General features: G+C 41.2%; 5 protein-coding genes and 1 non-coding gene across 10 annotated transcripts; 2 read left to right on the top strand and 4 right to left on the bottom strand.

Moving 5' to 3' along the window:
• Positions 1 to 1130: 1130 nt before the first annotated feature.
• On the bottom strand, positions 1131 to 2456 carry LOC120113120. Its single transcript, XM_039133928.1, has one exon. The coding sequence runs from the start codon at positions 2454 to 2456 to the stop codon at positions 1131 to 1133; it is 1326 nt and encodes a 441-aa protein (XP_038989856.1).
• Positions 2457 to 6300: 3844 nt separating this feature from the next.
• LOC103719855 (protein ROS1A) lies at positions 6301 to 26438 on the bottom strand. Of its 3 annotated transcripts, XM_008809291.4 has the most exons (22): positions 25907 to 26438; positions 23138 to 23219; positions 20085 to 20197; positions 19937 to 20012; positions 19472 to 19732; positions 16438 to 19275; positions 15139 to 15229; positions 13384 to 15013; positions 12054 to 12133; positions 11228 to 11312; positions 11049 to 11140; positions 10844 to 10912; positions 10643 to 10679; positions 10452 to 10534; positions 9293 to 9730; positions 9092 to 9128; positions 8948 to 9005; positions 8727 to 8866; positions 8457 to 8522; positions 8226 to 8340; positions 8089 to 8127; positions 6301 to 6904 (listed from the first exon to the last, which is right to left on the bottom strand). In XM_008809291.4, exons 3-22 carry the CDS (start codon positions 20136 to 20138, stop codon positions 6774 to 6776), a joined length of 6420 nt encoding a protein of 2139 aa, XP_008807513.2. In that variant the 5' UTR covers positions 20139 to 20197; positions 23138 to 23219; positions 25907 to 26438; the 3' UTR covers positions 6301 to 6773. The 3 variants fall into 3 exon arrangements, with proteins under 3 accessions (XP_008807513.2, XP_008807511.2, XP_008807512.2); XM_008809289.4 differs by having other exon boundaries at positions 19937 to 20197; XM_008809290.4 differs by lacking the exon at positions 23138 to 23219 and having other exon boundaries at positions 19937 to 20197.
• Positions 26439 to 42366: 15928 nt separating this feature from the next.
• Positions 42367 to 51116, bottom strand: LOC103719856 (protein TIC 100). Its single transcript, XM_008809292.4, has 11 exons — positions 50416 to 51116; positions 50010 to 50081; positions 49470 to 49559; positions 49199 to 49372; positions 48612 to 48702; positions 48322 to 48384; positions 48182 to 48248; positions 46414 to 46517; positions 46208 to 46334; positions 43609 to 44333; positions 42367 to 43258 (listed from the first exon to the last, which is right to left on the bottom strand). The coding sequence occupies exons 1-11, from the start codon at positions 51057 to 51059 to the stop codon at positions 42896 to 42898; spliced, it is 2520 nt and encodes an 839-aa protein (XP_008807514.2). The 5' UTR covers positions 51060 to 51116; the 3' UTR covers positions 42367 to 42895.
• A 9526-nt stretch (positions 51117 to 60642) lies between these two features.
• Positions 60643 to 62228, top strand: LOC103719857 (uncharacterized protein At4g22758-like). Its single transcript, XM_008809293.4, has 2 exons — positions 60643 to 61542; positions 61709 to 62228. Exons 1-2 carry the CDS (start codon positions 61047 to 61049, stop codon positions 61906 to 61908), a joined length of 696 nt encoding a protein of 231 aa, XP_008807515.1. The 5' UTR covers positions 60643 to 61046; the 3' UTR covers positions 61909 to 62228.
• A 1573-nt stretch (positions 62229 to 63801) lies between these two features.
• LOC103719858 (splicing factor U2af small subunit B-like) lies at positions 63802 to 70029 on the bottom strand. 3 transcript variants are annotated; one of them, XM_008809297.4, is made up of 5 exons: positions 69366 to 70029; positions 65855 to 65936; positions 65580 to 65706; positions 65068 to 65484; positions 63802 to 64189 (listed from the first exon to the last, which is right to left on the bottom strand). In XM_008809297.4, the coding sequence occupies exons 1-4, from the start codon at positions 69690 to 69692 to the stop codon at positions 65088 to 65090; spliced, it is 933 nt and encodes a 310-aa protein (XP_008807519.1). In that variant the 5' UTR covers positions 69693 to 70029; the 3' UTR covers positions 63802 to 64189; positions 65068 to 65087. The 3 variants fall into 3 exon arrangements, with proteins under 3 accessions (XP_008807519.1, XP_008807517.1, XP_008807516.1); XM_008809295.4 differs by having other exon boundaries at positions 63802 to 64921; positions 65060 to 65484; XM_008809294.4 differs by having other exon boundaries at positions 65060 to 65484; positions 69366 to 70027.
• Positions 70030 to 70117: 88 nt separating this feature from the next.
• On the top strand, positions 70118 to 70200 carry TRNAL-UAA. Its single transcript has one exon. It is a non-coding gene; the product is annotated as a tRNA-Leu (tRNA).
• Positions 70201 to 71248: the final 1048 nt, after the last annotated feature.

Here is a 71248-nt window from a genome sequence, read left to right on the forward strand (position 1 = left end):
CAACAAATGAACACCACCTCGGCCACTACTCCTCCCCCATATAAAGTCCCTAAACAACCGCTCCAGGGAACGAAGGAATCTCACCGGAACAATGGCATTGGAAAGCAGATAGATAGGAACCGAAGCAAGGACCGAACGCACCAAGGTGATCCTCCCAGCCATAGATAGTGTGTGCATCCGCCAACCCGCTAATCTGCGTCTAATACAAAGCTCACTAGGCAAGCAATCCCCACTCCGCAACCGCCGCCCAGATAATGGGATGCCCAAGTATATCATCGTGCCCACCTGCTCACCCACCCCCAGAGTCTCCAATATCAAATGCTTCATCGCCACTCTAGTCTTTGGGCTGAAAATGATGGCTGACTTGGACAAGTTGACCCTCTGACCTGATACTGCACAGTAGACCTGAAGAATCTGACCTATAACCCGGGCCGCCTGTCGCGTCGCCCTGGCAAGGAGCAAACAATCATCGGCGAATAGCAAATGAGATATCACAGGGGCCCCAATCGCCGGTCTGTAAGCCTCCAACTCCTGAGTATCCACTGCCTGGCGTAGGGATCTAGACAAGGCGTCAACACATATAATAAACAGTAGCGGGGATAGGGGGCATCCCTGTCGCAGCCCACCAGATGACACAAAGAACCGTGATGGCGTCCCATTCACCAGAATGGCAAAGGAGGGGGACCGAATGCAACCCATCACCCATCTAATCCACGTCTCATGAAAGCCAAACCCCTGCAAGGACTGCTGCACGAAATCCCAACTCATCCTGTCATAGGCCCGCTCCATATCAAGCTTGATCCCCATCAAGCTCCCCCTAACCGGGGCCCTGCCAAGGTCATACATAAACTCCTGGGCAATAAGCACATTGTCAGAAATGCTCCGCCCCTCCAGGAAGGCCCCCTGCTCTGGACCAATGAGTCTAGGGAGGACAACTCTCAATCTAGCAGCAATGATCTTCGCCGTAGCTTTGTACAAGGTCGTACAAAGGCTAATCGGGCGATAATGACTCGGCTCCGAAGCATCCTGCCGCTTCGGAACCAAGGTAATAAAGGTCCTCTGCCAGTCTGCCGCCATCACTGCCGTCTCGAAGAACTGCTGTATGGCCTCCGTCACATCTCGTCCTACAATCATCCAGTATCTCTGAAAAAACACCGGAGGAAACCCATCCGGCCCGGGGCCTTATCCCCCTCTAGAGACCACATCGTCTCTCTGATCTCCCTCTCCGAGACCGGACTAATCAGTGCATCAGTCTCATCCTCAGATACCCCTATCGAAGGCAGTGGGATACCCACAGTGCTCTCCCCTGTAGTCTGCTCGGTCCACCTGGCCCTGAAAAAACTACCCAAGATCCTCTGAATCATATCCGGATCCTCTGACAACTGCCCATCCTCGCCCCTGATGGCTCTGATCCTATTCTGCTGCCTCCTGATAACTGTCGCCTGGTGAAAGAACCTGGTATTTCTATCCCCCTCCACAATCCACTGGGCTCTCGATTTCTGTCTCCAGAAAATCTCCTGCTGTCTAAGGAGGCAGTCATGCAGTGACAAAAGTGATCTCAACTCTACCATCTCCCCCTCCGTAAGACCCCCACCCGAAGCCTCCTGCATCTGTAACCTGGTAATAGCCTCCTCTGCCTCCTCGATCCTCCTGAAAATATCTCCAACCTCCTCACGATTCCACCTCCTCAACCGTCTCCTCGTCAGCTCCAATCTCCGGGACACCCGGTACATAGCGTCACCCCTGACTGGTGTTCTCCAAGCCTCCCTCACCATCCCCCACGACCGCGGATAGCAGAGCCACATCTTCTCAAATCTGAATGGGGGTCGAACTGGAATGTGTACATCTGTGCTAACCAATAGAGGACAATGATCAGACGCTATCCTAGGTAGATGGCTCACCCGATGTTCCGGATAGTGCTGAACCCATCCAACGGTCCCATATGCTCTGTCAAGACGCTCCCACACTCTAGCCCGACCCTGCTGATTATTGCACCAAGTGTACCTGGGGCCCACAAATCCCAGGTCAATCAATCCAGTCGATGTCAGAAAGTCCTGAAACTCCAAAATCTTCCTCTCATAAGTAAACGGTCTACCCCCCATCTTTTCAGAGGGATTTGTAATACAGTTAAAATCTCCTGCTACCAACATAGGATAACCCACACTAATCAGCTGAGACAACTCCTCCCACAATATCCGCCGCATCCTGAAGTCAGTACTGGCATACACCGCAGCAAATACCCAAGGCCTCCAACTGCCCTCTGAGATAACCAAAATCACCTCCTGGGAACAGACATGGAAGACGTCCACTTTACATGGCCCCTGCGCCCATGTAACTATAATACCACCAGATAGCCCTTGAGACTCCACGGAGTAGAATCCCCATGACCTCGGTACCGCTCTCCTAGCCTTCTGTAGGCTCTGTCCCGCCAACCGGGTTTCCAAGACAACACACATATCCGGATTGTGCTGCTGCACAATCCTACGAAAGGCCGGGGCGAAAGAAGGCTTCCCCGCACCTCGACAATTCCATACCAAGATCTTCATAAATCACCAACGGGCTTGTCACAACCCCCTACCCCAGGGTTGCAGTCATGGAAAACCAGCTCCTCAGAGGTCCCTCCACTAACCAAACCCACCGGATTCACCTGCTTCACAACAGCCATCAGTTGGGACACAATATGGTGGTGTTCTCCTTCCCCAACCATGTGTGCTACTTGGTGTGCCGTGCCACCACCTGCTGCAGACCCGGCCACAGATCCCGTTCCCGCCGTCGTTCCCCTACACAGCCCCTCTCCAGGTCCCCCATTCTGTCTTCTTCCTTTGGCTTCCTTACTAGAGCTTGCTGCCCCCACCTCCGGTCTCCCAGGGTCACCCTCCACACCGCTATGTCCGGGTGACAAACCATGGCCCAGAGCACCAGACTGAAGGGAAGCATACACAGAGTCAAGCACAGGACCCTTACCTCGCCTGTCGTCGTCCGAAGCCGTCCCACGCCCTTCCCGTCCGTCCGCGCGACCCGCCTCGTCGAACGCCCTAAACGGAGAGCGTCGACCAGCTGCCGAGAGATCCGCCGCTACCGAGTTAGCCCTCTTCATCTTCCTACCGGAGGCCGCCGTCATCCCACGCCGCGAGGTGTCACCGGCCCCCCTACCCTCACGCTCTGCCCGTGGGGGCCGGTTGCTCGACGCCGAGAGCGGAGGAGGAGAACTCCAGCTCCTCCGATGACCACCCGCTCCCGGCCTTCCTTCCGGACATGGCTGAAGAGAGTACATCCCATTCGTAAACCGGCCTTTAGGTCCCAGCCCTCGGCATGGGCTCCTAGACCTTTTTCTCGGACTCGGTCCCAGCCCGCCACAACCCGGGTCACCAATCAGCCCGTCCATCGGACCAGACATCCGGCCCGGATCGGTCAGCCCACACTCCTCTGGGCCAATACCCCGGCCCAATGCCTCGTCGAGTCGACCCAGACCCAACCCGTCGCCTGACTTAGCACCTGCACCGGGTTGACTCGCCACACCAGCGGCCACCCCCACACCAGCCAACCCGACATCCTTCTCCGGCGTCTTCCTCCGGGCCACCTTAGAGGGTTTCTGCCACCCTTCAAGGTCGACCGGCGAGGAGACCCCAGAAGAGTTGGCGCAGGCCCGGGAAGGAGTGATCGCCGGGTCCGACCGAGATCCCTCAGTAGTCGTCTCCTTCCTTTGTGCTGCCTTCTTGGCCACCGGCTTGTGCCAGGGACGACTCATCACCATCCATGGCCCATACACCGCCGGCTCCTCCACTGCACCAGCTCCCCCACGCTCCGTCTCAACATCCCCCTGATCATCCCCCCCGGAACCAGGCGACTTCCTCCACCCTGTCTCTGCCGTCTCCCCTGAACCCGCCACCGGAGTGAAACGACCACACCCCGGCGCCGAATGCCCAATCCGGCCGCATTTGGAGCACGGGGCAGGCATATTCTCGTAAACAAAGCTTTGCCAGAAAGTTTCCTCGACTCCACCTGTTCTTCCCCTCACCGTCGTCCCCGGTTTAAGAGAGCCAGAGCAGTCGAGCTCGATCTTAACTCTCGCGAAGCCAAACCTCCGCCCCTGCTCCGTGAACACGTCCAAAGCCAACGGATTTCCAGCCCTCGCCGCGATCTTATATATGGTCTCCTTCCTCCAGTAATCGACAGGCAGACGAGGGAGCCGGAGCCAGACGACGACCCTGCCAACCCCCTTGGCGCCAGGCACAAAGTTGGGTTGCCATCTATCCATCGCCACAAGCTGCCCGGCCACTGTCCAGGGGCCATTCAACACAGCAGCTTCGCGGTCCTCCTCCTTGGCGAACCGAAGAACAGTGAAGCCGTCCATAAGCGGGAAAGCCTCCACATTGTAGGCCAATCGACCCACCCTCTTGATCTCCTTCGCAATCCACTCACCTGGGACTGTCCTCCCCAAGCTTCTAACGATGACCGCCGAGCTCCGCCACTCCGCCCGTGCATCCTCCAGCTCCTCTTCCGTGATGTCAACCACCTCGTCGGAGAACCTGTTTTGCATGAGCTCCACCTCCCGGGAAGATGGCTGGTGACAGGTCCACGCCGGTTGCCGAGCGGGTCCCTTTGCAACGTCCCCCCAAGACCGCTCCTTCGTCGCTTCCCCCCCCCCCTGCACCGCAGGACCCCCATCCATCCCCGGTCGAACCGGAACCCCCTTCCGAGAATCCATGAGCTGCTCGCCCCCACACCAGATGTTTGGGAGAATACCCCACCCACCGCACAGATTTTGGCGCACCTAGGTACGCTTCCCGAGCCACCCACTCTCTCTACCCCTTTCCTACACCTGTTTGCACTCGTCTGCAATTCCCTTTCGAAGACTTCTCGCTGCATCATCAACATGCGTACCACGAATTGGAATTTTTCCAGTATCCTGGATAAGCGCCTGAACCACAACATCCAATTTTAAGTTGAGTTCCTCAACATCTAATTGTAGGTGATCTTTCTGACCCTAACACCGCCTATATCTTCCCTTCATGCATGCAATTAAATTCTTCTGAATATTGCAATTTAATTTAACTATTATGTTAAAGATTATAATTTTTTTTTGGTACATCCGCGAGCCACACAAAATGGATGTGAGTGTCGCCCATAAAGCTAGAAAGTAAAAGATACCGCAGAGGGAGATGGGACAGAAGTCTGCTCCATCCAGATAAACTCATCTGAATAATGAGCTGTATAGAATTCTGATTGTATATGTTAGATCATCTCGTGATGTTGTATATGTTAGGCTGCGCGGAACGAGCGTGAATTGAAATGAGCCTCTAAGATAATGTATCAAGGCAAATGTTCATCTTGATTTTGAGAAGGAGTGTTTATTTTTGTTATTGGGTTTGATGAAAGAAAAGGATCAGGGATTCACCCAGCTCTCAAAGTGGCGGTGGATCTACGCAAAGGCAATTCTTTCGCGTGAAAGATGCAGCCCCGAATTGGAAGCAAGGGAGCAGACGGACGGTGGGAAGCGTGTCGGGAAGCGGAATTGGCGTCGGCTCATTAAAATCCTAAGAATTAATGTTGAAGATATGTAGAGCGGGATGAATAACAGTAGCAAGAACTTCATGTCCAATATGAACCTACTTAAAAGAGGGTCATTTCTAGAATCAAGTCATAATTTGCCATCCTTGTTTGCAGCACTAGAATTAGCTATGATCAGACATTTGAAGCGATCGCGAAAGATTTAGGCTAATGAGACCGGGCTGACATTTAGGGTTTGACTATTGAGAAGAAATGGGCGAAAACCGAGCGTTTACATAAAGTAACTCATTCGCATGTGTCATATGCTTTTTTCATGTGCAAGTGAAGTTCTATGGCATCCCATTATCGCAATTCTTCAAGCTAGAGATAGAAAATATATTTAGGACCGTCAGCTGGTGTACCACTTATGGAGCTCTGGCTGCCATAGATGGTGTGATAAAATATATCAAACCCATTCGAACTCTCTGTCTATGTTTCTCAAAATGGAATTCTCATGACAAGCATCAGCAGACGACGACCAACCATTTCCTGCGAAAGTAATTCAAAATGGCGTAACTTTTCAGCTTTGCAACGAGATCAACATGGTAAATGCTGCTTCCAGGGCTAAAGGCCAAACTGCTATGGTTGCCCTACTAAGTGACGTGATCCCTATGTGATTATTCATAGTTCACGGAGATGTCTTGCAGCTGGAGGATGTAACCTCCGCATGATTTCTCCAACTTTTCTGAGTTATGCCCTAGTTCCGGTACCCTTACCTGTTATGCGGTTACATTGTTATGCTCGACAATCTGAAAGACAAATAAATAATCAAGAGGAGTTAGAAGTCCTGTTCATAAAACAATCAAATAATGTCTCGACCGACAAATTGTCGTATGGTGACCTAATATTAAGCAATGCTTCTCATCAATCTCATGAATGGCAATTGAAAATCGATCTATGTGGTACAATCTAAAAGTTTGGATCTTCTTCTCCGTTCTTGTCTTCTGTATTGAATGGGAAGGATGGTGAAACAACTAATCTGTCCACCTGTTATGGTGCTTTTTTTTCTTTGGCTTCTGAGAAGAATGGCCCGCTTTCGAGCGTGAAATGGAAACGTTCATGTTACAAACTGACAGCAGCTTTTCCAACCAGCCGGCATTTTAGACCTTTGGTAGGTTCCTTAAGTTAGAGAAGTACCATAGATACATTTTATCTGCCAGGTGTCCATGCTTCAGGTGATTGATCCTGCTGCTTAGATCATCTTGGCCGTTTTTCTCCATGGGCTACTCATCTCTTGCTGCAGCAGCTGCTGCCTTTTTGTTCTTAGGTGCCTTGCTTGCTGGAAAGTGCAGCCGTGCATAAAGAGGCTTCGGTGCCCTTGTTATCCGGTCGAATCCCCTCACACAAACAAATCCTACAAAACAGTTGTTCCAAGAAAAAAATTAATTTGGTTAGGTGATGTTGTCTTAGTCAAAAAGGAAAGCTTGCAGTTTTTTGCCTCGACTAATTACAGCTTGAAATGCAGTTGTTATCACTACTAAAAGAGGTAGAATTGTTTTGGTTTACTTGAATAAAATATTGCAGAACTTTTGAAAAAAATCAGGTCTCTGTGCACCTATTTGGACCTCCACCTCTTGACCCTGAAATGCTCAAGCCAGTTTTTTTTTCTTTTCTAACACAGAGTTCCAAATCCACTATATTTTGTACCTAAGCTGTCACTGTTGTCGCCGGTGGGTCTTAAATTGTTTTTTCTGCCACGTCATGCTTGTAGTTGTAGATGCCTTAGTTCTTATTACCAGACTAGATCAGCAATGTGTATTTCTGATGTTCTATTTTATTGTAATTACTATGTTTTTCCCGCCCTTTGATTATTGCCTTTGCAGGGGGAGAGAGATATGACTGAGTTTCAATTCTCACCTCTCTCCTTTTTATGTCCTGGTAATCAGCATGGAGTTTGAAACTGGATCCAGAACTCTTAATACATTTCCCAACAAAAATATCTGAATCTAAATAAACAAATCCTGCAATTTACTAAAACTTTAAAACTAAATATAGATAGCCTACAATTTATTCTTATCTTTTTTAATTTAATTGTTTTAGTTTCATTATTTTTTATATTCTCTAATCAAATTAATGTTCTCATAACTTTATCTTTTTTTTCTTCTTTCGTAGAGTTAACATGCATTGCATGTGCCCGTGAGTAGAATTTAATATCTTAGAGATCTTGGCGGATCCTTGTAGGATACGAATCTTGAATATGCTGTTGGATCAAAATTTATGTTTATTTAAGGATTCATACTACACGCATATATACCTCAGCTCACATTTCAGTGATGTTGATGGATGTACTTCGAGATGTTTATATACATGTAGAAAGTGCAAAATTCGAGGTCTATGGTGATGTCTATGACCGCAAGCTTATAGATGTATACAAGGATTCCTTAGAATTGTTGAATTGGAGCTTGATTATTCTGACAAATTTAGATAACCATAACCAAATAGCTTGGTGCTAACATCTAAAGGAACTAATTACTGGATATTATTTTTAATTTCATATAAAAGCATTGAAAAGAAAAACCAGCAATTTTTATTGCATACCTCTCCAAAAGCATTGCTGTATTACTTCAGTAGTTAGACCTACCAAGCATAGAAACAAGGCATCAGCATCTTTTCTTCATCATTCTATATCTGAAAATAACATAGACTTAAAAATGTGTTTGCCATCATCTTATTACCTTTAAATATAGTTGGCATTGAGGTTCCAAAGTATACTGTTCGTCTAGGTAGGTTCCATATCCATTGCCTAGGAACATCAATTGGGTTACGGCTGGTATCATGATCTGCAAATACCTGCATTAGAGTATTGGTTCTGAGAATTATATGGCCTAATAAAGACAAAGATCTACTCATATTTACAAGAGAAAACTCACTTAATCCTTTAAATCTTTCATCAGAAGAGTATTTACCTCGTTAACTTGAAAATAGGTGCCATTGAGTGGAAAACTTCCTCTCATTGCTGTTCGACATGGTATCTGTTTATGTTGTTTTGATTAATAATGTGAAACTGAAATTAGTTTCAGTGCAGAAGTTAAATATGATCATTAAGAAAGTAATTGGTGTTTTTGCTCTTCCATTACTTTTTTCTTTTTTTTTTTTCTTGTGTGTGTGCCTGTAAAGAATCATATCTGCTTATAGTAAACATCCGCAAATTGCCACAGAAAAGCTGTAAGCATTACCAAAATTGTGCCTCTGACCGTTTGAGCTTGTGCTTCTCGTATACTATTGCAAGCAAAGCATATTTTCCTGTCACATAGTTTACCCGTTTCTTGGGAGTCGCAAAATGCCTTTGGTGGCTCAGTTGATTGTGCAGTTTCACCTGTCACATTTCACATAAACAGTCAGGCTGAGTTTAAGCGTAAACCTGCAATTACAGCAATCACTCAGCAAATATTCTTGCCTGGTGTCCATATGGCCAGAAGATATGAACAAGGATCATCAGGCTCTCTTCTGTCCAACTGTAATACATCAAGGAACGAATGATTAATACTTAAGTATTCTTTAGAAGATGCAAACAGTTACCTGTTTAAAAATAACAACTCACTCCTTCCAAGAGAGGGTGTGAATCCGGAAGTTCATAGCTGCAACAAGGAAAACAAGGAAAATGGTAAATTATCATACATAAACAGCACCTTGCAGTATTTGAAACTAGATTAGTTTAACCGTGGTAGCCACACTGGAAAGAAACTACAAAGATTTGTTCAGTAGCTGGTGGGCTGTATAGAGGAGGAGCATAAATACATACACTTGATGTTCTGTTCGTAGGCGGCTCACATTCTTAAGTTTGGGCATGGGAATGGAAGCAACTTCAGGGGTTATAGCAACTAAGGCCTTTGACATGTCACCATCTTGAATATCCGTATTGTGTACTTGCATATAATTCTGTAAATTCTGTGTGAATTCTTCAAAATTGAGCTTAATAGTAGGAATTTCATCAGGATCTTCAAAAAAGGCATCTTCAATTGCACTTTCTTCGGTCTCTAGGCATTCAGCTTCCGGCGTGGCCGGTTCTTCAATGATGGGCTCACAATTATTAAAAATAGTTCTTTCTTGTAAGGATGTGCCCACCTCAAGTTGAGGTAGGGGAAAGTTGCAAGAGGGTGAACGGCAGTTCTCAGAAGTAATTGGAATTGTTGAACTCATTAAACTTTTCTCTTCTGGTCCTGGAAGTGCGAGCCTTGCACTGCATCATGTAGGGTGCATTAGTAACTTGCCCTTTTTGCATTATATGAAATAGGAAAAAAACAGCATAAAACCAAATTATAAATGTTTTAATCCAAACAGTGTACATTTGCACAGGAAGTATTCTTCCAAGGAGCTTAAGGTGAAATGCACAGCTTGGACTATAATGCAACTGGCCCGAGCCAATATTATTTTCAACTACATAAAAAGGTAGTGCTTCTCATGTTTGCTCCCAATTTTGTAGAGGCACATTTTGCTCAAGGAAAAAGTTTAAGATTGCATTAAATCCTGTTTCAAGTTGGATTGACACACTGCATGAGCTAAACTGTCAAAATTCTGGAGACATTGGTAAGGGTGCTGATTCATTATTGAGTACTGTCAGTTATGTAATGCATGTATATTTATGAAATTGATATCATGCACTATTTCAGTATGAATTCTACATTACTTCAGTGTTTAGCGCATGCACCTGTATGACACCAATTTCATTAATCTTCGTGGGAGGCCAAACCCCATTAAAAAAATCCCGTACATGCAAATACTAGCACTTGTATAATTGTATGGTAATTATATAGCTTCAGTATCAAACCTGGCACAGGAACTTGAAAAGTGTTTGCACTCGTGCAAATATTACCACTTGTATGGTAATTATATAATTTCAGTAACAAGCCTGGCTACCACTTGTATAGTTGTATGGTAATTATATAATTTCAGTAACAAACCTGGCAAAGGCACTTGCAAAGTGCTTGCACTCTCCTCTCATTGGGCACGCATTACAATTTGGCTTGCTTTTGGTACAGAAAACCTGCACAGAAGGTTCATAATTCTCATCTCATGTTAGCATGTAAATTATTCCATCATATTTAAATAGAAAAGTAATTGTATGATCTTTTATTTAGTACATGAGAATTACCTTTCCAAAGGTAATCATTTGATAATGTAGCTCATACCTGTGCAGTTAAGTATATGGTTAGAATATGAAGGTTTAAAAGTAAAAGTTTTACACAATAATAGTTAGAAAAGTTCTAAAGGATTGTCATCCTGAATAATATCTTGCCAAAAGCAATAATTTTGAATGCATATAAATTCTTTGGAGTAGGTTTATGAAATTTACAATGTCCGCTGGTCAAGCTTACAGAGACGAGGCCAGAGGTACTTCTGAATGGTCTCCAACATAGGATACCTTTGAGAAAAAAATGAAAATAGGGTTAGAATTATTCATATTGGACATCTGCCATTTGCATTCATTATGTGTTTCATGATAAATAAATAAACTAAACTAATAAGTATTAGTGACTAATTAATATAAACATACTTACAGCTCTAAAAGATGTAACTGAAGGGACTCAGGCAGGGGTTGAAGAGGTACCCATCCCAGTCTTACGCATATGCGGCCAACATTTGTGTCAACCTTGCCAGTGATGCAAGGAAAAGAAGTACCACTATAAGATTTAAAATCTGTACACTTTACAAAGGAATTGTTTAAGAGAAAACTTACTGGAAAAGCTAGATGGTGAAGCGTCAAAAGGCGAACGCACTCAACACTTTTGAGTCCCAATCCCCTTATGCTTAGGAGGTAGTCCCTGAAACCAGCAAAACATTTAGATTCCTGTAATTTTCAAGTCAAAAGGTCCCATTTGGTGGGGGTTAGCCAGAAATACCGTATACAATGCTGAAGATGATACCTATAATCGATAAGCCTACTTTGTTATATTTAGAAGGGTTTTTCCAAATTATGCTTCACCATTCTTTTCTACTATAGCCTAGAACCTCCACAGGTGAGATGTTGCTCAAGTCACAAAACTGAAGTTCATCTAGATATACCTGGCATCCTCTCTCTTGACAAATTCGGGCCCCTCTTTTAATAGGGCAAGGAGATTCTAGTAATTGTTTTCCATACCGACTTGTACTGCCCGATACAAGGCATCCTGTGCCAACCTGATCCATACCTCCAGTAACACAGTAACAATAAGCTCTAGTAATTGTTTTCCATACCAAAAAGGTACCAGCATCGGGTTGGTGCTCAGACTGTGATCCTTTGCTCTAATAGTTATAACATTAACCATAATCAATAAGCTCTTTTTGCATTTATTAGGAATTGTTGCTATTGAATCTATAATGAGCTATTTCATCAATCAGACCAAGCCTGCACAAACTCCAGTACATAATATCAAAGTTAAGGAATAAATAGGAGTTGAAATTGACTAGAAAGTATTAAAAAAGCCAATTTGCTAATCTCCATTGCACTTACATCTAAATTCCTAGGTTGATGTATAATAGTGAGAATAGAAAACAAATTTTGTAAAAATATTTTTGCATCTTACTTTGCTTTGTCTGGTTCAACATCTCTTAACCATTCAAGATCGATGCTTCCATGATCTCTAACTAGTCGGTTGAGAAATTCCTGTGAAGAAAACAATCAACAATGAATATAGTACATTCTTGTGTCTTCTAAATGCATGGATAAAGTAGTTGCTTTGAAATACAATTTTTAAGTTTTTTTTTTTAATTTTAATGATTTTCTTTTAGTTTATCATGGATCAAATGATGTCTCTTAATTGATTTGCTTCATTACTTTTACTTTCAAACTTACAGTATTTCTATTATAAGCTTAGTGACAAGTTAGGTCTCATCAAATTTTGAAGAAGTTGAACTAAACTATAAATATGTGTATAATAATTTTTTTCATGGGTCTAATGTATATTAAACTTATGAGCATGGTACGTCGTACTGGCCTGAATCGGATGGTACGGGACATACCGTACTATATCGGTTCAGTACCAGTATCCGATATGGATGGCGTACCAACATTTGATACGCCAAAAAAATTTTATATCGTATCATACCGACACTATGCTAGTGTGGCACCTATACGAAATCCGGTATCAAGATGGCGAACCTTGCTTATGAGGGTGCTAACTATTTAAGTTGGTAAAGTCCCTTGTCTTGATACAAGAGACTTGGGTTCCATCCTGCCCTCAGTTCAATATTCAGTTGGAGTCCTGCTCATCATGCTTCTCAAATAGATTTATTTGGTATCTTTTGTTAGGTTTCACAATTTGATTTCTCGCAACAATATAAGGTTAGAAATTTTAAGCAAGTCATGCAAATTGGTCTCTTGTTATGTCGATTTAGATAATTTGGTTTGCATATATCATATCTTTTGGTGGGACCCTATGATTTGGAGAATTTGCTTTACTTGTGCAACATAATATATATAATTTGTACACCATGCATGTAAAAATAGGATATTGTGTATTTATGAAAATGGACTAACACTTGCTAACATGCAATCCTTCCGTGCTAGTAAAAACTTAAATATGTGTTTTAGCAGTTGGAGAAAGTATCATTATCTGTAATCGATTCAACCTCGAGCATCATTTCAGTATTGACATTCCAGCTTATAGCACGGATCACAATAATATTAGTTGAAAAAACATTTGAGGATGTGGTTCCAGAACTATAGAATTTTATACTGATCTTGAATCTTGGGGACAAAAGAAGTTACAAGGTGTCACTATGGACCTTAGCTATGTCTATGTCATTTTCTTGATATGTATCAATTTTGATGAATTGTCACTTAACTGATAACCCAGCTGTTACATTCCAGAGACTTATCCAAAATTATCTAAAATTGGGTTTCCAGAAGCATACCTTGATCCGCTCTGCCAGCATGTTGTTCATTCCTCGCTCTCTAATAGTTTCAGATATCTCTTTTACGTCTGCACGCCTTATTGCTTCCCAGTCAAGTGAATCCATTGTCTCATGGCTTCTCTCTTTGTTGGCACCTTTGCAATACACCTCTTTTCGCAAGCTATCCCAGTGATAAGTGTTCTTTTTTTCACTTTCAACCTTTGTCTTCTTAGCTTTTAGTCCATTGTTTGCTGTTTCAGATGAAACCTTTTGGAAATTATGACTTTCATCTTTAAAATTTGATTCAACTCCCTCCACAGTTTCCAATGCTTTCCTTTGATTGTTCTGTAAGTCTGGATAAATTTGCTGGATCTGAGAATTCTGTTTCTGACTTGGAACTTTAACTGCATGTTGAGTGTTTTCAACTTGGAAGTTTGCTTCTTTTTCTTTTCGCTGCAATTTCTCTGTACACTCATGTTGCATAAATGAGCATTGGTGGGAAACTGATTTACCTAATGAGGCCCCAGTTCTCTCCCTTGGGTTATTGTTATTAGAGCACTTTCTGACATAATCTTCTGTTTCTGAGCCGGTTAATGGTTGCACATGTTGTTTGCTTATTTGTGCATATGAATCAAATGATGGTGGTGCTTCCGAAGTTATTGACAACTTCTGCTGACCTATATCTTCAATTGCATTGTTTGCTAAGGGACCACATAATATGTCCATGAAGTTGATCTTATTTGTGTTCATACTCCCAGAAGTGGTTGAGGAATGAGGACATCCGCTCTCATCCCTTACGACATTGGCATTGTTCATTCCCACCAGTCCGGAATTTCTGGAATTATTAAAATTATAAGGGACGAAGGGAGCACATGACACCCTCAAAATGTCACACTCTGTGTTATGGAAATAGGAATCAGATGTATGCATTGATGGTAATACACCTTTAAGTTTCTCATATTGATTTAATACTGTGTATCTCTTGTCAACATCCAATTGTGCAAACCTGTCCATTGCACCACAATAATCTGCTGAGGGAATCCTTTCATTACCATGAGTACCAAGTTCTGCTATACGTAGAAGCTCAGTAAATGAAGTTGAACTGTCCATACCATTGCATGCACTCCCAATTATTAATTCTTCTGCTTCAAAGTTGGAAAATGGGCTCGATCCATTCTGATCGGCTGTTTGAACTTGGTATTCTGAAGAGTATTGAGATGAAACAACAGAGTTTTGGGATGAAACTACATCCTCCACTGACCTTTTATCTTTGACTTCTGCTAAACTTGTACTTCCGGTTATGGTGGCTGGAGTGTCTGACCTGCTATCAGGCGATTCATGACCAATTTCTAGCTCTCTTTGATGCGCACCCAAACATTTGTCTTTTGAATAGTCTGCTATGGCACCTCCAGTATTGCTCCCATATGATTCGTGACTATTAGCCCTTTCTTTTTCTCCAATAATCACCACAGAATCTTGGTCATTTAACTCTTTATGTAGCATGCTTTCCTGCCATTTTGTGGCATTTTCAGAGGCTGACATGCACCTGTCTTGCTGCTCTCCAGATGTATTTGTTTTTTCGGCACCAGGCCTCCTATCATTATCCCTTGACTTTAAAGGAAATCTTGCAGCAAGGGCCATGAAGGCAGAACTAAGAAAATTAATAAATAAAGCTGTGAATAAGTAGTTGAGGTGAAAGAGCCAATAACCAAACTAGTGCCGTCCAATATTTTTTTGTAATTGATTTCACCAACCATTCCAGAGCATTGATCTTACCTTGAAAGATGGTCAGAAACATTCTGAGTAAGAAAGACACCAACAACTGAATCTACAACAGATCCTTTCCATTGGGAGAAGCGTCTGTCCCCTGCAAGAGAGAATACATTTTTGCAGGAAGTTAACCAGATATGCTTAGTTGGTTGGTACTATATCTATATCAGTGGGTAACATTTCGTAAGCACAGAGAACATCTTGATTGTTGCAAATTTATAGAATGGAATGTTTTTTTACTGATCTATCAAATATAAGTACTGGATACCATGATTTAAGAAGTCTGTAGTTTTGTTATCTAACATATTATCATTTCAAGTTCTTATCTCATGGAAATAATATTATATCATTTCCTGTTAATTTTTTTGGCCAGAGATAAAACTTGCCTCCATAGAATGAAATAACATAACAGGGACAAAGAATTGCTAATACGTTTTATTCAGTCACAACTGAGATAGAAGGAAAAATGCATTTAATCCCTCCACAAATCTGCAATTCCATTGTAACTCATAACTGACACTTTGAGTGTACCAAAATGAATCTCTCCAATCTAATACATAAAGAATCAGCAATTCAGCATGGTTAGATACTATTTCACACAGTTTAGCATCAATTGATTTCTATTTACAGTAGTCCTCAATCCATATGAACTAACAGCCAAGCATTCTCACCAGAATAATCAGCAAACAATTTGGTATAGTGTAATAGAAAAAAGAGAGCAGGTGAAAGACTACTGAGATCCAAACTTCTTACATTCTTTGTAGCCACAGTATCATATTCACTACAAGGTCAATGCAGGGAACAATGATTAAGCTACTTCAAAAATATTGATTCTTCTTCTTTGCAAAAGTTTGGGTTGGGTTAAAAATCGATTCTTCCATTCTCGGAATTTGTGTTTATACAAATTACAGGATAATCAGGAAATTTTAGCAATAAAGTATTACGGATATAGAATATATGGATCTCTATATATTTGCAGAATCCACAGAACAGAAACATAAATATAGATTAAGGTTGCATTTGATTGTGGAGCAAATCAACCCAGATTGGATGGGTTAACTTACTCCTTACCCACTTTACTCCAGAATAAACTACTCCACCATGTAGTGTCGAGTAAATTATTCCAGGCTAAGTGGAAGAAGGAGCTATACTTTTCAAAATACCCACTTTGTTCTCAAAACTAATCGCCTGCTTCTCTAATGTTTGGCAGATCATAAGTGGAATAGGTGAAGGGGCCTTATTCCACTTTAACCCCAAACTAAGCACATCCTTTAAGTCAAACAGCTTAAGGATATGTAGCAGTACCTTGAACAAGATGCATGCGGGCAATGAATGAGTCGACACGTCCACAAAAAACTCGCCTTTCTTCTTCCCACCACTTCTCTTTATCCATATCCATTCCCTCGTGACTGGCCTCCTTTCCCATCAAAAGCTTCCACACCCTATTTGTCTCTGGATCCAAATCAACTTTTGCCCGAGGACGACGTTTCCTAGCAATATCGAGCAGGCTCACATATGGAACCATTACACCACCTCTTCCATCATAGGGAACCAGAGCATTTTGTGTTTGAGTTGGAGCACCATCATGCCACCTGTTTATGTTTAGATATTTCAGCTTCTGAATGATATCATCTAAAGGATCACCATATGGTACTACTGCTCCTATGGTTCCACTGCCATTAAGCGATTCATTGAAATTGCTGCTACTTTGACAGTCAAGACTGGAACCAATTTGGAGAAGTGACTTTCTCTCTCTTGAATATCCTGAAGCCAGTGCGGTTGCCTGAGGAGCTTTTTGTCCAGGTGAAGATCCAGAATTGAATGCAGCAGCCTCATGTTCTTGCAAACATGTACGATTGGTTTTTAAGGATTCGGGATTGACCAGATGATCTTGTTTCTTCTTTGCACGATTTTTTGGTTTTGTTCTCGCATTGGTGTTTATGACAATGTCTTCCATGCAAGGCTGCGGTTTGCAAATCTCACTTTCCTGACTATCATTGCCTCCAAGTGGCTTTCCTGGAGTAGGTGGCTGGTTGTAATCCACATGATTCTGTCCAGATTGCTTTACAGGTGTTGTTGTATGGGTGCAGTCTGCATTACTGTATCCAGATTGTTTTACAGGTGTTGACCTATAGTTGCAGTCCATTGTAGCACTTACAGAGGTTGAATTATGAGCCTGAACTGGAAATGTTGGTCTAATGTTGCTTTCTGCTTGGTCAAATGACAGCATGCACTCTGAAGGTCGCTGTTTTTCAGGGACCATAAACCTTTGTGCATCAGCAAAAGTGAAGACTTCAGAATTATTTGGCACCACCTGATTTGTTCTCAAATTATTCAGAGGTTTGTATGTCATGGAGGCAGCACTGGATGTGAGTCCATTCTGTCCATTCTGTTCATTCTCTATTCTTCTTTTTTTACAATTCTTAGAAAAGTACGGGTCATTGCTGCCTGTATTATGACATTCACTAACCCCGTCTATCCCATTGCTGGCATGTGTGACATTTATACTTGCTGAAAAGTGAGCATCATCAACAAGCTTATGATCTCTTTTTGTACTTTTCAGCATCACATCAGAGATTTTATGTAAGTCAGGTCTGCTCTGACCAGTTTCTAGAGACCTCTCAGGGTTGGCAGAAATCTTCAGGTACTCGTTCTTCTGAGCCAATTCATTCAGATTTTTCCTTATCAATTCTCTTTTAGAAGGCCGAGAAGATATGATCCTGTTTTCTGGCATTCTTCTGTAACCATCCAACAATTGACTTGTCCCCATCATTTCTGTTCGACAAGGTTGAAGAGGTGGGGCTGGGTTTTCTGCCAGGTTTACAAACTCATTCAGCATTTGATTCATTGAATTGTTGAGATCTAATGTGATTACTGTTGGAGAGCTCCCCACCACTACTTCTGGTCCTTGACAATGATGTAGAGTTGAATTTGTGCTTGATCTCGTACTAGGGCCTGCAATGCATTTCTTTTGAGCTTGAGATTCTGCATTGCATGTTAATGTTGATGCTGATACTAGGCAGCCATTTCTTGCTTGCAAATTTTCTGAATCAAAGTTCAAACACCGTCTGACAGATTTAGTCCCACTTGCATTGTTCGGATTAACAATTTCCCTTAAAGCATCTGTGGGATTATCTGGAGAGTTTTGGACTTTCTTCTTTCGCACATATTTCCTCTTACCCGATGGGTTTTCTTCTTTATTCTTGGCTCGCTTGGGGGTCACAGGCTTGGGAGTTTTTGGCTTTGGTGTTCTGGCTGGCTTGTCTTCTCTAATGACCTTGGGCCGGTGCTTCTTCCTTTTAGGCTTCTGCTGCGGTGTCTTGTTCAAGTCTATCCTCTGATTTTCACTCTGTTTCTCAGCATCAAGTTCTTGTCCAGGGACTTCCCCAGATGATATAATTGCACTGACTTCACTTTGCTTTTGTTGGGATGAAGCTACCTCAGGTGATATAATCGCATTGACTTCACTTTGCTTTTGTTGGGATGAAGCTACCTGAGATGGCACTCTGGGTTCTAAAGAAGATGAACCTACAGAATTTGAAAAACAAAGCTCCACCTGGTTCTGTGCTATATGCTGACATTTCTGAACCTCCTTCTCCTGCATATCTCCCTTCTCGGCCATTTGTTTTAGGGAGGAAATTGTTTGCGATGTCATTACATGCTCACAAGGAGATTGTACTGTAGGTTCGAAAGAAAAAGCAATCTCCGATGGCACTGCGGACAGAAAAGCTGAAGATTTTGCTGTAGGCTTTAAGAAGCATAGATCCATCTGCTTTTGTAATGTAGATTGCCAGGTCCCAATTTCCTCTTGCACAATGGCCCTGTCGACCATTTGTTGTTGGAAAGACACTATCTGTGATGGCACTAAATGCTCTGAAGAATATGACACTGTAGGCTTCAAGATGTTTGGTTCTGCCTGGTTATATACAAGAGGTTGCCATTTCCGTTTTTCCTGTTTATCCTCCTTGCTGAGGCTTTCATCTACCAAATCAATGACTTCCCTAGGCAGGCGATCTTGAACAAACCTTTTCTTCTCCACAATCATAGGGGTGGATGGCAAAGGCATTGCCTTACTCGCATCCATGCCTACTGTTTTCTCTGGCAAAGAATTAAGATTCGGAAGAACAGAAATTGGATATCCATCTGTCAAGATACCAGCAAGAGAAAACAAATATAAGAAGTAAATGGGAAATGGATGATGGATTTTCTCATCTTTCCTTCCAAAAGGCAAGGAAAAAATCATATGAACCTAAGATGCTAGCTAACCAGAAACTGACTTAGATTACAAATCTACCCCTAGAAAGGGGAAAAGTCAAGAAGGATAAAAACAGACACTCACACTGCGGTTTTGGTGCTAGGCCGTTGCTGCCATTGCAAAGGACTGGATTCAGTGACAACTTTCCGCTTAGCGGGAATTGATTTGGGGGAACAGTTAATTCCTGTCCGTCGCTAAATTGTGCGAACATGAGCGGAGTGAAAGATGTTACCTTGCTTGCTACCACTGTATCAGATGGCAAAGGCATCGCCTTACTCACACCCATGCTTATTGTTTTCTCTGGCAAGCAATTAAGACTTGGGAGAAGAGAAACAGGATATCCATCTGTCAAGATACAGGAAAGAGTAATTAATTACAAAGGGAATTGGGAAATGGATGGCAAGCCTTCTCATTTTACATCCAAAAAGCAAAGTAAAAAAATCTAATGAACCTAAAGAAACTAGATAACCGGATACTGATTTAGATTACAAATTATCATTGCAAATAAAGGAAAAAAAGAAGTTGAGGGGGGTGAAAACAAAGACTTACAATGAGGTTTCAGTGCTGGGTAGCTGCCATCATTGTAAAGGCTCAGGTCCAATGGCACCTTCCCATTCAACAGCAACTGATTTGGGGGAACAGGTAATTCCTGGTTGTTACTAATCTGTGCAAACCTGAGTGGAGTGAAAGATGCTACCTTGCTCGTGACTGATGCATCAGATGGCGAAGGGATCGCCTTATTCATATCCATGCTTAGTGCTTTCTGTAGCAAGGAATCAAGATTCGGGAGAACAGAAACGGGATATCCATCTGTCAAGATGCAAACAAGAGAAATGATCTATAAGAATATGAGAAATGGGTAATGGGATTGCTTATCTTTAAATCTGAAAGCAAAGAAAAAATTACATGAATCTAAAGACACTAGCTAACTGCCAGCTGATTTAGATTATAAATTATCATTAGAAAAGGGAAGTTAAGGGGGTAAACAGAGACTTAACGGAGGTTTTGGTGATGAGAAGTTGCTAGCATTATGGACTAGGTTTGGTGAACCTCCCCATTTTGTAGCAATTGACTAGCAGTAGCATGCAATACCTGGCTGCCACTAATCTGTGTGAATATGAGTGGAGTGATAGATGCTACCTTGCCTGCATGCGTTGCATTGATATAAGTCAGGAGGCTCCCATAAGGGCATTTCCATCCATACTTTGGTGGGATTATCAAAGGCCAATGCTCGTGATCTGACATTGTGATTGTAAACTTGACCACCACGAGCTTGGCACACAGAAAGGTCTTGCAACTGATCAGCAGAACTCCAAGATCTGGAAGAACCTCCATGGCATGCAATTTCTTCGGAGGACCTGCCATCATGGAGTCTGTTGGAGGAATCCGTAGATTCTAGCCACTTCTACACAGATGGGGGGTTTTTCTGGGCGTTGCTGGAGATCAAGGACTTTTCTTCAAGATAGATATTAAAGGTGTAATAGGAACCTTGGAATTCTAGATCTCACAATCCTTCTTTTGTTGGAGGGGAGCGTCTCATCTCAAGTCCACCCAGAGCTGAAAACCTAAGCAAGAAATTGACCTTTCTACCTCAAACCCATTCTATCTCTTATGCTACAAGCCACCCCTGATCTTTCCTACAAGAATACTCGCACCTAATTGCCATCTTCATCAAAGGTCCATCTACCCTTGCTTCAAGACTCATTCTCTAGATTGAGCCTGTAAAAATATTTCCCGCATGTCGACCTTCCCTCGTACAAGCCAAGAAACACTGAATCTCCCAAAGATAGGAAAGGAAAGACCTTTTTCCTCTTCTTTAAATACATCAATTTTTCAACACAGCAAATAAAGAAATATGACCTTAAGGAAGATTTGTTGCCTAAAGAAAGATTGCATTCCAAAGCTCGGCATTATCCCCCATGGGTACACCTTCACCCTTAGTATATCTAACCCTAAAACCACTGGTCAACACCTAGTAAGAGAAATCCAGAAATAGACAAATTCGATTAACTTAGATAAAATATGAGATCTTTAAATTTAGTGAATCTACGCAAACAAAGCAGTGAGGAAAAAGAAAAATAATAATATTTTTTGTGTTCTAGAGAAAGGAATAGAGTAAGAGGGATGAATCTGGCATCAAATAGACCAAAATTTTGGCCAAATCTAGTGACCATGCCATAGTCCTACCACCAAAAGCAGCAAACTGAATGGCAAAAAAGATACTGAAGAAGAAAAATGAACTTGATTCGCTGTTTCTGGTGGAGGCATTATGGCATGGGCAACCATTGGATTTGATCAAGATTTTAGTCTATTTTGATGCCACATCTAGCCTCCCTTTCTGTGATAACCCTATACCATATTGTTTATTATATTCTTTTTACTCACTGCTTTGTTTACTCAGATTCTTTGAATTTAAAGCTAACTTTTTTTCCAAAAAATCAAAATTTCCCATTTGGCTATTTATGGATTTCTCTGGCTCAATGCCAGCTAGAGATTTCGGGCTAGTTATATTCCAGGTGTAGAGATCTAAGATTTTAACAATGAGATAATGTCCAACTTTGAAGTGTAATCTTTCTAAGGGAAATAGATCTCATCATTTTTCCTCTTTTTTCTGATGTGCGGAAGAATATAAGTGCTGAAAGGAGGAGAAAAAGGTCCTTCCCTTCCTATCTTTGGTTTACATACAAAGCATTTGTTGGTTGTAGATGGGAAGGCCAACATGGTGGAATATTTCTTACTGGCGCAATTTGGATAATGGGGTTTGAAGCAAGGGCAGATGGCGCTTTGAAAAAGTTGAAAAATCAGGTGCCAATGTTCTTGTTGGCAAGATCCAGCAGTAGTTTGCAATACAAAAGATAGAAGAAGAGATCTAAGATAGAAAGATTGAATCTATTTCAGAGTTTTCGGCTTAGGATGGTCTTTGGATGAGGCATTCCCCTTCGGCAAATAGAAGGATTTTGGGATCCAAAATTCTTGGGTTCCTATTACCTCTTCAAATCCCATCCTGATGAAGAAGCACCTGATTCCCAGCAATGGCCAGAAGAACCACCCATTTGGACTAAACTAGCTGGAACCCGTGGATGCTTCTATCAAACTCCATGTTGGTGAGTTTTCCCAAGAAAATGCGTGCCATGGAGAAGGTTCCTCCCATCCTTGAAGTTTTGTTGATCAGCTACGAGATCTCAGCAGCAAAGGAGCGGTGGCATTGTTATTCTTGGAATTTCAAAGGAACCTCTTGGCTTAAACCGATGCAACATTCATGGGCAAGGTAGTATCTTTTACTCCGCTCGTGTTTGCACAGACTAACAGCAAACAGGAAGTTTTGTCCCCCCAAATCAAGTATTATGGAATGGAAAGTTGTCATTAAACCTAGTCCTTCGCAGTGGAAGCAACCACCCAGCACCGAAAAATCAGTGTGTCTCTGTTTCTTCCATTTTTTAATTTTAATTTATAATCTAAATCAATAGCAGCTTAGCTGGTACCTTTAGGTTCATGTGAATTAGGTATTATAAATTCGTTTAGTTAATCAAGATCTGAAATAAGAAAACACATGATAAAAGCACAATCCATGCCCCCAAGTAATCAATCCATGTGCCAAATTAATATTTTAAACTGATCAAAGTCAACCATAGAAACATAGTTCATATAAACAAGTTTGATGCAAAATCCAAATGCCTTAGCCATAGTAAAACAAATTTGAGACTACTTCTTGGACAATTATAAGTAGGAATTGCATTCAAAATCGCATACCTCTATAGAAGAGCTAATAGTGCCTTTGGAGAAACAAATTAAATAGTATTTCAGCTGAAGGTGCAGAAATTCGGCCTAGATGCTGGAAAAGGAAAAGCGAAAGTTAAATGCATCTCATCCTGATAACTTTATTGAGCATATTAAAAATTTGTTCAGTAAGCAACTGAATGCATTTGAAGATAGCTACCAACCATTATATTTGATAAGCAAGTTCATTTTACCCACATAAAGTGACATTATTGCAGATAATGGAAGATCATTCAAAGAACCTAAATTAATTTTACAGGGCCAAAAGAAAAGGACCGATGCCTACACCTGTAGGTATTCAAATCAAATTAAGCAAAGTGAGAAGTCCCTTTCTTTCTTTTTCTTTCTTTTCTGCAATAGCAAAAGATCATAGAGTCATAAAACACAACTCATTACATCCCTCCAATAAGATCCTTTAAAGACTGAGGAAACATCTAGAGACTCTACTGCTAGCCAACTAATAATCCAGCATTTAGTAGCAGAAGTCCTCCATTTAAAGAGGAACATCCGCTTCAATATCTCCTCAGGAATTCGTTCCTGTATCTGCTTCCTAAGCATTTCTCATTATTATTAATTGTTTTTTTATGAGAGCCACTTCCGCATGCCCACATTTCTATTCCCACACTCCCTTCTAGCAACCAAGACCCAGCAAACCAATCGACAAGAACAAGTCTGTGATCAGCATAGATCACCTACACATCTTATTATGCATCATTTTGTAAATAAACCTAACTGTGGGGCACCATTGTGTTCTGCATTCAACTAACCTGTCCTGATGCTTCTCACCTACGAAAAAGCCATAAGCTGATAGCAACTTGTTATTATTCAAAAGCAAATAATCTCACATATGAATACATATAATCATAGTAATCCTCTGCTAGGTAACCTAGATAACCTATGATACTTACTGACAGCTTAAATGTGCCATGGCAGTGGAGGATCGACTCAAAAGACTTGGACTTCTAGCTCTTCTAATGAAAATTCAGTTGAGCAACTCCTTTCCGAAAGCCAATTCTATGCTAACACAAAGTCTGTTTTTAAGCTTGTATTTCCTATATTGCTGACAATGAATTTCCATTTCTACTAGCAAGACTTTACTGTGTTTCATATTAAGAAGCATCAATTATTAAAGGGACACTATTGTCAAAACATTTCCAACTAAATATGGATCTAAAGCAAATTGAAAAAAATAGGTGGACTCCAGATCAAGAACAAAATGCATCATAAAAATAGGATTGTGATGAATATATTACGGTTCCAACAATAGGCTGAAATTTTGGATGAAAAAATTGCCACAGAAATGAGCGATCCCATACCATGGCTGGCAGCCTATAGTCTAGGCCCATAAATGGATGAAATAGTAAACCTTGTTCGGAAATATTTTGGAGGAATTATTGACTGTTGCATCATTTCCACTTTTTCTATCATAACAACCAAACCAATATTTTCAAGGAACAATTGGGCTTAATATCACCCTAGTGAGACCTATTATCAGTGACAAACCACCATAAAGAAAAGATTCATGTCAGTTGACAACTATGATATCTGTCAAGGTGAAAAATGGCAACCATGGGTTGGGTAATGACAGGGAGGAAGGTGATTAATTAGATGTTTCTTTTCTCGCATCTATTGCTATCTTAAAATTCAATAAGAGAATATTCAAAGTGATAAGGGAAAAACTCTTTTATTTTGGAACAAGGGTAATGACATGACATTTTAGTTTACTGAGCCAGCTTTAGAAAGAAAAGCGCCAGATAGAAAATGCCATAAAAATCACAATGCAAGCAAGACATAACACGAGCATTCCAGACAATAAATGCAGTAAGAAGGCTAGGAAGCACAGAGCCAACCGTAGAAATGTAAATTTGAGGTAGGAAAGGCACAGACGTAAGGGAGGTGGAACTCTGAAGCACAAACCCAAAGAAATAATAAGAAGAAGAAAATGCATTGTAGAAAGCCAACAAGTTATGTCACAGACCATATGCAATTCACAGCATATTATTAGACGCTCAAGAAAAGATTCTGTAATTCAATTCCTATTACAGCACCATAGGATAAACCAAAAAAAAAAAAAGGAACTGAGGGTTTTTGCAGGTTTAATAGATTGGTGATCATGTCTAATCAATGCATAATGAAATGTTGCGGTTCAGCTTGAAAACGACCACGCCAATTTAAATTGGCCATGAAACTTGAGCACAAACAAAACTGCTGTTTTCCTGTTTGATCATTTTGGCTAACTAGCCATCTACAAAGAATTGAGCGTACAGAAAAGAAGGGGTTTATGGCTACCTCTGGGAGCATGCTCAGATGGCACCATAGAAACCACATATGAATGTTCCGATCAAACCTAGATAATTATGAAATGGAAGACAAAGTGTTCATGATGAACCAAAAGATATGAGCGCTTAAATTTCCCAAGAATTCTTGTGGCATCCTATAATAGAAACAACCCGCATGAAATAAAATAAAATCTGTATTGATTCTCTCTCTATCAAGCAGCAGAAGGAACCGCGATCCCAAGGGTTCATGAAATTACTTTGGAATTCTGGTCTGTGCTGCAGAGATGAGAAAGGTAATTCCAAAGGAAACGCTAAAAAATTCTAGGGTTTCGAGCAGAGTGGACGGGGAGAAAGGGCTTGGAGGAGATGGGCTGCCGGAGGTGGTTTTGGCGGTCGATGGCTGGCAGAAGGGGGGAGAGGGAGAGAGTGAGGGGAAAAGAGAGAAGAAGGGAGGGAGGCATACCGATGGAGGTCTACAGCGGCGGAGAGCGGGGGTAACCTTGAATCCAAGAGGCGAAGTTCGACAGCAGCGAAGACGGAGCGATCCAATCGGACTCGGAGGGACAGGGAGCCTTGGATCTAAAAATCGGTCGAAGGCGGAGATCAAAGCGGAATGGAGCCGCGGGCAGCTTCGCTTCTCCCCGGCATGGAATTGCAATCCCAAGTGCAATGGCATTAAACCTTGGAAGGTGTAGGTGGTCGCGGTGGTGGTGGTTGGCTGGCTACTTCATTCGATGCCAACGATCTGATGACTCAGGGGGGTGTTAAATTCAGGGAAAGAAAGGAAGGTGTGAATGGGCATGAGTTTGATAGGGTAAATAAATAGGAGAAATTTCGCATCCGCTCAAGGAAAGGAGCCTTCTTTCTCATCAATGCCGGGATCAGACATGGAGATTCTTTCTCTCTTTTCCTTGGTGTCTTGAAAGAGGAAGGAGAGGAAGGAGGAGGCTTAGAAAGAGGAGTGAAGTCTTCTTCCTTCTTGGACTCGGTTTTTTTTTTTTTCGGGAATTATATTAACGGTGAATTGAAAAAGAAACAGGATTGTTACTTTAACTGGGTGGTGGAAAAAATAATTGGTAGGCAGGAGGTGTGAGAAGGAGACAGGGTATTCCTCCTCCATTTACATGTTATATTGTTTGCGTTTTACTTTTTGTTCGTAGAAAAGGAATATTACAGTTGGTTGGTTAGTTCCATTGTTTGGAGGACACGCGAGAAATTGGAGCGGAATCGCTCTATATATATATATATATATCTACATATTAATTCGAGATATAAAGCGAGCGAGAGACACGAGAAGTACGTCAATCCCTCAGTCAGCGACCACGTGATCAAACAACAGAGCAGCGGGACGGCCGTTACTTGCTCTGCTTTTTTTTCCGACGCCCTTTTGACACTTGGATGAGGGGGACGCCCTTTTGACACTTGGATGAGGGGGCCCACAGATCTAACCGTCCGTTTTGGTTTTCTTTTTCTTTTCCAGCAATAGTCGGTACGCGCCCCAAGTCCCAACCCCGGAGCATTTGCAGACCCAGAGTGGGCTTGTTTCGGCTCCCGCCCTTGGGCTTCGGGGATTTGATAGGGGAACGAATATAAATGGGTTCCGCATGGCACGGTGTTCGCGGGGCACGCAACGACTTGCGGCGGGTGGCGTGCCACCAGACCCTTCAACTTGCAACCCTCGCCACCAACTCCGCGGCTCCCGTACCTTTCTTTTGTATTTTCTTTCATCTCATCGTCTAAACGTATAGTCGGGCCCATGACTTAGACGGTGACTGTAGGCAATACATGTATCTAATTGCATCGTCGTAGGTGTCCTCCACAAAGGTTCTATCGCTGTGGTTGGGTGGCCCAGAAAGGTTCTCCATCGCTCCTCTCTTACTTCACTTTGCCGATACTCGTCGTGCCACAAGGACCACGAGTTTTTCCAGCATCGAATAGATGCTCTCTCTTTTTTGTTTTATTTTTCTTTCTTTGCTAATAAGATAAACACCGTGAAGGTTGAAGCATTTTTCTATCCCTTACAAATTTATTATAGAGTGCGGTATGGTTCCATATAATTGTCCATGTACATGGATCCTAGACAAGCTACCTCGAAAACTCTACCCTGTACTCATCAACAATTAATCTTGTGTGGTGTCATTTATGAAAAAAAAAAAAATATCAGAAAAAAAGGATGTGAATTAGGCCCACCGTATCATATATCAAGTTATAGATCAACAAGCAACGCGCAGCAAGACTTAGGATTCATGGCGTAAACAAGATGCAACGAAGATTGTCGATTGATGCATGCATATGAAAATCTTAAAATATATTATATGCAACAAAGATTGTCGATTGATGCATCCATATGAAAATCTTAAAATATATTATATGCTCACTCCTCTGCATCAAGCTTGGAATTTCCATTGCCTAAAATAACAAAGACATAATCTAGCAGAAATTTACATCAGCACAAGGGATTTTGCCTATTTCACTATTAGATTTGTCACGGACAACTTTGCTTTGATTTCTCAAAATTTGTCCATGGAAGCTTTTATCATAAATATGGTACTCTAGTTCATAACACTTCTTTTATCTATCATGCATTAAAGAGTTTTTCCCCCGACACAAATGAGTGGTTACTTCTTCCTTTTTATTTATAACATAAAGGAAGTTGTCTCTTAACCGAAGCATTCATCTCTCATTTACTTTGAGTTTGCGACACTATGTGTGACATATTGGTAGAATGATGCTTGAAATTGACACGTCATTGGTAGGATTTATAATGCAGCCCTTGTTTGAAAATTTGGAGATGTAAATAACCATCGTGATATATATACCGTATCCTGCAATATGGAATGCATTTACAATAAGTATGCAGCATACCATTTTACCACTACATGATTTAATATGTCCTATTAAGCGATTACGTAGCTTGCTTTTGCACATCTAACACCTTACCCAACTAAATTGTATGGCCATCTTTGCATCGTTACCAATGTTCATCTAAACTAAAAAAAATGTTTGACTATTTATTTAAAGAACACACTATAAATTGAATCCATCTAACTCTTTTTAAAATACGTAAGTTTTATGAACTATTATCTAAGAGAGTGCATGTTATATTTAGGACTTGTACCAACTAATGGATGTTATTTTTTAACACTTATAATAACAATACCAAATTAAAGTAACATGAGATGCAATTACGATTTCCCGACACTATCCAAGTCCAAATTAAGTCAATTTTCAAGGGGTTCGATTCTCTACTTTTAAACTGCGAAAATGGAAGCGAATTAAGGCTTGTCGCAGCAATCGATCCTTTTTGCTTACCAACCAAATGTTCTAAGTTTGATTTGCAAATAGTGCAATATTGCAAAATAGAAATATAAATCTAGGTAAGTATAGTATAAGTATATATATCTCTCTCTTGTGAAAAAATGAAAAAAAGAAGCTAGAGTTGCAACTTGTGACCTAATTGAATCTTGCAAAACTTTATTCCCAACAACTAAGTAAATCGGTCAAATCTAGATGGAAGACTATTGGTTTCGTTAATTACGTCGCTTGGGGTTGGTATCAGCAATATGGAATGGGCTCCAACTTCACTACGGTTCATAATCTTATGAAATTTTAATAAATTTTACGTATCCTTTTTTCCTCAAGAAAAACGGAGGTCAAATCTAATAGGATGAGCTAAACTAGACTTAACCATGACTATTTCAGCCGTACAAATGAGTATTCATCTTTAGGATTGACATGTTTACATTTGATTGACTCATCATAAAGCTTTTAGGATAGTATAGTTATATCAAATCAGGACATGAGGTGAGCATGCTATGCTTGACGTGTCCTGTATCTATCGAGCGAAATTAGATAATTAAATTCGTCGGATCTGTACCCTGTCCTGCGAGACCCAGACAGACGAGTCAGTTCTTGGGCAAATTTTATTGAAATATATAAAACTGCGATATCTTTCGAGGTCAATCTCCATCCTTTTCGGAAGTTTGCCTCCGGGCCTAAAAGTTGAGGTACTATGTTATCCGGAGAAAGAAAGGAGGAAGAAGAAGAAAAAAAAAGCGGGAGGGTGGTATACTATGTAGCCAGACTATTTTACACTACATTTTCTATCCAATGAGATGATGATATGGCATTCAATTATTGGCCTCAACTCATGGACTTGCACCGATTCCCTGGTGCCACACAGCATCCGGTGCAGCACTACCCTAAGCGGGACGCCGTAGCTGGAATGGAGGGTAAAGATTTAGTCTATCCAGCGAACCGGCGGGAGCAGCAAACAAGTGGCCCAAACTCCAAGAGAAACGGTATCTATCCGCATCTCGCCCACCAGGACTGACCCCTTCCAACGCACATGTTTTTGTCTGCCAGAAGGATTCTCGTCACGCTTTTCCTCCCTTTTCGCTCTCACTCTCATTTTCTTTATTGCGGAAAGCCAAAGTGGTTTAAAAAAAAAAAAAGAAAAGAGAAAAATTAACCCCACCACTCCAACTCACGAGTCAGGTCGATGTTATATATCATACTCTACTGGCTGATACGAAAAATAGCGCGATATCCGCTTGGCGCGGAACACTCGAGAGAGGAGTCAGGATAAATCTTGAGAAGAAAAGTGTTCGTATATTTTTACAAGAAAAACCGCGAACCAGTCGCCGACGTGTCGGTGGGAACAAATGAAAGGCCGAGGCCCTCGCGGCCACGGCGTCCCATGCAGCCATCCCATCAACGTCACGACCGTCTGATGCACATATAATCTTCGAGCTTTGTTCGATCATTTACGATCCCAAACCGAATCACAACCGCTCTTGCGCAAGGACGCAAGCTAAACAATGAACCCTCCAAAAAAGCGTACGTGTATGGGATTGGGTGCGAGGGTGGTCGCATGATCAAATGGAAACAAGCAAGAGACGAGACGGTGCAGGCAACTTATATGCGGTGAAGGTTGTTGGGGAGGCCTGCACGAAAGAAGGCTTCGAATAATAAGAAATGAGGAATATTATAGCTTGTCACTTCACATCCCACCCTTTCCTTGCGACCTGATCTGTTTGGATAAGAATATTCTTCTCTGAGACCAAGTTCAAATTACTGATATTGGCCACGGCAATGCAAGATCCAAATCTTTTTGGAATGCAACTAAATTAGTGATTTTCTACTATCTCAGAAATGCTGAGACAATAGATTCGTCAACTTTAATGTTTCCTCGACTTCATTCCTTTCCGTTGTCTCTCTATGCCTTTCCCCACTAAATCAACAGATAAGTTGGTTAATTGTCCACTTAGTGATTATGTTACAAAATCTTAGAAGAAGACTGGATGTCATTTAACTTATAAAGATCTATGTTCGCAAGCAGTGATGATGCACGCCAGATGCCCTTTTGGATATGTTCTACAACTCACACAGCATATATAAATGACGACCAAATTAAAATCACTTCCGAACGGACGAGCAAGACTTTAGCTTCTTGGACATGATCTTCAATACTAAACTTTAGTTCCTTACTTCCTCATTTCATTTGTCTGGACATAAGCACGAAGATAAGATTATTTATAACTAATCCTACATCATCAGCATGTTGATTTGTTCATCTCATATTTGATACTCGAGTTTATTAATTTTGTGGATTACATCAAGAAAAATATCTAACATAAGCCTTTTCTTTAAACTCTACCACCACGCCTTTCATTCATGAGAACAAGTCGGAAGCGATCGCAGTTTCAACCCCAACCATTCACATGTTTGATGTGTCTGATAATTCATAAAATGGAGTTGGAGGTCAACTTGATTATAATTCCTATAAAAACAAATGGGTGTGTTTCATATGGATCGATAACATGATGCTACTGTCTTGGCTGCGCCTAAATCATATTTTTTGTTAATAATACTTGGTCTTGAACCATGTGACCTTGATATATCAATAAGAAACAGGGCTATTTGGAGAGCTAGATACCATGAAATCATGAATCCAAGCCATTGTTTTTATGTTCACTATGGTGACCTGTTTTTTTTTTTCTAGATACATCGGCTGCTCACACTAATTTCGCGTGAGCACTGTCATTGGAGTCAAGAGAAAAGATGCAACCCAGAGGTGGGGGAACAGATGCAAAGCGGATCCGAAGAAAATCTCAAGAATAGTATGCGGCAAAGGAGGCAACTCAATCTGCAGCTCTGTTCGCCTTTCCGTAGACATGCGCAGTCTAAAAGGCGCCACACTCTCTCAGTAGCCTTCCGATGTCCTCTAGAAGCGGCTGGTCTGCCTCCCTCGGCCTCTCTTGTAGAATCCACTCAATTACCTCCACTGAGTCCCTCTCAAGGATGATACTGTCGGCCTGTAGTGCTCGCCTCGCATAAAAAGATTTCCTCTCATGATGCCCTGAGTTCTGCTCTGATAACTGATGCCTCAAATATGCGTCGTCCTTCCGCAGCAATCAGCCTAGAGTCGTGGCCCCTGATCACAAATGCAACTCCGGCAAACCCGTCGCCAGCTAGCAAACTACTATTAAAGTTCACCTTTAGTTGGCCGGAGAGTGAGGGCTCCCAAGAAGCAAGGACAAACCCAGGTGCTAATATAGTAGAGGGAGAAACCCAGATGTCCCTTGCCAACTCAGATGAAATAGCCATAGTAGCCTCAATGACTTCAATGGCCTGACAAATAGCTCTATCCACCACGGCTCTCCAGAGAGCTCGCCTATCCTCGAAGACCCTTTCATTCCTATCTAGTCAGATATGGTAAGCTAGATAAGCACCGACAGCACCCGAACAAGTAATGCTCAGCGACCTCATAGCAGACCTCATGTGCCGAATCAAATCCTCCACAATCAGAGTTGACCTCGGTAGGGGAAACGAAGACAACCTCTAGATCTGTGCTTCCCGCGGGCACTGTAGCAAAGCATGACTGATTGTCTTTAGCACCTCTAGGCAGTCCACACATGATGATGGAATTCCAACCCCCCTCCTCGCCAATATACTCTTTGTCGGTAGGTAGCCCTAGGCCACCTTCTAAATGAACAGTGTAACCCGAGGATAGACCCGCATCCTCTATATCCATCGACCGTCAAATTGTCTGGAATCCACACCACCCATCATCGCTTGCAGGTCCGCTGAGCGAACATTGGCCCTCATGGAGGCCACCCAAACCAGCTTGTCAATTATGGCCTCATGAGGTAACGGTATATCAAGGATCTGCTCAACTAGCTGCACCTTGAGGGCCTCTCTGATCAGCGCCTCGTCCCACCTTCCCTCACTAGCTCTGACTATATCGCTAACCAAGAGGTCCGCCAACCTCGCCAAGTCAACCACCGTCGGAAGCCAGCTCAGCGGCTGCTCGTCCACCCATCTATCCTCCAGCACATTAATGGACTGCCCATCACCAACGGTCCACCTGATCTGCGCCAACACAGTCGAAGCATGTGAGCAGATCTCCCTCCAAATGAAGGAGCAACTCCTCTCTGGATGGAACTCAGCTAACATTATGTGTGCTCTATACTTGGCCCTCAATAAAACGCCCCATAGGTTATCCAGCTTCAAGATATACCTCGCAATGCGTTTTGTAGCAAGTACCTCTCGCCTCGCCACCAGAGAGTGAATCCCCAAGCCATCCTGTCTAACTGACTGGCAGACTATCTTCCACGCAACCAGATGGATATCACCCATGCCATCCCATCTGCTCTAGATGAAGTTTCTGAACAACTACCCCAAAGACCTCAAAAAAGACAGCGGCATAGTAGTGGTGGCCAACATGTATACCGATATCGAGCTGAGCACCGACCGCACGAAGGTGACCCTGGCCATCATAGATAACGCATCCATCTGCCAACCCTCCAACTCGTGCCTGATACCCTGCTCAACATTAGAGCAATCCTTGTGCCACAATCGGCGCCCTGTGATCGGCACCCCCAAATATCTCAATGTGTCCTCCAGCTATCCCACCCGCAGAAGGTCTTTGATGGCTGCCTTTATTTGTGGCTTGGTTCTCAGGCTGAAGCAGATTGCAGATTTATCCCTATTCATCCGCTGACCAGAAACAGATCAATAATCCTCCAGAATATCCCGAACCACCCTCGCCACCCTCCTTGTAGCTCGAACTAGAAACAAATAATCATTGGCAAAAAGAAGGTGCGAAATCTAAACCGACTCCGACACCAGTCACTAAGTCTCCAAGGCCTGGGTCTCCGTTGTACACCGAAGGGCCTAAAAAGTGCATCCGAGTAGAGGATAAAGAGAAGGAGAGACAAGGAGCATCCCTAACGTAGGCCAACTGCAGAGTCAATAAACCGTGTGGGGGATCCATTCACCATGATGGCGAAGGACGACATACTCACACAGCCCATAACTTAGGCAATCCACACCGGTGAAAACCAAAGCTCTTCAAGGATCTTCATAGAAACTCCCAGTTCATCCTATCGTACGCCCTTTTCATATCCAGCTTGATCCCCATTAGGCCTTCTAAAAGTCAGACATAAACTCTTGGGCAATGAGACGTTATGCCCCCCAACAAAAGCCCTCTGCTCTGGGCTAATAAGTTTTGGTAGGATGCTCTACAATCTAGCGATCAGAAACCTCGCTGTGGTTTTATATAATATGGTACACAGACTGATCGGCCGGTAGTAGCATAGCTCGGATCCATTTTATTGTTTCAGGATCAGAGTGATTTAGAAAAAAATGTAACTCCAATAATTTAGAGGAAATGAGCTAAAAAAGTGATAAGATGGTGTCCACCCTACACTACTCGTCATATCAAAAGAGAAATGATTGTTTAGCAAAAAAAAAAAAAAAAAGAAATGATTGAAAAAACATACCCTCGTTGTCAAGTCATATGCTCTTATCGTTTTTCTCAATAAAAATAAATAAAAAAAGATAAAACAAAAAACTACATCTTTTATTCATGTAAACAAAAACTTGTTTAAAGAATAAACATTATTCAGCCATATTATGAATTGAAAATGTTTAAAGCATCCAACATGTTCAGGTATTAAAATAAAAAAATCAATCATGTCCATATGACGGGTTTTAGTACTAACTTCTTTGGAGAATAATTTATGCAGTCAATTACCGCTCGCACCTTCCTGTCCCATCTCGATCCATAGGTTTGCTAACTCTTATATTTTACTTGTCACATCATATTACTTTTTAATACTTTTCAATCGACAATGATACAAAAAGCAACTTTTATTTTTTCTCTTTTTCCGGCTTTTACAGCAGCTCCCTCGCTGGGCAGCAGGACAGCACTCATCCCAACCGGTAACTATAAAAAATTATTATCTGCACTGCATACACTACGTGGACATGGTCATGCATGCAGCTGATCCTAATGATTTCATTCATATCTCAACATATTATTTTAAAAATCGGCAGCTATAATTGATATAGAGTATAAGTAATAATTTTTTTAATTATAAAAAATGGCAAGAGTCTACCGTGCAATTAATTTAGAGAGTAGCATGCACATCTTGTATGAAAAAATTTGCTAATAAAAATATCAATCATTATATAATTATATATTTATATTTTTTAAAAATGCTAGTGAGAATAAAAAGAAAAAAAATAATAGAATCAAAAGATAAGTAGATTTGGCATATTCTTTTTCCCTCTTTAAAAAGATGTCAATTTACAATTCTAGGTGACATTACAATAGAGATGGCAATGCTTAACTATTTAACCCCTTTAGCTTACTTCAACCCATTGTAAATCGAGCTAGATTATCTCTTTAATAAAATGAACAAGTTTGGGTTTGAATTTTTGATTTGTTTAATAAATAGATGATGTTCGGATTGATATATTTTGATCTATTATGTATCGATCCGGCCTGTATCTTATCCGACCTAACCAGATTGCCACTTCTACATTGTGACGATAAAAAGACCGGTCGTGCATCAACTATATTTGAAATTTATCTCATATTTAATTTCATAAAAATAATGCCAAATGAAAATTAAAAAAAGACTTGGAGATTTGTTTTAGTTGTGACACCCCAGTAGATTGAGGCTATATTCAAACTTGGCTCTGTAATTTTCAATAAGAGAATCATCTTTTCTGAAGCTCTTTTCTGGATGTCTAATGTTGGCTTAACAAAACATTACATATAAAATTTTAACTTTTTTATGATATTTCTATGTTATTTAAGACTATCTTGTTACTTTTTCTTAACAGCGCTCAAGAAAATTAGGAGACATTGGATTTAAACTTTTCTTGGTTAAAGCTAGATAATCCTTGTAGCTGTTGACTTCTATTTGGGTCTATCAGAAACCCCATCTTGATGTAGATGAGTTGAGAGAGAGAAAGAGAGTACGTGTGAAAGTAACCGAAGTCAAGATGATCATGAACGACTATAGCCTAATTGTGGGCACTACGATAGCATGAGTGAACGCACTAGTAAAGCATTTCAGGACTAGCATATTCATTATGGCTTTAGTGCTGATCATCATAAAATATAACAATAATTGCTTCATGTCCACATATCTTACAAGCATAAAATGTTGATTAGGTTTTATAGGTATAATAATGATGTTGTTCTCCTTATCGAGTACCACGACTACTATGTGTCATAAAGATCAACCATGATAGGGATGAAGAACAACTGCATTCTCTCAGAAAATAGCTGGACTACAATGTGACATGGCGACATGATTGATCATGCTGCACACAAATCAAAATTTCATATCAGAAGCCGACTTATTTATTAATCAGATAGCCCGATCCGACCCACATGACCCATTTATTAAATAGGCTAAGTCAGATTAAAGGGACTAGATAGACTTTTGATGGGTTAAATGGATTTAAAAAGATTAAACAGGTTTAGCGAATCAGATTAAATAGATCATAAACAGGTTAAGCATATTTCAAACAGATTAAACAAATTCTAAAATGGTTCGACGAGTCGGATCATAACCCGACCCAATTAGTAAACGGGTCAAAGGGTTATAAACCTAAATCTAACCAATTTAATGAACAGGTGTGGACAGATTGACTCATTTATAACCCAAACTCATTTATGTCAAATCCAAATCTGCTTAAAGCAGGTTGTTCGTGGGTTGAGTTGGTGGGTCTGATCATAAATCGCCACCTCTACCGACATATGTCATGACAATATTGAGAGATGATGGCAACTTTATTCTCTTGGTTGAAGATAGAAGAAATAGTTTTTATGTTTTTTGAGTGTAGATAAAATAATATGCGCCATAACAATGATTAGACATACTAATATGATGATGATTGTATTATCTTATCTGAACACCAATAGACAAATTTAAATAAAACAAATAATAGATTTAGATGGGCAGACAAGCATGGCTACCATACTGGTGGATCAGTTCTACCCCATGCAATTGCAAAATCCTATAAATGACAATCTTTGATGCTATGCAATATTTTATTTTGCCAATTGTACATCATTAACTATATATAAATTTTTTTTGGCATATCTAATATTCACGAAACTCTAGCAAGGTCTTAGCAGAGGTATTTTCCACTTTTCTTGTTTTGTGCCTCAAACCTTAACTGTAGGATGAGAACTTCCAATGAATTTGAACAACAAAATGGTTTGCATCTATTTGAATAATATGAGTTGTATCTACTTGGATCCAGCTTGAGATAGGCACCACCATAGCTAGAGAACTCAAATATGGAGATAGAGTCAGATTGGATCATTATTAATTTTAGTTTGTAAAGTTATCATAATTCACACAATTAATAGTTGATTGCCATGATTAAAAACCAGCTAAATTAAATGGCTCTTGGAACATAAGCGTATATAGTTTTGCTCCTAGTTATCTCGCACTGAACTCCATTTGGTAAAAAATGGCTTGATCATCTCTCTTTGGTCGGTGACCATTTGCACCAGATCCGGCACGACCCGCATCTAAAAGCCTATATGGTGCATGCCATTTTTTTCAACTAGCACTTAACATAACATTAGTTGATTTGGATGTGCACGAGATGATGGAGAGAAAATATGAGATGGTCAAAAATATCTCGAATAAAAAGCCGAGCAAAAAAGCTGGGAAGTATCGGATCCTGTTAGCAAAATCACGTGATAGTGGGGTGTGGTTGGGTTGGGTTGTTTGGTTTAGTCATTAGTGTTGATAATAATAAATTAATAATCTTAACCTCCTTGACCCACGGACAACTTTGGAAGGTGCAGGTGGGTGGGGGCAAAACCGAAGTTGGCATCTTTCCTTCATGGTCTACTTTTTTCGCTCCATTGAATGCTTACAAAAGTTTATGCCTATCCATTTATTGCTGCTAATGCTGGGTTTATAACTAAGATAGATTCGCCCACCTTGCTATATTTGATTAATTTGCGAATGAAATGGTATCAAATTGATATATTTTTCTCTTTTGGGGGAATTTAAGAGGGTGTCTGGTTGAAAATCATCCATTAATGGGGAGGGAATTTTAGTGAGATCGAGACATTCAAGGATTATTAAGGATTGGATTTTTAACAATAGCCAAAGGCATTAAATGACCCCAAACTAACTTGGAAGGTTTGGTGGTGCTTAGGCTTACGCAGTCCTGGCGATTTGGTAAATGGGCGTGAAGATGGTAGCTATGGGAAGATTTTTTTTTGGAAAGTACCTTAACTTGGATAGAAAAAAAAAAGCAAGAGAGGAAAGAAATGATGGGGACCTTAGAGCGCAGGAGTACTAGTTTTGAGAGATAAAAAGTACATCCACTTGGTGCTTGATGGTGGCTTTGCTTTTAACGCCTTCTCTTTTCCTTGCTCTGACCTAATGTAGATACTCTACGTGACCTTGGCAGAATACATACAAATGCCAGTGGATCAGGACAGGGGCATACGTGGAGGACTCAAGCATGAGGTGTGTGGATACTCAGAAATTGAAGCAATAGGTTTTTTTGTTTACTCGCGAGCTGCAGAATGGCTGGTTTTGAATGTTGCACCATCTCCTTTCGTAGGGAGCAAAATTGCCAAATCATTTTAATTGGATTGTGGGGTTAGCGAGAGCCACAGCAGGGTATGGTTAAAAACAAATGATCGTTCTAAAGATCTTGTGAATAATTATCGCTTGAGAGAATAGCTAATCATTAGTGGGCAACACAAATCAGTAAGAAGAATATAGAATTTTGGAAGGCTATCCATCCTTGTTCTAGATTGGTCACATGGCTGAGGATGATATATTGCATCCAATGATTTGGGTCAAAGTCTACCAAGTCAGTATTAGGGTTTGTACCAGCAAGCAATCGATTCAATACGTTATAAGTTTGTACCATACCGTTCTAGAACTTACCGAAACAAGGAGAGCCAAAAAATGAGAGAGGAAGAGAGAGTGGTGGGGGGAAGGAGAGGGAGAGGGAGAAAAAGGAGGGAGAATGAGGGAAAGATAGAGAGGCCGAGAGAGAGAGAGGGGGGGTAGGGGCCGGGAGAGAGAGAGGGGGGTAGGTTTGAGCAGTTGCGAGGAGCTCGAAGAGCTATGGATCCAGTAATAAGAATTTAGAGAGAGGGTGAGAGAGAGATAGATAGGCTTGAGCTATCGTCGAAGAGTTTCCAAAGTTTTGGATCTAGTGCAAGGATCGAAAGAGAGAGAGAGACTTACCTCGCAAGAGACCTTGTCATCGTCGCCGTTGTCGACCCGGTGCGGATTGAGGACTTCAGAATTAGGGTTTGGAAATTCGACCAAGGAGGAAAGGTTCGAACTACGGAGAGGTGAAGCGTTTATATTCCAAACCGACAGCTTGAATTGTGCTCGTAACTAACATATCCAATTCGATACGTTCCAAATCAGCCGGTTCGGCACGCTTCGGCCAACCTTGATTCAAACAAATTAACATACGTACTAGTTCAGATCAAACGCAATTGAGCTTAACTGTTTTCTTAGCCGACAAAAGGATCGGTCATTAACCCTACTTTTTGAGGCAAAAGTTCATAGCCAATGATGAGTGTCATGCATAACGACCTTGCACGGGTCTTGGGAAAGACCACCTTAACCACTGACATGTTTTAGGATGATTGCTCGACGAATAACACTTTGTTGCGCGATGTCTTAGCATCTCTTCTAATCTTGAAGTGCAACAATGGTATAAATTGATGCAAGTTGTCCGATATGAGCTGAAGAATTTTGACTATCCATAGTGGTTGTTTGCTTTATGTGGTGCTTGTTCCCTCGCGGCACCCAACGATTGGCCAAGCAAGTTTAAATTTGAAAAGCAATCTGCAATGAGGGGGTTGCTTTGACCCTAGTAAAAATTTTAATATATGGCGCGTCACAGGATCGTTCTTGGGAATCTCAAAGCATCTCCTAGCAGGAGGGGGCTGAGACCAGCGGACCCCTCACTCTCCCATCATCTCCTCCTCCCCTCTCCGCGTTCTTAAGATCTGCTCCTGCTCCTATGATTGCTTTATGATTCGTGCAGTAGTTTACGTCTCGTGAAGGGATCCATGGAGCGCCCTCGACAGAATATTGGGCTGCTTTGAGTCGCAGAAATTAATGCTAGTAGATCGTCAAGTATTAATTTAACGAAACGTCGATGAGCCCCCCGTGAGAAGTTTTTTTTTGCTTTTCTTTTTTTTCCCCCTCCCTCTCGTCGCTTTTGAGAAGAACAAGTATATGTTGCCACCAAGGTGGTAGCCTAGTGGTACTGGGCAGAAATTCTAACCTTAAGATCCCAAGTTCGAATCGCTGCGGCGACGATTAAATTATGGACCAGAGCTCACTACTTTGACCACTGCTTGGACTTAAGGTATAGGACCGCTCTTGAACCGCTAGTAGCCGGGGTGGTGCCGGGTGTGACGTACTCACACTTGGGACTCGAGCTAGAGCCCAGAGGGGCAGCTGAGCCGGGCCTATGGGTGGGGAGGGTATGAGTAAAACCGGTCGGGGTGCCCAACACACGGCCATTTCTGCCCGCATCGAACATTCTCCCGGCAGGGCGGGGGCCCAGTGGGGGCTGCTACGCGGGGTTGGGCTTGTCCCTTCCTCCCCCCTACCTTTTTTTTAAGAAAAAAAAAAAAAAACAAGTATATGTTACTGCGCTCATAAAATAAAGTGGTTATTGGAAATTGAAGAAAAATACGGACGGTGCAGAGTTATCTACTGTGGTGGCGGGCACTGATCGCCTGGAAGGTCTTCTCCGTCACCGTTATGACCGTTATTTTAGTTCATAACCCTGTCAAAAACCGAGATCCGGACGAACGTGAGCCCCGGCTTTGGCGCGGCTTCGGAGCCCGCCAAGGCGCCGTAAATTGGGCAAAACGAACCTGCTATGACGGGCGTTCATGGCACCGTCTCATCAGACGAATCCCGGCTCCCGGGACGTTTTCATCCAGTACGTACGTTCTGCGGGAGCATGATTGTCAATCATAACCGTTTATTTTTTAGGCTTCATTTATCAAAGCTTCGTCTCAATGTATGTCTACAGAAACCAGCAGCGGCCGCACACGGCATAGAATATAATCTCTCTAAAATCCAACGGTCCTTGTGAATCCCATGGGCGAGTCTTATCCGTGCCTCTTAGTGCCCGTATCTGCACCCTGATGCAGTAAAATCGAGACCAATACTAAATTGTTATGCTTCAATCGACGTGCGGACCCTTGAGAAGCTCCTGCAGCGATTGCTGTCACGCTCCGTCCCTTCCGACCAGGCTGCATGGGTGGCTTAAGGAGACCGCATCGAAAACTTCTGAGTCATGCATAAGGATGCGGTTTAGGCCCGCCATCTGCTAAATTTCCATTTCAAATCCTTCTCCCATGGTCGATAAATTTTGAGATTCATTCGAAGGGTAAAAAATTCACGGATGATCGTGCTTGATCCCTGTATTTGTGTTTGTAGATTAGATCTGGATGCCGTGAAGTCTGTCTGGTATTGTGGATGCGGCTTGGTGGCGGGCCCAATCGGTCCAATCGACGAGCCCACATCGACCTTTACAGCTGGGGGACCACCGCGCATTCGTTGGTCTGAAAAGGCTGATAAGGGAATGGTAATAACAGTCGTCCTCTTTCCAGGTGGCAGATCTCTCGTCTCTTTCTTTCTCTCTCTCTTGTAGCAAAGCAAGTAGCATGGTAGTTGAAATCACCACAAGTTTCTTATATGCTCCTATTCCCATCTTCTACGAAGTCAGCACACGCAAGGAACTTGCATTAACCGAGGCAGTTGCAAGAGAGGGAGACTGCGGCACGCAAACTGATTTGATGCATCAACAATCTCAACAATTAGGCAAACCAACCCGCGGACGTCTAGTGAAGTATCACTCAAAAAGTCAGTTGGCTGTTGTGTTGCATTCACGTTGCTCACTTTGTATGGGTATTGTGAGACGTGCCGCATAATCAAGTAAACCTATGGATAAATAACATATTGTGAGACCTACCATCAGATATTTTCTATTTTAAAAAAATGATTCGAACTTGCAATACTCGATTTTTTAGTTTTTCTCTCTCAAAGCATTATAAAATAACATATGATAAATTCATAGCTAAAGTTGTAAGTTTTTTGTTAAATAGAATCTTCCTTTCCTGAAAACTTGGGTCAGGACACGTAGAAACTTCCGCTAACCAAGAATGAGACGAGCAGCCCTGCATTTTCGTTTTCACCAAAATGACCTGTATTCCGCGAGGCTGCCGAAACCAAGATCTGCAGCAGCCACTTCCAAGAGGGAATAAATGCACAATACTCTGTCGCCAGGGCCAGGGAGAGAGGAGTACGGCGGGGGTCCAGTTGTTTGCTTTTCAAAGCTCTCAGATGCAATTCCTACGTGCTTGTGGGAAGAGGTACCGCAGGACTCATTTTCACATATAGCTCGGAAAACTGCTGCCGCCTCAGATTAATCCTGCCTCCAATAACTCATGCCCCAAAATCGTGGAACACGCTCACATGTAACCTTTATTCCACGCGGTAGAAACATGGTCGTAACCTGCAACATTGTCCACAAAATCACATCATTCCAACTCCAATCATCGCATTCCCAACATCACGAGAGAATATATGATTTGGATGCAAGAAAAACTTTTCCTCATTGTGAATTTTTGATATCTCCGGGTGATTTTCCCTAAACGTCAAAACAGAATACATATCTAAACTTTCAACTGCCAAGAGTTCAACAGAATATTTAACAATAAAAACAAAAAACACATGCTGATCGAATCCATGCCATCATCATTTGTCGCACTAACATGCAAAAACACCTGACGCTCAAAACACTCAATCACAAGCAGCAGACATAAAAGCTGCAACATTATTTGACTGATAGAACTACTATTATCTGTTCCAAAATTTCTGTAACCAGTAAAGGAATGCAAATGGTGAGGGTTAGCAAGCAATTCCTCCTAGTGCACATACAACAGGATCCCACATGGAATGAACTTTTCAGTATTCTGCTTGCATTTTTTTGTACTTCTGCAAGCAGTTTTGCTTCATCTCCTGTCCTTTCATATAAGAAACGAATGTCTCTAGCTCTTTTCATCCCCGCATGATCGATCACATCGCCAACAAAAAGAAGAAAAGATAATAATCAAGTACTACCATGGTGTGAAATCATCGGTAATTGGAACATGCAGGGATAATATATTGAAACTATGAGCACCAGCTGATCTTTCCTTGGCCTGTCTCGTTTTTGAACTCTCTTGAGCTTGATGAGCTGAAAGAATCCGAGCTAAAGAGTACATCTGAGAATAGCCACTATTCTTCTTGTAACGACCCGGCCGTAGTTGTGCCATTCTCAGATTTGTTCTTTGAAAAATGGTACCATAAAATTTTACCGAGCTAAGCTTTTCCTGATTATCCATGATTTTCTCATGATTTAAATGAGCAAAACCCTTGGACCAAAAAGGCAATGTTCCTTTCTTCCACGATGGAGAGGATCCATGCAGCTTGGATGGAACCTGTAAAGAAAATGCATGAAATAGCCGAATTAAAGGTTGTAAACAACAGGTTCTCAAAGAAAACTGGTTATATAAACAAGGATTAATGGTCGCATTTTAATGCTTGGAAATTCAGCCAAGTATATTAATCAAATATCAACTTAATTTGTAGGGCCTAGTCTATCGATAAGCTGATAGTGAAAAACATGCATGTACCATTAAAAAAGTATCTTGTGCTCGCAAAGAGCTTTTACTGAAAACCAAGAGCTACTAGACCAACTTTTTGGCAGTGGCAAGATATCTTCCAGAAATGGTCATAAGTAGGTCTATAATACCGCCTCATATGATGATGGAAAAATCAAAGAACTTACAAGTGAAGCCAGGCTGCATGAGGTGAATGACAAGGAGAGAGAAGAAAAAGGAGACTTTCCCAGTTTGCTTTCGTCGGTAGAACTTGCTATTGTTTCATTATCAGCTTCCCCTTGCACTGTACCGAAACTTGTCGGTGCCCCTTCATCTTCATCATCATCCTCGCCATCCTCTGTGTCAGTGTCATCCAGATCAGCAGAAGCAGAAAAGTCATCACTGTCCTTCCCCGTTGCAGCTCTTTTCTCTTCTTCTTTTTGCTTCATCTTTAACACCGTTTCCAAGTCTTCTATTGCCTCTTCCAAGCATATCTCAGATTCAATGAACTCCAGCTCCTTTTCTATAAGCTTCTGCTTCATGTCACTAGCTTTGTTCCTCTCCTCAGTCCACTTCTCCAATTTATCCAACAGTGGCTTCAATGCATTCTCAACTACAGTGATCAAGCGCATTAATCCACTTTCCTTCTTTGCATCCTTCATTCTTCGCCCAAAGAACTCATCAAATCCAAGAGGTAAAAATTCAATTTTCTCAGGATCCACATCCTCCCCATCTTCTACACGTGGTTGCCAGAATAAGCGAACACCATATTGTTCGTCATCCACATAATTTATCAGCCGTCCAGTAGGAGTGTGAAGAATGAGAGGATCTTCTGTATACATGAGCTTCGATGGGTCTGCAGGGTCTGGTTCAGGTTCCTTGTTAACGAGAACAAATTCAGTATCATCATCACCTGTTGAGTTAAAATTACGCTAAAATTAACCAATAAATATTGATGGGATACACTTATCTGAAATGAGATTACAAAATATGGTTAGAAATACCAGCAGGCCAGTGAGATGAGAAATAACCATAAAATGGTTATTAAACCACCATTTTCTTGATACCTTTCACAAAGATGTTTGTGTATGAATTACTGCAGAATTATGACTACATCCAACACCCGATTAAGTTCAGACAGCTTAACAAAGATGATGGCAAAACAATTAAATCAGTTCGCTCATGTGCGTCAATTACTACAGAGGGCTCTGGTAAGGAGGCCGATATCTTAGCAGAAGCGAAGAATAAAGTCAGGTGGGAGTGATCTACAAAGAAAAGGGAAAAGATTTGAAGATGCATAAGGACAATGATGGTGAATAGTATTAATCGGCATAACACAACTCATAAAGAAATCCATCTGGGAGAACAATTACATAACAAACTCACAAACAAATCCATAAGGGGGACATTTGTTAAGTAATAGATAGCCCTAAACAAACTATAATGGACATGTTCTCATATCTAACAAGTTTAGAGTCAAAACTGAATACAAAAAAAAAAATATAAGAAGTCCATCAGCATCTCATAAATATGCTGTTGCTAAGTAAACTTATAAACCGATAGAGATGGTCAAAAAAGTTCACATGAACAAACAAGTTGTATACTAAGATGTCATCACCACTGCCATCACCTGCTCAATAGTCAGGCATCTCAGCAGCTCTTATATAATTGTTGCAAAAATCAGCATCGATGTGATGGTTTTAGCCATCAAATGATTAGTGAACTTCAGATGAAGTAATTACAATCCCTAACTGTCCATGAAATTGCCATTTTATTGGCCTGCCTTAAATGGGGTTGGAATCCTACTATCCTAGTTCACATAAATTAAGCTGAAGGTATAGCATTCTGATATCAAACAATGCCCAGGCCCTTGGCTAAAAAATCTTGCTAGCCAACCCACACCAGAGGATCTCTGGGATAATGAGTAGTTAAACAATCATGAGGACTCTGATTCATTCCATTTAATACTCAATTTAACTTCTTCATGTAAATCCAGCAAAATGAGTTGCTAATGTTTTATCATAAAGGGCATGTATTTTAAATTTATTCAAGACAATAGATTTGTTTAGAAGCATCAATTTTCTGGTTTGAAAGCTCAAAACATGCTTAAGTCTCACCACAATGTAATCAAAAGTAACATAAAAAAGGGTACCTTTGATGTATTTTTTGAAATGTTATGCATCTTTTCATGCTGATGTGCACCTGTGCTTGGAATCATAAAACACTATGCTGCACCATGCAATCTTTCATAAGCATAGTTACCATGCAAATCTTTCATAGAACTCATCAAAAATCAAACTAAAATCCTTCCTACACAGGAAACCTTAAGGAAGATAGACCTTTTTTCTTGCTTTATGATAAAGTACCCAATCTTTTTGGCAAAGCATGCTTGCAATCCAGAGGTAAGACTTTAAAACCCTGCATCCTTCTCACTCATTACCAACAGAATTCTAAAAGCAGTTTACTGAGATAGTCATGCCGATTACCCATGCAGGCAAATGACACGTCTACAGCGACCCTTTTATCCAGATTATGTGCACTTACTTTTGATTTGTATCATCAACTTATCAATTTAACAAGAAGAGCTGCTCAAAATTATTAAATTTTATCCATACAAAAGAAAAGAATTTTTATAGATTAGCGAAACAAGAAATGGTATTAAAAAAAACAGTACTACAGTCACCAATTGAAACAATGTGCCACCCACCGAAAAGTCCTCAAACACCACATCTACAATTTGATCAAGAATTGTACTTACAAATATCAGCAACAAAATAAATTAAGTACCTTTAGACCACCAATATTCGAGCTCTGCAGGCATAGGAATCCTAAGTGGTGCTTTGTAGAATGAGTTTAACCACATCTCCCTTTCCTGATCAACCTCTTCCACATATGTCTTCCAGTAATCAGGAACCTATGCCAAACAGTTCATTACCATCATAGAAAATGACAGTCTTCTGTTTTACAAGTAGAAAAGCAGACAGTGAGCACACCTCGTAAAATTGGTTGATAAATCCAGGAGCCATCCATACATCTTCTTCCTCATAGAAGTATGGATGTTGAGGATCACCATAGGGACCTCGCTCTTCTCTAACCACTTTGAGGAAAAACAAGGACAAAGAGAATAGTAAGAGATTGGATGCCGGAATAGATCAAAGAAACTAAAGTATGCAATAATTTATGCTAAAAAAGTTTTGTGAGTTAACTTGATAATAAATGGACAATGGAAATGGTATTTAAGTTTGAAGAAAAAAGAAAAATGAAGACATGGTAATGCACTATGGCTACATTTGTGGGAAGGGAGGGGAGGGATGGGCTGGAGGTTTCCACCACCAACTGAAAATGCAGAAAATTTATTCAAGATGGCCGCCAGAAATTAGGCATGCAAGTTAGTCCAAATTTTTCTACAGTTGAGGCATTATTCAAGATACATATCAAGTCAACCACAGTCCAGACTAATGGAAAGCATGCAAGTTAGGCCAAGTATTTCTACATTTGAGACATTATTCAATATATACATATCAACTCAGCCACAGTCCAGGCTAATTGAAGATTTAGAAATATCCCAGGACTTATCAGCCCAATTTGCATCTTGAAAGATGTAGGATACAGAGAGTGAGAAAATCAGAATGGAATATACATGCAATGGAAATATCCACAATGATCAGGCATAAGCCACGAACGTGGATGGAAAAAGGAGTAGACCACATGGTTGGCTTTTATTGTTTTAGACTACAGCCATTCTGAATTGTATTGTTCATTTCAAGAATAGATGGCTAGCGAGTTTTCTTTCCGGCAAGGTAAATTTGTAAACACAGTAAGCAAGTCCCTTCACATTTATTTTGAGGCAAGATTAAGCAACATGCCCCAACCATGAGTCAATATACTTAATCAAACAAGCATCTTCAAATCCTTTTTCCCACTTGCCATTAGCAATGTAGTGGATCTTTAAAACAACATGGCAGTGGCATGTTTTATGTACAAGCCCAAAGAGGCTGACACAACTGTCTTAAACTATTATTTTTTAGTCACCTCCAAGACAGTTAAAAGTGAACCTAATATCTAAAAATCACCTGGGTGTTAGTTTTATGAAGTTCAATTTTCATGATATTCACAGGGAGACAACAAATAACAGCTGAAGTGAGACACCTATGACATCAATAACTGCCTTAATAACTGGAAATTGTGGGATTTAATAGAAAATTCTGAGGAGGTTTGGATTCAGTAAAGTGGAAATTACTTCAAGAAATGGACTAAATTAGTGTGACAAGAAAGAGCTTTTTGGCATAATTTGCAGGAGCATGCAAAATTCGATATTGCCATCGTCCACTCAAGACTTGAATAGTGTGACGTTCGAATGGACTAGCAACAAGTCTCAAGGAAATGGGAGAATGGTACTCATCTTCAAAGTGCTGATTGCTAGAGGAAACAAACTACATTACAGTGATGAGAAAAAGCTTTTTGGCATGATTTACAAGGACATGCAAAATAAGATGTTGCCACAGACCTCTGAAGACTCGCATAGTCTGACATTTAAGATGGACTAGCAACAAGTCTCTAGGAAACAGGAGAACGCTACTCATCTTTTGAAGAATTAATTTCTAGAAAGCCTTATGGTCAATCTCATGGATTCTTTAGCCAAAACTTGGGCCTTTGATAAAGATTGCTAAAACTGCCGTCTTCTTTGCTTTAGATAGTTTTATCCATAACAATTGAATATCACATTTTAAAAGGAAAAGGTAAGGTAGATTAGAAATGTACTTCCATCTGGCTTGTTGATAAACATCCGTGCCTTTGCAGCAGCTACTTCAGCTATACCTGCATGCAACTGAAACAGCCGATGCATTAATAAAATTTCCAGAAAATGCACTGGCATACAAGGAATGTAAATCAAATGATACCGCTGACACATCAGAATCACAACCCGTAGAATCTTCTAGAAGTTCCCCAAAATAGAACCTGCCCTGCATTCAGGATATGCGATTGTTACTCAGATTTACTGTGCAAACAAACATGAACTACTACGGAAATATTGATGTTCTCCAAATTTCTCCTGAACAACTAATAATCTTTAAATGCTCAAGATGTTACTCAGTGCTCCAGGATCAGACAGGATTCAAAAGCATAAACCATGTAATATTCACTTAATTTTGAAAAGGGTCCTAAACTAATCAGTTTGCAATGGACCTACATAAATAATGCGTTCATTAACTTCATATACACCACAGCCATGCATTCTCCCATGCTTCCACTGTCCAGCAAATCTATATCGACCCTTCTCTCTGTCAGACAAAATGATCATCACTAAACAAGATTATAGACAGCAATTTCTCGTAGCTGAAAGTTTTAAAAAAAGTGCCAAAACATGTTCATGATGACAAATACTGCAGTTTGACGCTAAGAATCAACAAACTGTACAAGAATTAATTTAAACTTCAAAAGTGTGTATCTCTATGCTAAGTGATTTGTTACACAAAGTTTGATTTCCACTGATGGATCACAAACATAATTCCTAATAACAATGCAACGATTCATGAGTCATCATGTTTCAATAGCAACAGGTTAAGCATCCACATGAGACAATCAAATGCATATATTTCAGGAGCCTGATGCATCCTCACCTTCCAAAATCTAAAATTATGGTAATGGCAACCATGAGAACAATGATATGAAGGTGTTGTTAATTAATTGGACTATGGTAGTGGTAGAGAAGAGATGGATGGATGCATGTGAAGTAGGAAAAAAAATGAGTAGCTGAGTGAAGCGATAGTTACTTACGGTTTCTGCCCGAACACCTTTACCCATTCTTCCCTTTCATAAAATGGAATTTCTCTTAGATTACCAGAAAGGCGGTAGCTATCTTCTACATCCATCTCCAGCCATCTTCTATCTTCTGGGGTCATAAAATCCATGGATACGATCCTACCTTCAGCACGCATTTTAGCTTCAAGCCTGGTAATTAAAGTACATAGTCAGAAAAGTACAAGATATAATAAAGGTTTTCCAAAGTTACATGAAATTGTTGGTAAAGAAATCGATTCTGACATACTTTGAACCTGGTACAGGCTCTACATCTGGAATGTCTACTTCAACAACTCCATGACCTTCCATTTGATTCTGAAGCCATTCACCTTCATACCTACAAGGAAAATGGATTTCTTAGAAAATAGTAATCTGCCTTGTGAGCAAAAGAAGATGATAGAAGGAATTGACAATCTGTAGAAAAGCAACCTCAACGGGTGTGGGCTAGATCATTTCAATGAGCTCGATTGTACTTAAGTTCATTCCATGAAAGAATAGGCAAACGGCAAGTGTAATTTGCAAAAATTAATTGCTCTTACATTTTACCTACGTTTAGTGGACAGATATCAATACAGAAGAGCCAGTATTCAGATACACTAAGCTTGATGGTTATGATGGTACTGTGATACACCATAAGACCATTGCATACAATAAACATCATAGTATCACACGCAGGTAGGTAAAGTTGCGAGCATTGTGAAAATGAAGCCAAGCTAAGTAGAAAGACGAAGAGTAATGAAATGATAAGAAGTCTGCATTCTGTGTGGTGGATGATAAAGAATCTGACCTGACAAGTCCCTCTTCGGCAACATAAACTCCTTTCCCATGAGCCAAATCATCCCAGACAGTTCCTTCATACCTTTGCCAACAAAAATAGACAGAGGATCAGTAAGATAGTCTACTACGCCACTCTAAGCAAGATAAGTGTATTGCCCTGTACATAAGTCTATAGCACAGCAACCTTGCTGAGATTACCAGCTGTATGACAATAAACAATCAATTGTAACTCAAAACGGTTTCCTCGATATTAACATTGAGGAAATATAACAAATTGGTCGTTTGCTTGATATTCTTGTCAAGAAGATGATTCAAAAATTCTAATTTGGCTCGTTGTAAAGCTTATAAAAAGGGGGAAAAGAATGATGGGGAAAACTGAAAAGCCAATAAGAGAGAAAAAGCAAGGCAACACTGACGTGCTTCCGTCCGGGAATACATAGCTGACCCATTTGAGGAACTCCTCGATGCGGTCGAGCTCCTCAATGACGGACTTGGGATTGGAGATGTCGTAGTGGTTGTCGGGGATGGCCGGGTAGCACTTGCGGTAGGGGACGTAGAAGGGGGCGATGGGCGGGTCGCGGCCGGCCTCCATCTCCTGGCGGACGACCTCCCACTCCTCCTCGTCGGCCCACACGGGGTCCCACCCGGGCTCCGTCATCTCCACGGGGGCGTCCGCCCACAGCTCTTGGAGGTCCTCCTCCCGCCACTTCTCCGGGTCCCGGGGGAAGTCGAACAGGTCCTCGTGGTACACGTAGTCCCGCTCCTCCTCCTCCTCCCGCTTCTTGTTCGCGCGGCTCTCCAGAGCCTCCGTGAACCGCCGGATGTTCGCCCCCGGAGAGTTCTCGTCCTCGGACTCGCCGGGCTCCTCGCCTCCACCGTCACCATAGTCGTCGGACGAGTAATCCGAATAGTAGTCGGATTCCTCGTCTTCCGACGAGGAGGAGGAGGAGAAGGCATCCTCTTCCGCCGCCTTCTCTTCCCCCTTGGCGGCATCTTCTTCTCCTTCTCCTCCTCCGCCACCGCCATCCGACGCCGGCTGGTTTAGATCGTCCTCCGCCATTCGCCGCAGGAAGAAGAGGGAAGGAGAAATGGCGGCAGCAGCGAGGGGGGAAGGGATAAGGTATCAAGGTGCGACTGCGATGGGGTTGGGCCGGTCCGTGCCTGTTTCCACGGTCTAGCTGATGGGATTAATCTGGACCGTCCAACTGATGGCGTCGGGGGGTAGATTAGTTTATTGCCATCTGATTGGAGAACTCGGCGCTAAAGCTGAAACCGGATACCACAGCGTCTGTACCTATATTTATTTTGAATAGAGATAAATAGAGATATTAGTACGGATATAAAAATTTATATTTATATTTATTTTAAATGAAAACGGATGCAAATTAAATATAAAAAATATGAATATAAAAAATAAATATATATTGAATAATTAAACTTTATAACCATATAATCGAATATACCATTACAGAAATAGTAAATCAATCGAATAGCATGTTTGGGTCGTTTAGTATGAGGTGATTATTCTAAAATTAAGGATGATATGGATGAAGTGATAACGCTAAACTAAAGGAGTACTTTACCAAGTAAGCTACGCAACCGTCTTTACCCGCCTCAACCAATCTTAGCTCGGACATGCCAACAGCCAATACTTACTCCTTTCCCTGGGACAGCTAATCAAAACAAATACGGCTTGAATCCCTTATCTTTGATACTACCCTTAGGACTCTATAAAGTAATTTAACAGCAGATAGACACAAGTTATGACATACCTGTTTCTTTCTGTAGTATGAGTTGAGAAGAAAACGGATTCAATCCAGCCGTAGGTAGGGACGCCCACGGCTACCTTGTTTCGAACGAATCGGAGAAGGGATTGCACCCCACCCCTAGGAACGGGAACGGAGTTTGTCAGAGCCAATTACAGTGGTTTGATAAGTGGCAATTGCCTACGCCGTTAGTCTTTACTAATATGAAGGTTATTATTCACTTGGAGTATTATAAGAATGTTCTTTTTAAATAAAATATTGATTGTAAGTATTTTATACTTTTATACAAAAATTACTAGTACATACATAATATATAAAAACAAACTAGTCTAATAGGAAAAGAATCAGTAGAACACTCTTTATAAGCAGTAGTTGCCCATCCAATTCCCAGATTCCCTTTCCCGGGCCAGCTCAACTTAGAAGGGCAGTACCCGTGTACTCAACTATCAATAACCCGCACGGTCGTCCATCGGCTTGACCACAGTACGGATTACCGGATCGATAGACTTAAGACACGACCCTGCACTGAGATAGTTACATTACTAACATTTTGAATTCACTGCAGAACGAGAAGACTAGGAACAAGGAAGAACATGATCATCATATTTGGTTGTACCATAATAATTCTACGTGATAGTGATCCCAAAATATTCTCTGTCTATCAAATTCCAGCCCAGAAAGGGAATGTCCATCGTCGAAGTTGGAAATCCAAGATTATTCGAGAGTAATGATCTTGAGCTAAAAGTTGAGGACAAAATTACCCTTAGTTCAGAAAAAAAAAAAAAAAAAGAAAAGCATGTCAATAGTATGTTAATATATTATATCAATATTATATTTATACATATATTATATAATATTATATAATATATTCCTTTCAAGCCCTTCCTCCTCCCTTATTCTACGGGAGGCACGACCCTATTCTGTTTATCTCTAACTAATCTTCTCCCTAACCTTGTCAAGATAACCCGGACCTAAAATCCCCACGCAGAGTAACTTCCTAACCTCGATTCTAACTGCAACCAACCTCCACCACCAAACAATAGGCTTGCAGCCATGCCATGGCGTAGAGACATGGTCAATATTCATAAACGTGGTTCTTTTTGATTGCTGTACCTCTTGATGTCGCCTATATTATTCTTTTTACTCGGATAATGTTACGGAGTGCTCCACAGTCTGCACATCAAACGTAAAGCATCATATATATGATTAGAGCACGACTCTATATACCATGACGTTATCGAATTCCTCATAAACCATCTTTAGGACTGCCGTTTTGTGAGTATGATCATCATTTTAAACCAAGGATCAGGGTTGTAGCTAACTGTCCCATTTATGGCACGTTGTTCGTTGACAAAGCATAGACCTTCGAAGATAATAATTACTACAATTGTTAGTCAAAATGGTGCATATATGACTATCTATGTATCTCGACTCAGAGATTTGCAACTTGTTGCCTTTGCTTGCATACACTAATTTCCTTCAGCAAAATAGTGGGAAGAGCCTCCCAAACATTTCATTAGTAAAGAAATGAATAAAAAAGTTGGGAATAAGATGGAAAATAAGGAAAAGGAAAAAAGGGAGGAGTTAGGGGCAAAAGGTGAAGGAAGAGCCAGGGGAGTCAAGAGCAGGGCCTGGGACAAGAAAACCCAAATCACAAAATTAAGCCTAACGAGTATACAAGCAAGCCCAACCCAATCCACCCGATCCCCGGATGGATGCAAGAATGCTTGAAAGAGGCGGAAGGCCCGAATTCTCTCAATCAACGGGGCCCACTTGGCCTATAAGGTTGACAGTTCAAATATAAATAAAGCCGGATTCATCCGGTTGTCCTTGGCCTAGATGCATGCAGAGCTGAAAATAGAGTAAATCTATATTTATATATATATTTCAATAAATATAAATACGAATATAAATATTAAATAGGTATGAAAATTAATATTCATATTTGTTCTAAACAGATACGGATACGAATCAAATATTAAGCATATTCATAATTGTTATAAATAGATACGGATGTAAATCTGATATTTTTCGGATATTAATCAAATTTTGAACAAAATTCAATAATAAAAACTCGCAATAAAGACACGATCGTAAAGAAAAGATTCAAGTAATAAAATAAATTTTTAACAAGCATTCATCAATAATAAAAATTAACAATAATGATATAATCATAAAGAATATATCAATAAAAAATTACAATTTTGGCAAGCATTAATCAAAAGCAAGAAGTGAAATTTTAATAAAAGTAAAAACCATAATGACATATTCATAAAGGATAGATTTAATTAAAAAATTATAATTTCAGTAAATATTTATTACATGCAAGGAAGATAATTATAATTCAAAGCTCTATTTAAAACAAGAAGTGGACCATAGAACTCTAAGATATTCAGAAAAAGAGATAAAAAGTATTTGATATTGAGAAACCAAATGATCACCAACACTCTTCCTAGTTAACATGAGTGTATGCTCGTTCATAGTCATAACAGAAGACCTAAATACAAATATGAGAAAATAAAAAAGTCAATTAGGATGTATGAATGTTGAATATTTTTAAACAAAAATATTCAAAAAAGAAATATATACTTATTTTCTCACTAGAGCTCCTATAAATAATAAATGATTCACATAAATAGCATAATGCCCATAAGATAAATGATATAAGATTAAAAATGTAAATGTATAAATAGTATAAAAAACACAACCATCATCCACCATAGTTAATCTCAACACATCCCAACACAAATATCTTTAGTAAAGTTTTATAAACTAATAAAAGTGGAATAGTTCAATGTAATGGAATGACATCACGTGATAATTTTCAATGCTTCAATCACCCTACAATAAAAATGATGATATTAGCATAATAGTTTTAAAATATATAAACAAAAACAATAAACTATATTTTTAAAACTACGTATCATATTCATTTACATTATTATAGTATATAAATTGATGTTTATTTGTTTGTGTTACGGGGGAACTTAGCCACCATGCCCCACGTGACCGGCACGCGCGCCCAGGAAGACTACGGCAGCCCCTTGATCCAGCAATCCGACCCCGAGTCGGACATCTTCGGCTCCACAGCCCGACCCCGAGTCGGCTGCCCCTTGATCCAGCAATCCGACCCCGAGTCGGACATCTTCGGCTCCGCAGCCCGACCCCGAGTCGGCAGCCCCTTGATCCAGCAATCCGACCCCGAGTCGGACATCTTCGTCTCCGCAGCCCGACCCCGAGTCGGGCATCTCTCGACAACGACAGGCTATTCCCCAGAGGCACGCCGCGGCCCTCTGCTCCACTACACCCAGCAACGGTCGTATCCGGCGCTGCTCCACGATCCCCTGTAACAGCCGTACAAAGCGGAGCTCCACTACGCCCTGTCATGGCCGTACCCAGCGCTGCCCCACGACGCCCTGTAACGGTCATGTCAGTGGCAGCTCCATCGTGCTACACGATGACCAACCCCCCAAAAGGACCCCCCAGCCTGGTATATATGCGGCTGGGGAGAGAAGGGGGAGGGTAAGCAAGAACTTCCAGAGTATTCTCTTACTTGCTACTATTATCTCTCCTTCTCCTCCAATCTCCTCTGACTTGATCGTCGGAGGGCCCCCACTACCCCAGTGGTGGTGCGAGGCTTGCTTGCAGGTTTTCCAGTGGAAGGTGGAGCGCAATCAACACCAACCAAGGCAACTCAAACGGAACCCCGTTCACACCGCTGTGCCAATCGTTCTCGGTTTGGACCACCAGCAACAGTTTGAATTTTCAACGAAGATAGAATAGCTATCCGACATAGCAAAAGAATCAAGATCATGAACAATAGATGCAATAATACCTAAAACAAAATAAAAAAAAACTAGTGAAGTACTATAAATAAGTTAAATTTTACACAAATATTATATAAAATACAAAATTAATATCTTTTTTCTCATACCTTAGCTAATCCTAAAAAAAAATCACAGCTTCAACAATATCAGAATCTAATAAACTTCGGAATGCATCTATCACTCATCATTAAATGTTGATTCGGATGCTACCATAGATACTGGAATTACTAAAATATCTTTTGTAATCCAAGCTAAGATAGGATACTTTCGGCCATTAAATTTTTACTAGCCTAAAATATTGAAGGCATCACCTTCAACCAATGGCCATATAGGTTCTTCCATATATATATATATATATATATATATATATATCTCCAAATCTGTTTTAACTTATTGTTGTTGTGCATTCTCCTTCATAAATTGTGCGAACCTTCTTTTTCTTCATTCCATCTCATCAAAATCATCAGAAATAAATCCACCATCTCTTGATAAACCAATATTATGTATAAGTGGAATGGAATAGAAAGAAATTTTTCTTTCATACTCACTATAGAGCCTTTGAATGATATTAGGAACATAAATGGCCTCTTTTTCTCCATTCAAAGGATAGATCCGTAGATAATTCATTTTATAGCAACAATAATGATAGGAAAGAAAAAAAAAGTGTGTACATACAAAACAAGTGTTTGATAAGAATATATATATAAATATTAATTTTGAAAATGTATTCATATAAATTCTAATATTTAGAAGGATATATATACAATTTTTTTTTTGTAATACAATCTTTTACTTTAAACTCTTTGATCTTTTTTATGGGCTTGTTTGAATGGATATGATTAGAAGATATATGCATGGCAACTTATACTCAGCAACAATTTCTTGTGCCCTTATATGTTTCTTGATTATGATAGGCTAGTTTGTGCCCCTTTTTGCAATGGGATTATTAGCCACAAACATACATAACCATCCATGTATAGGCCCTATTCCAGTTATAATCCCTCCAAATGGTAACAGTTCTTTATAAAGGTTACGACCCACAAGCTCCAGCAACATATAATTCCATTAGAAGAATAAATGAGGCATGCACATAATAAGCATCAATAGCGACATTCAAGCAGATAAAAAACATTTATCACTAAGTTAATAACGTGCCTTGTTATGAAATTTATTTTTAAGGATTATATAAGCAAATAACATCAAACTCATAAGCTATGTATCAATTAATATATAGATAAAAAAAAGTGTGTTCTTAAATTATAGGAATTTCGTGTTTGAAAATATTGATTTATGTACTCTCTCTCTCTCTCTCTCTCTCTCTCTCTCTCTCTCTCTCTCTCCTGTGTTTTCCCCTCCTTTTTTTTTCGAGGAGGAGAGGGTGCATCCATGCTTTTACCCTTTTACTTCCTTTTTTGCAAGTTTGCCTTTTTAAATATTGTATTATTTGTTGTAACATATTGGAGTACACCGTTATGTAGGTAAATTGATAGCTATTCTCCCCCTTAGCCTGCTACTCTCTCCACTCTCTGATGGGATCTAGGGTCAAGATTTTTGGGGAGGGGAGGAAAAGGTGGATGGATCTATAGGAGAGGGAGAGAAAGGAGGAAGGAGGAGAAAGAACACCTTTTTTTTTCATTTTGTTTTGTTGAGGTGGTTCCAGTTGTTGGCATGGTGGGATGCTATAGACCTGGCCCACGATTGATCAGGTCAGATTGGATCTAGGGAATTATTTGCCTTGAATTAGGGGTGCGACAAATGATTGGCCATCTGTATTATTGAAAACCTCAAAGTATAGCATGGATTGCTAGCTTCCTCTTGAAAATATTGGTTGCTTTACCCAATGATGCTTGTTTCGATCGCTCATTGCATATTCTGTTCCGTGCGAATTGATTGAGGGGATCAATAATCTTGGGCTTCTCTTTAGAACAGGATGGTGCAGGTCACAATTCTTAGCCGTAAGGCAATTTTCTCTTTAGAGCTAGCACACGCGGACGCATTTACTTATTAAATGTATGTATACGTTGGAGGATGAAATTGCAGGATCAATGCATGAAAATGGATTGATTTTATTACGTTCTAAGCTTCTCCTCCTGATAGCACTGCATCCGCCCTACATTAATCTTGCATCGAGGTCATGGGCAGCAGGACATTAGCAGCAAGGAGTCGAGAAGATACTACCCACCCCGCATGAGCACGTCCTCGGAACTCACCTGCACCGCCATTTCGACTTGTTGCTTGGAAGCTTCTGCAAGGTGATTGCCAATGTGGATTAGGATTCTCTGAGGCCATCCTCTCTGTAATCCTATCATATCATATCATTGCCTGGTGACGTGATGCTGCATTTGCATCCAACTGAATGGCCTTACCTTTTGCTCGGGAGACTCAATAGTGTTGATTGAGTACTTAGGCAGGGAGAGATTGGGCATCCGCTCCTAGAAATAATAGGCTGCATGCTGCGGAAGTGCCGCATTGTTCAGATCATATACATCATCTTTCTGAAGGCGAACCAAGCTTCGGATTGGGTCACCTCATTTGTTGCTCTTCACACTGAAAATATTTTATGGACTTAGCAACTCTCTGTTCCTTCTGATTTATGTAGTCTTCTTGGTAGTGATGCAGTTGGTTGTGCTCATGTTAGAGAGCAGCCGATGTACAAAAAAAAAAAAAAAAAAAAAAAAAATTTTAAAAAAACAAAAAACATAAAAAAAAAAAAATCATGCAGGCTTAGGGGGTCCATAATTTTATTTGATTGATGGATGGAAGGTGCAGATGCATCGAGCAAGTTGCTTTGACGTTGCTCTGCGCGTCAGAGGTCGGCTTTTCTTCTGATTTCTTTTTTATGCCGAGGCGCACGGGTGAGATAGGAACCTGGACCTGGGAAAAGGGTTCCGGGTCAATCTTGGCTGGCTAGAAGTGGACCCACCCACTTGGCCCGTCGCAGTCCGTCTAAACATGGTCGAGGGACATGGCTTGGAGCAGGATTGGCCCCTTCAGGAGACGGACCCATACCTCTATTGAACAAGTATCGGGCTTTCCATCGAAACAATCATAGAGAGAGAGACGGGTGGATGGGAGCACATGTAATTCGCGTGGGCGCATCCATCCGTCCCCGTCGATGGAATCTTTACGCGCTGCTCCCTCACACCTTTCTCGTTGCGCCATTCCATCCCGACCTTTCCCGTTCCTTCGTCTCGATTTCCACCCTCTAATAATTGAGGTATGTAATTCATACCTACGGGGACCAACGGCCCAGTAAAAAAAACAAAAAAAAACCTGCTAACCCAACAAAATGGGACCAGCCTCGGCCTGGCGACTAAATGGCGTGGAAGAATGTCGGCACCAAATGGCATCGACCTAGCTACATGATAGATGGGCGTTGACTGGGCGAGTGCAATGATCAATATGTGCATCTGCGTCCAAGTGCTGTAACTTTGTCTTTGCCGGCATATCTCACGGTGATTAAACATAAGATGGGGTTGCGGCTGGTTCGATCAGGATCAGCCACGAATCCAGGTCAAGAGTAGGTCGACTCAGTCGAGGTAGAGGTTGAATCTTCCCCGCAAAAGAATGATTGATCGCATTCTGCACACAGTTTTAGACACCCCAAACTTCTTGGACCATAGATTGCACAGATTTCGAATCGATTGATGTATGATCCATGGATTGGGAAGGAGAATCATTCTTTCGTCGTGGCAAATATGCAGCAACTGTCCGCCAAGTGGACCGGCCAACGGCACATTTACCTACCCCCTGGGAAGTATGCGTCTCGCGGACGCAAGCAAGCAGCTTAATTTCCTCACGTCAATCCAAGAAAACTAGTACAAACCAAGATGCTTTCGTTTTCCCTAACCGAATCGCCCATCCAATCCTCGATTCCCAGACGCCACTCGTCGGAGGAAGAGCATTCGGACCGGACCGGGAAGCCTTTAATGTGTGTGTATATATATATATATATATAAACACGTACTGTTCAAAAAGCTGCACTACATATGTTTCGAAAGGTAAATAATGCCGCAGACTGGATTGCCTCATTTGTTGCCCGATATTCGAGAGAGATCATATAGACATTCACGTAGGACATTTCTTCTCTTTTATATTTTTTAATTTTTTGGATTTGGCAGGATGTACTCATATTAAAACTATATGAAATCATGGGTGCAGTAGGTGTAAAGATGATGGCAGGGGAGGAAACAGTTCCATTCGTTTCCTAAAGTAAGAAAGAACGACGCCTTCCGGTCCCCAACATCGAAAATAAGTGCGTGCGACAGCCACACAAATGTTTGGACGACGGGCGACGACCGGTGGTGCTCAGGACGGTTGACCGAAATTAAGCTAACGTAAGTTGAGGGCCCGGTTGCCCCAAAAGGATAAGAGCAGGCATATCCTCTGATTCGTGGACGACGGCATCGCTCTTTTCGTCTCTTATATCAAAATCTACTACGTACATATATATAGTTTGGTGATGCCTATACAACTGTCCAAGCTTTATTTTGTATATATATATATATATATATATAAAAGGATCAGGAGCCAAGCGGTGACACTTCCCTTCCCACTTTTACCATCTTATATATCCTTTCTTGTTGATTACCAAACAATAGCTTGAACTAATCTCATTTGACCACCGCCTGCACAGTCACAGGCGGGGATGGCGTTCAGCCGGTGATACCGCGAGGCTGATCGAAGCGGCGGTGGGCGGCAGCGGTCGCGTATCTCCCTCGTCTTCTCCTGCCCACCAATAACCCATTAAACCTTTCTTCCTTATAAGATGCAATCTATAAGCCGGGATCCTCTTGCGCGTTTCGCACCGCAGGGCGTCGTTCACGGTTGGGTGGCCGACACGTGTCTCGGAATGGGCAGTAATCATCCATGATGTTGCTGCCGTATTTGGTGTATGATGATGAACTAGGTTCGTCCATTTCGAAGATGGACGACGTGTCGCCGATCCACCATGCGCGGCCCCAAAACACCCACCGCCGGTTTCCAGAGATCACAGTTTGTAACATGTTAGCCATCATCAGTCGATGGTGTGCCCGGGATAATGCGCGAGAGAGGACGAAAAGTCGGCGGTCGGTGGGCCCTCGCTCTCCCCACTTCTGTCTCCTTTCTCCCCCTGGTTTCCCTCTCATCTACCTTTCCATCGGGAACGAATAAGAAGGGGGCGAGGGCCTGGGCTAGAGCTGCCCTTCCATCCTCGCCCCATCGGTGCCGTTGCCGCGCTTTCTCGTCCTCTGTCCCTCTCTTCGCCCCCCTGGTTGGTTGGTTATGCTTGGTGACAGAGGAGGGGAGCCAGAGCGCCGGCGCTCCTCCTTCCCGGCTGGCTTCCCCCGCCCCCGATTCTTTCGATACCGCAGGATGAGGCTCCCGTCTTCTTACCTTCAGACCACCCTTCCCTCTTCCTAGGCTCCTAGCTTAAGCACGCACGCATAAGGAGATCGAGCACCGCCACCGCGCATGGCTCCGCTTCCACCGTCGACCACCACCACCACCACGTACTACTCCCACCCGAGGAGCCTCCGCCGGAAGCAGGACGAGCGGGCTGGAGGAGCGAGGAAGTCGCCTCCTCCTCCACCGCATAGGTCTTCGTCGTTCCATGGGCGGACGGCGGCGTCCCCGGTGGAGCACCGCCAGATGCGGCGGCCTAAAACCCAACCGGACCTGCTCGCTGGGGCGGAAAGGGGGATGGCGGCATCGCCGGAGGAGAAGAGGCTGGGCAAGGGTGGCGACAAGAGCTTCGAAGCGGAGAGGAGGATGCCGGCGAAGGTGCTGGTAAACGTGACAGTGCAGAGGAGCCTGGGGCCGGTGCAGGTGATGGCGTCGACGGAGTGGACCGTCAGGGAGCTCGTGGCAGCAGCGTTGAGGCAGTACGTCAAGGAAGGGAGGCGACCCCTGCTGCCCTCGGCGGAGCCCGCTGCCTTCGGCCTCCACTACTCTCAGTTCAGCCTCGAACGTAAGAAACTATTTCGCTTTATACATAACTTTGTTTTATACGATATATGACAGATTCTTAGGTCGAATCTAGGCCTTTCCTTCTTTTTTTTTTTTAATGTGAAATCTGCTAGTAGTAGTCATCTAAATATGGATATTCTGTGTTCCTGTGGTGGTGATTGATGCAGCTTTGGATCTCAAGGAGAAGCTCATTCGTTTGGGATCCAGGAACTTTTTTCTCTGTTCTAAGACCGCCCCGGCTACTTCAGACGCAGCGACGGCCTCCTCCTCCTCCTCCTCCTCTTCTTCTTCTTCTTGTGCCAAAGAAGCTCAGAAGGCGTCCAAGATATCCATCACTTGGCTTAGGTTCATGGATTTCTTGCTGTAGCTTGATTAATATTTTTCTCTTTTTTTCCTTCAACTACGATTTCTGCTATTGTTGGACGGAATCTCTTCTCAGACAGATGATTCTGGCTGCCCATGTTGCAAGTCGCAACCCTTCGGTTTTTGGGTTGGGGTGAATCTTTAGCGCTAGCTGTTGCAGTGTTGTGGACGTGTATATTCACCAAGTTTATATGAAGCCAAATCTATATTTCGTTGCATGTATTTAAATACAGCAGCTCTGCAATTCCCCTGTGCAGACTATTCTTGATGTCCGAATCTTACGGGGTTCACCGGTGTAAATGAATAAATCTGCCTATTTATTAACCTCTAAACAATCTATGACAATTAGTGTTTTCTTGGTCCTATTTATTACGAGTATGAGTCGCCATTATACCAAAAAAAAAAAAAAAAACACAATCGAGTAGCTCCGATCCAACTGGCTGATGTTGCGTTTGTCATTCCTTCAATTATGGAACATAGGATTCTGATAAGGCGGCTAGCCTAGGGTATTGTTTCTTTCTTTCTTTTTTTTTTTTTTTTTTGGTAAATCGGCTACTCACACGGTGCCCAGGATATTATTACTGTCGTTGTTCTTGTTAAAGTCATTTTCATGAAATAGTGCGCGAATTTGTTCCGCTGATAATTTTAATCAAGAATATGAGGTGCCGTGCGATGCGACTGTCACGCAACTGCTACCGTAGCAATTAATGAAAATTATTATAATGAGATAATACTTAATATAAATTTATTTGCGCCGCTTCTTACCCCATTTTTTTTTATGTTTCGGAAGAATTTAGGGCCACGGTCACAACAATCCATAGTTGTTTCGGCATTACGATGTAAACAATCAATGAAGCAGCCCTTTTTAACTAGACATGTCCCTAATCATTATGATAAGTATCGCAATAATATTTGATATGGATTCCAAAATGCAAGATCAAGGAAATCATGAAGATTAAAAAGCAGACCGGCATCAGTCAGCTATTTGGGTCTTGTACATCCATGAGTCTGGGCATGAATACCCTAGATCAACTGGACTGAATGTAGCCTATTGAGCCAACGATGCAGTATGCACCGGTCCATGCGGACAAATGTCGGTTAAGGTTGATCGTTCCTTCAATTTAGTTCAGCAGACAACAGGTGCTTCTTGATTCTGTCTAGGCCTCGCTTGGGGAATCTAAGAAGGACAAACGAGCTGAAATGTGCCGATCTTTGTGAAGTCCGATGATCAGAAGCTAGTGCTTGGGAATCTTTCCGATACCCTTCTAAGTGTCCTTTTATTTGCACTTCCTTTGTTTGGGAAGCACCATGTTCGATCAGTTGATCAGTTGTAGCTCAAAATATCATTATCTTGATTTCTTTGACCTCATCTTCTTGTTCCATGGATCGTATGAATTTTCAGGTAATCTCCCCAAGCTGTGCCACCTTCACTTCCCCTGATTGCAAAAAATGTAATAACCTGCTTGCTCGACCTAACGAATTTTCCTTTCCAATAATATTTGCAGATAGCGAATCTGATTCTGAAGATGACCTGCAAATTGGCTAACATCACCTACTATTTCAAGGGAATTATTTTAAAATTTTATTGACTTTGTAGAACGGAAAACAATTGAAAATTCTCATCAGATCTGTTGTTGAGTATTCATTCAGCTAACATCATCTTCTGCGATATTGGTTTATATTGGCTGAGAGCCGAGCAAGCGCAATACCCGAACAACTCAACTATCTAGGGCCCCAATCGAGCCAATCGATCCTTACCAAGTCCTCGTCCACTTTTAACCCCTTATACTTTGAAACTAGATGGATATTATTCCAGTTCTCACAGGCAGATTCCATACCATCTCCTCACACTGAGACTAATTAGCAGCATACACATCCGTTGCACCACTCAGAAAAGGATCACAAAGGAGGGAATTGCATTTAGGAGAAAAGTCATAGCCAGAGAAAAAAAAACAGCTCATGGCAAACAATTAACAATGGCAGAGCTGCACCTAAAAGCCACACACTTCAAAGCAAAACAACCAGATATATCCAGAGTCAATTAAACATAAGAAGGTTCTCAAAAAACAGAGAGATCATTGTTCAGGAATGTATGAGCACATATGCCCAAGAGCCCTAAAAAACTGTCAAATATAACCAATTCTGCTCGCCATGAAAGCAGAACCTGCAACTAGGTGTCCTGATGAAAAGATGGCCTTACCTGCAAAGTCTGTTTTTGGCTGATAAGAAGGCTTTTGAATTGGCTACAAGTCCTGTAAGTTCATTTAGGCAAGCGCGCAATGGACCTGCAAAAATTTCATGTAAGCTGCATGAAAATGAGGCTGACACAGACACAGGGATACCTGGACCTGCAAAACTCATAGAAAAATGTTAAGCATATGCTTTAGGCATGACAGGAAAAAACAACCCGAGGTAAAAGGAAAAGGTTCGCCATCTACCCTTGTATTTTGAGTGAAACTTAAGCACCCTGTAAAAGAAAGCAAGCATACAAGCACACACAAAGCAACCAAAGATGCAAATGTGGATCCTGAGCAGCAGTCTCCACTATATCCACAAAACTCATTGCAAATTGCAGTCATTAGAAATTCAGATTCTGTAAAATAACGTAGGCTTTCTGCAAAAACTGGTTCGAAGCCAAGAAATATATTTAAGTTCTAATCCACAATAATTGCAAGTAGTCCATCATTTTCCTGAAGCCCTTTTTTCTTTTTTTTAAAAATAAAAAAAAACTGAATTTGGTAATATTTTTCCTGCCATGCAGTTGGGAAGGAAAAAGATCAAAATGCCAACAAGAAGAAAAAAAGAAGAGACAGATGAAACATGTGCAAGTGATAGGAGCAAACTTGAAGAACGACATGGTTCTGGGTGCTTGACCACATGTGGGCATCAAGGATTGATCGTGAGGCAAACAATTCATGCACACTCAAAAGTCAGGCAGCAGATACCAAAAACAGAAGAAAGCATATTTAGGTTTAAAAAAACATCCCACAGCACAGGACATTGAACCTGCACACCACCTGCACAGTGGAAAATGGGCTGTAAGCTATTTAGTAAAATCGGGTGGTTTTTCAAAATGACCATAAACTTCTCCCCACTCCCCAAGTTCCACATATGACACAACAAAATGAAGTCTTTGGAAAGAACAAGGAACAAACCTGCAAACCTTATGCATAAGTTATTGTATCATTGATTCTGATGTGGCTGGTCAGGATACGGACCGCCATTCTGAGCTAATCTATTGCCATCATGACTATTACTTTGGTTGTTCTTGTTAGCAGATTCTGCCTGCTCCCTTTCCCTATTCCATTGCTCAATTTTGGCTCTCCTTTCAGCACTACCTTCCCTAACAGGGCTCCTATTCCTTCTCCCACCAGGGCTCCTACTACGACCCCTCCTGTATCCTGGGCTTCGGCTCCTGGGCCTCCTACCTCGCTCACCATGGTACCGATCCCTGTCATCCTGATGCCTTCCATAGCCACGGCCACCATGAGGGTGATCTTCATGGCCCCTGTGCCTATAGGGGCTGCGGCTCCTGCTGTGCCTTCGACGGTACCTCCCAAATAACTGCCTCCTCAACTCTCTGGTTATGCAAAAAATAAGCAACTCCATTAGGAAGGATGTGAGTCCATTTTTTTTTTTATTTAGTATGAACATTACAATCTGGTCTTGTTATACCTGCTGATCTTTTTTAAGTGCATGAAATTGCAGTAACCACCTCGGTTGCAAGTGTTCTCTTCGTATTGTCTACATGTGGCCTCACGAAAATCAGTAACTGGAGAGAAATCAACGATAATTGGGCGTCCTGTAACACAATCCAGTTGAACAAACATCATCACTATATATAAATATATGAACATATAGCATGACATGTAATGAATTCCAAATAACATGAGAGAAGAAATAAGACCAGCACAACGTCAAAGAGAGAGAAGAGAGAAGAGAGAGAGGACCTGCATAGAATCTTCCAGTCAGATTGTGGAGGGCACTAGCAGCATGCTCTTCCTCTCTGAACTGAACATAAACATTACCAACCTAAAAGTACATAAAATTTGCATCAATAAGATGAAGACAATGTGTTTGAAAATATTATCACAATTCATATTTGTTAATTCAAAATTTTATAAAGTAATTGCACGCCACTATATGACTTAGTTAGTATTTCTTTAACTTTTGAGAGATGATTGTGAAACCCAAAGTCACAATCTTCTTGCTTTCAAACTAGCACAAACCTTGGAACAAAGAAGTAGTTTCCAATAATCACTTTTTCAAATATTTGGATCAATTGAAATACTAATATTTGAGCTGACTTTCAAACAGTTGCCTTTTCACTACAGGTAGGTCTATGTGGACTTGGTCTGAATGAAAACATCATCCCACTACATGCCTTTCAATAGACAGGCACCATATATGCCTCCAATAGATGGATTGCACAATGTATAATACATTATCACACCATGTGAATTATCTTGTGTCTTTGTATCAGATTTTGCTTCTCTCTTTAATAAAGTATTTGGACAGCAAGAGGCTGCCATTACAAAGTTCACCATTCTATGCTCGTGCATGCTAGATCAGCTGGAGCACAAGAAATTTGTGCACCACAAGAGGCTCAAAGCACTCAGAACAGCAACTTTACATACATGCCTCCATATTCCAGGCCACTTCTAAACTCATCTGATATATGTACTCCTATACTTGTTTATTTGTTAGTTATTTGCTGATTTAATATTTATTGCATATTCATACATTTAATTTCTGGCTTTATTTCTAACACTCTGAATAGTCTGATGGTAGGATTTATATTGTTTTTTTTTTTATAAGAACTGTATCATTTCGATACTTCTTTCTATCAATTTGTTCCAAAAACTCCATCTGCTGATAAATCTCCCATACTTATGATACTGATATCAACAAGACTACTGAACCTTTAGAGTGAATGCCTGACACAGATTGAGCAGTTCTTTTTGTCTTATTCAACACTTGAAAACATGTTTTTGCACGATCATGTAGAACTTAATAATGTGAAAAAATTAGAACCATTATTATTAGACTTAATTAATATAAAGAAATATTTATAGGAGTAACTTATCATAATGATAATATTACAAGCAACATGTTTATTTGCAACCCTAGGTCAGTAGGACTGGCATTAGTGAGACACAATATGCTTCTTAACATAATATATAAATTAAATGGATGTGAAAGCTTGACATAAAATTCTTATTATATGTGAGCAATCCTCCTGAATCACTGGATGATGTTTTTGCTGATTTTCTTCAATAATAATAATTCCAAATGTTCTAATATCTAGCAAAATACTTATGATTTTCTTAATCCATATTGTGGTATACTAATTAAGAGAAAGTTGTATATCTTGAGATATATTAATAGTATCTAGGTACATGAATGTTTGAGAAAAAGATAGTATGAAATTTTAAATTATATTATATACAAATTTAAAAATTTAAAAACAAACTGACTTTATTTGATTGCAGAATTATTTGTATTTTTTTATATGCATTTATTCTCGCAAATATTGTAACTAAATATTTCTTTATAAATCTACAGCCGGTATTTCTTTTTTTAGATCTGTTTCCTCTCATAAATTTTTTTTATTGTGGTATTTTCTATTTTTGTTTGCAAACAATTCTAGATTTTACTTTTTATTTATCTATTCTCACAAAGTGAGAGATAACAAAGAAAGAATTCTTTAGTATGATCTCACCTCAAGAATTTTTTTTTTTAACCTTACCACATGTGGTGGGACCAAGGTGCATGGGGAAAAGAGAAAAAGGAGAGCAAACAACATTTCTTTCTCATTTGAGTGGGATTCCATATTGGTTGATTTGAATACACGAGTTCCATGTTTCTTAAAACACGCATAATACTTGTTATTTCATTCAGTTTCCTGGAAAACCCCTACTCGAGAACATAGGATAAGGGGCCAAGAGAATTGGGCAATAGGCCTAAAAAAACAATTGAATCACATCGATAAGATCGGAAGCTAGATCTTGGATGAAACATACAGTTCAATTTTTTGCACGCATAAATTCTTTCTATAATTTTTTCAAGCCCATGCTTTCATGCAAAAATGTGAACTGTGGAATGGTTTAACTTGCAATTGATGCTAAGCACAACTCCAAATGAACTGGCATGACCCCTTTTTATGGATCTTTGATCATCCCCATCGGCAAGACAACAATTATGATCTCAATGGATCTCTCGCAATCCCTATCTATGGGATGGTCGCACACCCCACTAGTGGTGAAGCTGATATTTTTCGTAAACTATACAGCATCCATCTTGGTGCATTGCACCTTATCCATCCTTCCATCTTCTCTTCGTTTTCCATATTACATATGATAAACATGAAAGAGCCATAATCTTTGATGCATATTTCCAAGACAAGGTAAAATGATAGCCCGATCCTCCAAGTAATATGGTTTTATCCTTTTCTATAAGAATTCTCTATCCATCGGAATCAATATTTTTAAGTCCAGCGAGTTGCCAAACAAAGAAATGAAATGGCATGGAAAAGTGGCAGCCGTTGCCGCCGCCACCGCCCATTCCTGCAAGAAGGATGTGGCCTCATAGAGACCGTTATTTAGGCCTGCCTTGGTGTCAGCCTAAATAACGACAAGATAAGCCTCACAATCTTTTAATAGATGGCTTAAAACAACGCACACAACTTATGCTCAAAATCCCATCTTTTGTTTATTCTTTTAAATAAAAGGAACTTCTACATGATCTGTGATGGGCATCGATCTTAAGACCATGAAGGAGTCATTGCCAATGGCAATCCGACAATCCGACTGAAAACACCGAGGAGAAATTTCATTGGGTAAGAACAGGCTGAATTGAATGATTGGAAGGGCTATAATATATCTCCTAACAATCCCGTAGCTGACTTTGTGGCTTAATTGTAACTGAATTAAAGGACGAGTCGTAAATGAGCTTGATGCAGGATTTCTGCGAGGTACTTAATTGCAAATTGCACTCTAAGCGTCGCACAGATAGCTGGCATCTGTGGATATTTGGGGTCAACCCTAAATCACTCATGAATCGGAACACCGGCCATTTAACATGCATCCTAAGTAGAACCAGCGGCCAGCCGTGTATCATGGGTATGTGTCAGGGCAAAAGTTCGAGTCAGAAGGATTTAGTTCAAGGACCTGGGTTGACCATACTTCCTATCAGATGGAGCTGAAGGTTCGAGTCCGGAAGCACGGCATGCTTGCCGGCTGCACGGAAGACGTCGTCCAAATTATTATTATTATTATTATTATGCTTTTTTTTGTTGTTGTTGTTGTTTTAATCTCGAAGCAATTTCTGATTTTATAAAATTTTGAATTGAGCGGCGGATCGAGAGAAAAGGGCATGACCATTAAATCGGAAGAAAAGAACATCGTAGATGAGATGTAGGAGATGGATGCGAAGGGAAAGAATATGAATGAAGCAATTTACCATGTGATCGGCGAGATTGTCGCAGACGTTGAGGCTCTCGATGTCGCCGTACTTGGAGAGCTCTTGGAAGAGATCCTCGTAGAACTCCTCGAAGTGGTGCTGGACCTTGCGGGGATCCATGGGGGGCTGCTGGGCCTGGGGGCCGGGAGGGGCGAGCATGTCGGGCCGCTGGTACATGTTGGAGAGGAGGAGGGTGGGGCTGATGCTGGGCCGGGTGTGCAGCCGGGAACAACGATCCCCGTGCCGGCACGCCCCGATCTTGAAGTAGAACGGGCAGTTCACCCGGTCCTTCTCCGTCCCGAAGATCGACGCCAGGTGCTCCGCCATCCTTCGATTTCTTTCCTTTTCTTTTCTTTTATGCTGCTTCTTACCTTCCCCCTTCCCTTCCCTTCCCTCCCCTCCCAACAAACAACGTGAAACCCTAACCCCAACCCTAGATCGGATCTGGATGATTCGAGACAGAGGGAGGCGAGGGAGTGTGGTCGGGGGTTTGATCCGGGATTCAACAGATTTGGGCGGAGAAGGAGAGGAAAACCAAAAATAAAGATCTAAAGAAGGAAGGATCGGGAGCCCTCTTACCGCAACGCGGGGCTTGAAGAAAGAAAACGCAGGATCGCTTGGCAAGAAAGCGCACGCGGTCAAGAAAATTATTCGGCCTGCAAACCCTAGGGCAATTGTACCCCCCACAAAAAAGGACACTAGAGGACCTTCTATAGATATATATACAATATCTCGCACTTCCGTTTAACGTAGCTGGTTTGCCCGAGAGGTCAAGGGGGAAGACTTAAGATCTTCTGCACACAAGTGCGCATGGGTTCGAACCCCATAGCCAGCATTACATTATTTTCTGCAAAAAAAATTTATTTTTCCTTCCTGCAGAAGAATAAAAAATGAAGGTTATTGATTAAAAATGCTTGCATGAGAAGCCGGAAATTAAACGGGGGTTCTCATTTACGGTGTCCACTTGGAAGATTGAAAATATATGATACCGAATTGAAGACAAGAGAACACGTGTTAAATGAAGAAGTTCAATGATCTGCTAAACGATGCCTTGATACTTCTGCACTCGATTATTTACTCTGTTGAATTTCCTTTTTGCCTAAGATGTCTCTGAATATATGTAAAATATAACAAATGGAGAAAAATTAGTAGAGCTGGCTTTTGACCGCACTAGCTAGTAATATGCATCTTAGAAAATTGTTAGACTAATTTTAGAGATGGGTGGCCACTTAGTTAAGCAATGTCCTCCGAAGCAATTTCATCGAATTATCTGGTATGCAACAGTACTTGTATCATTGCACTCAAGCAGAAACTGTAGTCTAACAAAATTTCTGGTATCCTAATGTGCATATATAATCCTCGGGGCATCCATTTACCATCTAATTATGACCATGAGCATCATGGGCTGCAACTCTTTTGGGCCTTTGACATCGAGGAGGGCATGAGTAAATTAGCATGACTCATAATAGAGTATTCGGCAGCTTGTAAAGAGGCACTTTTGCATGACTGTTGAATTTTAGAGGAGAGAGAATTTTAATAGCAAACATGCCACACTAAAAAGAGTGCTTCTGTCCCTTCGCCACCGTGCAGTCTTCTTTCTATAGATTCAGCTGGCTGTGCTCATACGAGATTAGTATGAGCAGCTGATGTATCGAAAAAAAAAAAGAAAATAAGAGTGCTTCAGCAAATCATGCATGAGCAACCTAGCCTTATCCTGTCAGCATGGGGTTGGTTTTCTGAATCTTTTTGCTCTTAGTCATAGATGGTTATGTGTTTGTTGATAGTAACATTTGTTATGAAGTGTTGATGTTATCATAAGTTGTGCATTTTCTTATCGTTCCTATTCTATCTATAACCTCCATTTTTCGGTTGGGCATGCTTAT

Source organism: Phoenix dactylifera, chromosome 14 (assembly GCF_009389715.1).
Source record: "Phoenix dactylifera cultivar Barhee BC4 chromosome 14, palm_55x_up_171113_PBpolish2nd_filt_p, whole genome shotgun sequence".
Taxonomy (NCBI): Eukaryota; Viridiplantae; Streptophyta; class Magnoliopsida; order Arecales; family Arecaceae; genus Phoenix; species Phoenix dactylifera.

Coding starts and splice junctions, on each gene's coding strand:
- LOC120113120 (XM_039133928.1), bottom strand. CDS start 2,456: ATGTGTGTTGTCTTGGAAACCCGGTTGGCGGGACAGAGCCTACAGAAG.
- LOC103719855 (XM_008809290.4), bottom strand. CDS start 20,138: ATGGATATGAATAAGGCGATCCCTTCGCCATCTGATGCATCAGTCACG. Junction 9,129..9,292: donor CTACGAACAGAACATCAAGT/GTATGTATTTAT, acceptor TCCTTGTTGCAG/CTATGAACTTCCGGATTCAC. Junction 6,905..8,088: donor ACAGCAATGCTTTTGGAGAG/GTATGCAATAAA, acceptor ACTGTTTTGTAG/GATTTGTTTGTGTGAGGGGA.
- LOC103719856 (XM_008809292.4), bottom strand. CDS start 51,059: ATGGCGGAGGACGATCTAAACCAGCCGGCGTCGGATGGCGGTGGCGGA. Junction 46,518..48,181: donor TATCAACAAGCCAGATGGAA/GTACATTTCTAA, acceptor TTTTCCTCAAAG/TGGTTAGAGAAGAGCGAGGT. Junction 44,334..46,207: donor CGAATATTGGTGGTCTAAAG/GTACTTAATTTA, acceptor TTAACTCAACAG/GTGATGATGATACTGAATTT.
- LOC103719857 (XM_008809293.4), top strand. CDS start 61,047: ATGGCTCCGCTTCCACCGTCGACCACCACCACCACCACGTACTACTCC. Junction 61,543..61,708: donor CTCTCAGTTCAGCCTCGAAC/GTAAGAAACTAT, acceptor TGATTGATGCAG/CTTTGGATCTCAAGGAGAAG.
- LOC103719858 (XM_008809297.4), bottom strand. CDS start 69,692: ATGGCGGAGCACCTGGCGTCGATCTTCGGGACGGAGAAGGACCGGGTG. Junction 65,937..69,365: donor ACAATCTCGCCGATCACATG/GTAAATTGCTTC, acceptor ATGTACTTTTAG/GTTGGTAATGTTTATGTTCA. Junction 65,485..65,579: donor CACTTAAAAAAGATCAGCAG/GTATAACAAGAC, acceptor TTGCATAACCAG/AGAGTTGAGGAGGCAGTTAT.